Genomic DNA, 60,948 nt, shown 5'->3' with positions numbered 1-60,948 from the left:
ATATACAAAATAAATCTCTTTGTATTTATAAAATAAATCCTTTGTATTTATAAAAATTAATCCTTTATATTTACAAAATAAATCCTTTATATTCACAAAATAAATCCTTTATATTTACAAAATAAATCCTTTATATTTACAAAATATTGATATTTGGTAGGCGGCAAATTTTTTTAGGGGGGTAGACAAAGGTTTTTGAAAGGGGTTTGCATCCAGTGAAAATTCTGTTATGTAGACGCTGCATCTCGCACTGCTTTATATTAAGTTTCTCCATTTGAAACTGCGTCAATGACATTGTTGATATGACCGATTAATACTAACCTTTAAATTGTTTTTTTTATGTTGATATAAATTGTGTAGATTGATTTTTTTATATAAATTTTGATATATTAATATAAAAATTGTTATATAAACCTGATTTTTTAGTTTGATAAAAAAATGTAAAATTTTAAAATATATTATATGAAATTAAATTATTAATTTAATAATAAAATAAACAATTACTTACTTTAGAAAACTTTAGACATATTTCACTATTATTGAACAATTTATTATATTATTAACCATCTTAATATATTTTGTACAAATCAATCTAAATATACCAATTAATCATCATATATAATTAACAATGTATTTGAATATAATTTTTCATATTATTAATTGCCTTTGAGGTTAATTGATATTATTACAATTTCAGGCTAAGATTTGATTATACATTGATTACTTTTTTCAGAATATTCTATAGCAGCCAATTTTAATTTGTTGCAAAAATCAAAATTATGTTAGTTATTTTCATGCTCTTCATGTAATGTATCTTTAAAATTAAATATAATTTAGTTGAAATGTTAAATATTTCTATAATTTACAGATATCTTTAATACATACATAATAAATTTTATTATGCATGGTATCTCAACAATGGTAGATCTAACCTTTTTTAGATGAATGAAAAGAAGACCTTAGGGTTTTTATTTAAAATATGATAAAATAATAGATAGCTTATAATATCCTTCATCATTTTTGGAATATTATTATTAAATATTTTCAAAATTCAACTTTATATAAATTATAGAATATAATAATTGACATTCTAATTTGTCAACTATCTTATTTCTGTTAATGTTATGTAAAATATGGCGTGTCGGATAAATATTGACATAAAATTTTTCTTATTTTAGAAAACTGTAGTATATTCCTAAATATGATATCGAAATCGATTTTTTCATTTCGTACAAAAATGAGTCCGTGAGTATTTACAAATATTTATATTTTAATCTATGTTAAATATAATTTTTAATGTAATGAAATATTCTAATATTTCCTTAATTATTAAACTATATATGATTATAAACATTCTAACTGGGATTAATATAAAAAATGAAACTAATAATCTATAACTTTAAAATATCTTAGATGTGAGATCCATTAATTGTAGGATTAATTTTCATTTATTGAAATTATATTTGATATTATAATTAAACTACTTTTATTTTTAATTTCAGCAAAGGATGCATAGTTAAAACATTTGTAAAAGATGCTAATCAACTTCATTATGAATATTTGGCTGATAGTGTTATTCCAACCAATCATTTTCAAGCGAGTCTGCCTAGACTTCCTATCCCAAAATTGGAAGACACATGCTTCAGATATCTTAATTCACAAAAAGCATTGTTACCTAACATAAAGGAATATAATTTCACTGAAAAATGTGTTACAGATTTTTTAAATAATGATGGACCAAGTATGTTAAAAAGAAATTCTTTTAAAAACAAGCTTGATCCTTTTATTTACATTAAATTTAATAAACTGCCTTTTCAATATTAGCAATTAAAATTTTTTTAATTATAAATCAAATTTAAATATTTTTGTTGTTCAACCAAATTTAACTATCTTCAAATAAAAAAATATTAAAATGAATATTTAATGTTTTATTAAATATTGGTTTGGATTAGCACCAATATTATATGTTTTCAAAAATATTGGCTTGGGCTGATATTTTTTTAAAAACTAATTTGATCAAATATTTTTTATAATTTTTACATATTTATGATTGTATCATATAATTTTTTTTATTTTATAAATGATTTTATAATAATATGGCTAATCAAGTTTACACACCTAAGGAAGATTAAATAACATAATGATCCTCATATATTTGCTTAAAACTAAAAAAATTAAAAAAAAGTATGATTGATCTGATGTTAAGCATTTTTTGAATTAGAGTAATATTATCATTATTGTAGGTGTCAGACATGTTGTCTGTGCTAGAGGTATGTAAAGCTTGGCCAACTTTGGTTCATTAAAGTTTTTTGCACAAGTTTTTTAGCCCGACACATTATATTTTTTTTATGATTTGCCCAGCCTGGACTGACCTGTTTTAAATATGTTTAGCTCATAAAAATTTTATGAAAAATCAGGCCTGTCCAGAGTTGTTAAACGCTACATTTAAAAGTAGTGCACTACCGCTATCGCTATTTGTTAAAAAAAAGTAGCGTGCTACTGCTATCACTATTTGTCAAAAAAAGTAGCTTGCTATTAGATATATTTAGCTACTTTTTAAGCTATTTACAAACAAATTTCTTATTTTTTGCTTATAACGTTATTGTATAGTAAATATATAAAAATCAACATTTATAAATATTAAAATATAGTTAGTTTTGATTATAAAAAAATTTATGTAATAAAATAAATATTTATGGTAATTTGTTGCATTTTGATAATAAAATCATTTAAATATTATCATCCCCAAGTCTTGAGCGATGATCAGAAAGTATAAGTTTTGCCTTACTAAATAATCTCTCGACACTTGCACTTGAGAATAAGGGCGTATTTAATCTTATATATATATTTTTAATATAAGATAGATTATCAATAATTTTATTTGAAAGTACATCGTATGTCTGGCATCCTATTATCATTGGCTAATGCCACAGATCTTCTTTTTAAAGTTCTAGGGTCTAGCAATGGCCTGTGATTCCCAAATAAGCTCAAAAATATTTAATCAGATCAATTTATAAATAAAAATAAGTTTTTACCTTCTGTTATGTGCAACTATCTCCCGTGGTACATATATATGAAATCTCCGATAACTCTACTATTAGAGCATCTTTCATCATTTAAAGTTATCTGCTATTTTATTCATTAGTGTCTGGCGGCATCAGGTAAATGATGGATTCAACTAAGGACATTGCTGAACTGTATAAATTATAAAATCAACAATAACTTTATCAGTCAATTTTCTGAGAAATATTGTCATTTGCATTATCAATTTGGTTTGAATTGAATTAGTCTTTTTGGATGTAGAGTCGCCTATACCAAAATTATTTAGATGTTTCTCCATTTCCTTACAACTCATGAACAGTCTTATAAAATAAATATTATTAGAATGTAAAAATGACAATTTACCTTTAAGTGTTTCTCGAGGTTATAGCTACTGGATTGATTTGAGGAAATATTTTTTTTTACATTTTAAACAAATAAATTTGAACTCAGTTTTGGTTATATATTTATTTTAAAAAATTTTCAAATCTAGGGAATGGGAAATTTGTATTATAGCTATTAAGAACATTTTATTCCCTGGTATCTTCCATTTCATTAATATCATTGTCTGAATCACTTTCAACGATTTGGATATCCATAGGCGATGACATTTTAAATTATTAACTCATGATTTAGGTTTATAATACAAATGAAAATATAAATTATATTTCAATTTAAAAATTAAATAATAAATCATAAAAATTATAATTAATTTTGATATTATATTATATTTAAATTTTCATGTTTATACTTACCTTAATTATATTTTTTAAAAGTAGCGAAATAGCGGCTTCTTAGCTACTTTCAAAAAAAGTAGCGCGCTAAAAAATTAAATAATTATAAACAAAGTAGCCGCTATTAGCTATAGCTACCAAAAAAGTTAGCGCGCTGCTACTTTAACAACTGCTCTTATATCTCTTCTCTATGGCTATCTATTTCTACCAACCATTTTATAAATCAAATGTGTTTGTCAGGTTTGAAAGATCGAATCCTTTTCACGATCTATTCAAAAAAAGGATCGAAATCCAGGAGCAACTTTTTTTAAAAAAAAGGATCACGATCCTTATTTAAATTTCTGAAGAAATTTTTGATTAATGCAAAATTAACTAATATAAAAATAAATTAAATATGGTGTAAATTTATTGTAATTGAATAATATAATATAACAATTAGAATATATTTATTTATAATTAAAATTAGCCTTTAATAATAATAATTTTTCTAAGTTATTATCATTAGCACATGTTTAGCTTTACTAAACAAGCTCTCCACAGGAGCGCTTGATTACAAAGTTTTGTTATATTTAGACATGTGTGCCGCCGCCGTTGAATTTTGACCACGCCGACGTCGCAGCCATAAAGGTGTCGGCGCTTAACATGCCGCGGCCGATGTAAAAATTCGGTGGCGCGGTGGCGTGATACATATTTTTTATTATTAAAAATAATATTTATTTTATATATTTATTATAATTAGAGGAAAAATAATATAAAATATTGCTTGAATTATTAAAAAATGCGATTTTATTTTTTAAAATTAATAAATAAAATATTATTTGTTATAAAATCCAGAGTTGCTAAACGCTACTTTTAAAAGTAACGCGCTACCGCTATCGCTATTTGTTAAAAAATAGTGCGCTATCGCTATTTGTCAAAAAAAGTAGCCCGCTATTAGCTACTATTCTTTAAAAGTAATTTTAAGCTACTTTTCATAAAAAAAATTTGTAAACAAGTTTATTTTATTTTTTACTTATAATGATATTGTATAGTAAATATATAAAAATCAACTTTTATAAATATTAAAATATAGTTAGTTTTGATTATAAAAAATTTATGTAGTAAAAATAAATATTTATGGTAATTTGTTGCATTTTAATAATAAAATCATTTCAATATTATCATCTTCAAGTCTAGAGCGACGATCAGAAAGTATAAGTTTTGCCTTACTAAATAATCTCTCTACACTAACACTTGAGGGCAAGGGAGTATTTAATCTTATATACATATTTTTAAAATAAGATAGATTATCAAAAAACTCATTTGAGTATTTTTTTGATGTAAAGAAGGCGTCGAGTAGATTTTCTATTATTCTTTTATTTAAAAAAAATTATTAGTGGAAGTCTTCATGGTTGTAATTCAGCCATCTTTGTTTGGGGTGAGACTATTAATATCAATGGCATCATCACTTATTTCCTCCTCTTCAATACATGTTGACTATCATTCTGTATCTCATCTTCAGCATTATCCTCACCAAATATTATATATTCATATTAAATAGGACAAATTATTCATCCAGTTTTAAGAAATGTGTAGTAATATTTATCGAAAATGGAGTGGAAAAATCATTTGGCAAGTATTCTAAATTTTGAACCTCAGGAATTAAGATGTAACTAAGCAAAAATATTTTATCAAATGAATACATTGAATTCCCTGTACTGTATATAAATTGATGGCAATTAATCAATAAGAAATAATTATAGTAAAAATATACTATTAGAATGTAAAAATTACAATTTACCTTTAGGTGTTTCTTGAGGTTATAGCTACTGGATTGATTTGAGTAAATATTTTTTTTTACATTTTAAACAAATAGATTTGAAGCCAGTTTTGGTTTTTATATTTATTTAAAAAAATTTTTAAAATCTAGGGAATGGGAAATTTGTACTATATAAAGAACATTTTCTCTGTTCCATTTCATTAATATCATTGTCTGAATCACTTTCAACGATTTGGATAACTATAGGCGATGGCATTTTAAATTATTAACACGTGATTTAGGTTTATAATACAAATGAAAATATAAATTACAAATTGAAAATATATTTTAATTTTAAAATTAAATAATAAATCATAAAAATTATAATTAATTATGATTTTAAATTTTCATGTTTACTTACCTTCATTATATTTTTTAGTTGCTAAGTAGCGCGCTACTTAGCTACTCTCAAAAAAAAGTAGCGCGCTAAAAAATTAAATAATTACAAAAAAGTAGCCGCTATTAGCTATAACTCCCAAAAAATAGCGCGCTACTTTAACAACTCTGATAAAATCATTTGATTTGTAACAATCCATATAATACATGTTCGCCCACTTTGGGCAGATGTATGACCAGCGTGCTAGATAAAATAAGATTAGGCTAGTAATTTACAGCAAAGGTATTGAAACATTATATATTTTATTTTTTTAATTTTTGATACCTTAAATATTTGGATAAGACCTTACGTTATTATATAAGGGGTAAAACAATATTTTCTTAATGTAATCTACAACTCATCACATAATATTTAGTTTTTATCATAAAAGGAAATTTCAATTAATGATTTTTGTTTTATTGCCATTATAACTTATATAAACGTAGCAAGACTAAAACTATTATAATGGATGCAGCATCGCAATACCCTACAAAATGCAGTAATATATCATTGCATTGCAATCTAAACTTTCTTTTGCATGGAAACATTTTGGATCCTTAATATTAAAAACTGACACAAATAATAAGAGAACTAGTGTTGCTGCAAATAAAGTCTTTTGTAATATATGCTTGCAACACTTGATAAAAATGGTGAGGATGAAAATAATTCTTCATTTTCAGAGTAAATTTTTTGATTATTTTTAAAATAATTGCAAATTTTTTAATTAGTTATCCAATCATATCTTTTTCAAAAAATACCAACATATCAAACATAATAAAGCATTTACATGACTTATCATGTAAAGAAGAAATATCTAAATAATTTAAAATTAACAAAAATCTTATAAATATTCTATTAAATAGAATGGAGAAACCGGATCTCAAACTATTTAATTCCGATTGGGGCTTGGTGCAAGAACTTTTAAATTTTCTTAAAACTTTCTTCAAAAAACTAGAATTTTTATCCGTTTAAAAAGGAGTTACTATAAGTTTATCCTTATTATTTCGTAATGAAATTTAAAATCATTTAATTGTAAAAAAATATCATATTCCTCCCAAAGCATTCCTTAAACAAAATATGCTTACTAATTGATCATAGATTTCAATAACCGATCTTCAGGTAGTATTTTAAAATACATAAATTATTTTTTATTATTATTTCTCTTTGTTTTATTTATTACTTAAGTGTTAGGAGCATTTTTGGATCCTCGTTTTCAATCTATAATAGTAAATGAATATTTAAAGGAAAAAAATATTACTCCGGTGCAATTTTTATGTCAACAAGCTATCTCTCTGTTACACCGACGAATTTACCGAATGTTAAACGACGAAAGTTGTTTCAGAATTCGATTATCTTAAGTCATTGGCTACGAAACATTCATCTATTCATAACAATGAACTGGAATAACAAGACTATATAATTAGTCTCGAAAAAGAGTGTTATTCATTATTTTCGCCTTATAATTTAGAGATAAAAGATGACTTTTTGGAAAATAAGAGTATTGGATCTTCCTAAACTTTCAATATTATCTAGAAAGGTCCTGTGCGTTTCAGCTATGAGCACGCCCAACGAGTGTGTATTATCCATATCTGAACGCACTGTTATTTATAATATCATTATTATGTCCTATAAATCTAAATAAAATAATACTTATACATGATAATTATAACAAATAAAATCATTAAATTATAGTTATAAAACATAATAAAGCATAAATTTTATTTTAAAAGTGTTTCAAAATTTATAATTTTAATTTAAATAAAAATTTATTAGATAAATATTTGACGCCGCCGCGCCTCGGCCGATTTTTGTTGCGACGTCTAAATCGATTCGCCGCCGCCAGCCGATCGTTTTAAAAAAGAAACGCCGCCGCCGATAATGCTATCGGCGCAAAATTCAATAAATATTCTTTTAAAATTTTCATAAGTATTATAAATATTAATTAAATCATCATTTAAATAAAAAAAATTATTAATGGTAAGTGCATTTTGTGAAGAATTTTTCCCAAAAAGTTATCTATTCCATTCATACATTTATTTGAAGTATCTGCATGTGGTTATTCTTGCAGATTTTCTAAATGAGCAATTGACCTTTCTTTACCAACAGATTTTGTGGTAGATTAATATAAGGCCATTTTTTAGATTTATTAAAAATCCTTAAAATAATTCTATTAATATTTTAAAAAATATATATTATAAAATCAAAAACGATAGCTTAAATTTTGGGTAAATTATTGCATGTTATTGTCCTCATACAGTGAAGGAAATTTATATAAAGAATGGATTCAATTTATTATTAAATAAGTGTTATTCATATATATCAGATATATGTAGACCTCAGCAATTTCAAATTTTACAGTCAGGTCTGGCCCATTATCTATATGGTATTTATATTTAGGTCATATCATAAATATTGATTAAATTTATTATTATATTTAGACTTAATATACAAAGAAATATGCACATTGTTATATATTTTCAAAGAATAGTAATCAAAATATTAGCTTAAAAATCTAAAAAATCTATTAAACTTTTTATGCCTGTGCTGACCCATTAAAATTTTACCAGATATTAAAGTCTTAGTAGGCCTGTCCTCTTAAACATATTTTTTTTTATAAATTTTGCAGATCTCTAATATCTATAAAATAATTGCATAAAAATTTATTACCTTTTATCAACACCTCCAAGAACACATTCTACAAGGGGTTGATAATACTGCAAGCAAGTAGATAAATTTCCTTAATTTTTCTAATAGAATGGTTAGAACTGGGGTTATCATTGGTCCATATCATCCTCCCATTTCAAGATATTTAATGATGTTGACAAGGGTTCCATGACCTTAATATTTAAATTTTAGTTATTTAAATAAAAATATCATTGTATTACTGATGCATATTCTTTGATAAAGAAACATTCCTCTTGCCTAAACATTGTATATGATCACAAACTTCTTCTATTTATGAAAACTTTTCAGAGAGCATCTTGTTTATTAATTTCATTGACTGAAAGTAGAAGTTCAATCGGGTCTTATTGGGAATCTTCCCAATTTTACCAATAGATCAGCCATTTTAGGGACATATTTGTTTGTTAATTAAAACAAAACCACTTAAAAATTGATATTTCTGCCTTTTCCATATCTGTGGCTGCAATAAGGTTCAGATTATGGCAATAATAACGTTGATGTTTTGGTAGGCTAATAGTAGTGGGCCACCAACAGATTATATGTCATCCAAATTTATTAATTCTAAATCCTCACTATCTTCGTTTTTTCCAAAAACTTTAGAAAAAATATAAAAATTTTTTTAAATAATTTTTTTGTTAAAATAAATATTACTTAAAGGCATTGACAAAGTTGGTGCCATTGTCCACCATCTACCCCACCTTATTATGAAATTTATAAGTCTTGTGAAATTCATAATTTCCTTAACCAAAACATCATACATTTGCTTTCCAATTATAAGTGCCAAAGCTACCGATCTTCTCTTGAGGGTTAATGGGTCCAACCAATGGGCTGTAACTCCAATAAAAGCCCTAAAATAAAAAATTAAATATATGCCTTCGATGACCGCTCCAACAATCAGCAGTGACAAATCTCTTATAAGATTTGTGGTCATACCTGTAAAGGCTTGACGACACATAATGGAGTAAATGTTATTATCATTTTCTCAAATGAAGGATCATCAACCAGTGAGAGTGGTTGGAAGATGTCAATAATATATTCCATTATAAGCTTGGTATCTGTTTTTGATATTGCTGGCATGTTAGACTACAAACATTTAATTTTTTTTTGATTTTTAACCACTTTGGTTTTGCAAATTTATTTGGTTTTGCAGAAATTTATTTGTTTTTGTAGAGAATTCATTTTGTGTTTGGCATGTCATTTTCGAATTCACTATGCTTTCTCTAAAAGAAAAATATAGTATGTATTAATAAATATGATTACATTAAGATAAAAAATTTAAAAGAAGTAATTAATTACTTCTAAATGCCTTTTGAGATTTGAAATACTAACTTTTGAAGAAGATATGTTCTTCACGCATAAAGAGCATGCAGTTATCATGGCATAGCTACTTCCATCCCTTTAATATAAAGTAAATTAAAAAATTTTTTTATTTTTAACCACTTTGGTTTTGCATAGATATATTTGTTTTTGTAGAGAATTCATTTTGTGTTTGGCATGTCATTTTTGAATTCACTACTTTCTCTAAAAGAAAAATATAGTATGTATTAATAAATATGATTTCATTAAGATAAAAAATTTAAAAGAAGTAATTAATTACTTCTAAATGCCTTTTGAGGTTTGAAATACTAACTTTTGAAGAAGATATGTTCTTCATGCATAAATAGCAGGGTTGGGCAAATTTTCAGAAAATTGTATTCGGATACAGATACAAATACTTTATAAAATTTTGTATTTAAGATACAAGATACTAGATACTTTAGAAAAATTTCAATAAGATACAAGATACTTGTATTTTTTAAAAAAAAAGTATCTAAGATACAAGATACTTTTTTTAAAAACTTTAAATAGTCAAAATCAAAATGTATAAAGCTTTATTTTCTTATCTATAATATAAATTTATAAAAAAATATTTAAAATAAATTGTAGAAAATAACAAATTTATTATAAAAGATAATGCGATATTTCATTTAATAATTATATAATTAGTAAATAATAATAAATCAGCATCATAAATCACCATTATTTTTTAATATTATTAATTTAAATGATTTATCGTTCAATCTTTGACGATTTGGTCTATTAACCATATTATCAAAGCTAAATAACCTTTCAACGGGGGCTGAGGAGGGTAATATTGTGTTATATTTAATAAATATTTCTTTTATATATTTATAACTATTTAACATATTTATACTCCGCCTGTCATCTTTCATATAATTTAGGACCTCTATTTCAATATCATTTATTGAATTATTAGAATTGGATGTGGTACATAGAAATCAAAAGTAATCATCTTCATCAATTGAAGATTTTGTTGAAGTATTAATTTCAATATTATTTTTAAAAACAATTAAAACTTCATGTAATAACAAATCCTGAAGGTTTTTTTTTCTTTTTCACCATCAATCCAACGATTTTTAAAATAGGGATGAGAAATAGTTGCCAAAAATGCACTTTTAAAATTGTTATCAAAATCATATATATTTTTAAATCTTTTATTTAAATAATAATTTTCTATGGCGATAGCTAATGGTTTGCAAAATTGTAGATTGGTTTGAATAAAATTTGTAATTTTTTTAACGACATTTAAAATTGGAGCTGATTCTCCATAATAGCAGTTGATTTCACTCTGTATTTTGTCAATCGCTATAGCCAATGGGGCCATTATATTGCAATATTCTTATAAATATTGAATTTCAATATCTCTTAATTTAGGAAATTCTAATTTTTGACATAATTTAAGAATCGCCTTTAAATTTTAATAAACTATGAAGAATCATACAAACTATTTCATCTAGTGCAACAAGGTGTAACTAATTTTTTTCCTAAAACTGCTTTGATAAGTTCTGCAGTTTTAGGCCTATATTATTTGCATTCCATAGCTTAGTACATTTAGCTATTGCAGGATGATGAATTTTAGAAATGTTAGGAGAATCCTTAATAGCTCTCTCGACATCTGTTGTGGCAATTAGACTTATCGTATGGCACAAACACGAATGTGTTGAGGCAGGCAATGTTATTGAGGCTTCTTTAGACCCTTAAATAAACAAATAAATAATTTTATTTGAATAAAATTTTTTACTAAATTTACAATATCATAATAAATTTTAAAGAAGTATTAAATAATACTTTCAATGATTTCGAATTCTATACATTCATTATCATTGATGTCAAAGTCATTCTCTACAGCTTCCATAGAATATCCAAACTCCTTGAAAGCTTTCTTTAAGTTAGAGCCGTTATCGTAACAATTGCTATAACTTTTTCGTCAATACCAAAGTCACGATGAATTTCTTTATTATGATCATCTTGAAGTACTTCAAAAAATTTGCCATTAAGTATGATTAGTTTAAATTTATTGTTATAATTTTCGGTTGAAGAATCATCTGAAGACGAAGATAAACATATTATTCTATTTTCTTCTTCCATAATTTTAAAATAGACAGATATAAAACGATTCAAATATGGTAGTTCTAATTGTTAGCAAATTGCTATATGACGACCAACGTCATATATTAAAAATTATCTTAAAATATCTAAATTTTGATTAAATATTTAAATCTTAAAACAATATCATTTTGAATTTTAATACTATTTAAATTAGCCAATATAAATTTTTTTTAAAGTATCTGTATCTTTTTGAATACAAAGTTGGCTAAGATACAAATATTTTTAAATAATATGTATCTTAGATACAAGATACTTTCCAAAATTTTAAAAAAGATACAAGATACCGCGATACTGCCCAACCCTGATAAAAAGCATGCAGTTATCATGCCATAGCTACTTCCATCCCTTTAATATAAAGTAAAATACTTACGTAGCTTATGAAAAGATAAAAGTTTCTTACTTATATCTATCAATAGTAGGTGTATTATATTCTAAATCTATAATGAACATTATTAAAACCTAGAATTAATTTATATTATATTTATATATATTTAAATAAAACTTGTAAAATTTATGAAATACAAAAACATGGTGGAGTATGATAAAAGATGATGTAGATAGATATTTTTTAAAAAAATAATATTTTAATTTAATTTACAAATTTTAATTTTATTAAAATAAATTTTTAAAAGGATCTAGATCGAATATTAAAAATGATCTCGATCACGATCCTCAATTTAAGACAGAATCATAAATCCTGAAAAATTACCAAATTTAGGATTGAATCTAGGATCGTCGACATTTTGATCTCGATCCTTTAACAACTCTGGTGTTTGTATATACTGTATTGTGCATTTGTAGTTTGTATCATATTATAAATAAGATGTTTAATTTTTTGTGAAAAATTGTTTGGGCACAACTTGCCTGGCCCTGGAGAATTGAAACATGATAAAATATAACCCATCCCATATTAAAATAAAATCTATACTAGTCAGAGAGAAAGGATAGCATGCTGAAAAATATTTGAAGGAAACACAACTGAGTAAAAAAATAAAATCATTTATGTAAAAAATCAGATTAATTCTTTTTAAATAAAAATTTAAACTTTTTTAGCTGAACAAACCTAAAGAACAAACACCCTTTTCAAAAAAAAGAATACATTCGTTCACGTTCAAAATTCATCCTAAAATAAAAAAAACCATTCACGCTTTTTCAAAAAACGAATTTTATTCACTAATACCCTAATTTTGAACTCCTTTATAACATTACCTCTAGAATAGATATATACCAAAACAGAGTTGTTAAAGTTTTTAAATGCATAAATATTGTATCTTATTTAGAAACATTTTCAAAAATACAATTTATTTTATGTTTTTTATAATAAATATTTGAATTTAATCCTATTTTTTTTGTATTAAATTTATTAAATATCTGTTCAAGTTATTTCTTTCCAATTAAAGTTAAAACAAATGACCAATTTTATTTTAGACAATGGATGACTTTACGGTTAAACGGCTATAAAAATTTTGATAATGTATTATCAAAATCTAACGATAGGGTAATTCCATGACAAATCGACTAATGATTCGGCAAACAATCTCAAAAATGAATGAAACTTGGCATGTTAGTTATTTAATTTGTAAATCTTAAAAAAATCAAAATTTTAGAGCCCTAGCTCAACATCCAAAGGTATAATCTTCAAAGTCTAAAATAACACAATGCGTGATTTCATTAAATCTTGTTTTTTAAAAAAGCGGGATTTCATTAAATCTTGTTTTTTAAAAAATACTATAAAGTTACAAATTATATATCATTTTAAACACTTAAAATTTTACATTGGAAAATATCAAAAAAAAATTAAAAAATTCCAAGTGGTTTCATATTTCCGGTAAAAATAAAAATATTAACATTGTCAGGAAAGGATTTTTTTAGGTGTTGATATTCTCTAAAAATGATTATTACCTTTAGATTAAACTATTTAAAAAATCTCGATACCCATTTTTGTTTTTTAATTTTATTAAGATTTTTATTATTTTCATAAATAAAAAAGATGATATGAATGGGTTATATTTATATAATATATTTAATAAAAATATATAATTAAAATTATAATTTTAAAAAATTGATTGGAGTATAAGTATAACTAATATAGTCCTGGGGCGATATGTAAGCAGGCAATCCATACAGATATGATTATTATTAGGACGCTATATTGTAAAATAAATATATTTTGAAATTTTATATACAAACTATTATAAAAACATATCTCTTGTTTTTATCGTATTCTATTTTGCGCTTATTAATTGAAATTTCCGAGGCCATAATTTATAGATATATCCTGTCACTGTTGTGGATCTGCTATCGTTATTATCTGATTAATGGGCAACCATATCTTTTCCTCAATTTGGGTAAAATAAAGATGATGATGGTCGTCCATGGGGATGTAAAGGAATTATATATCTCCTCAGTAATTTCATTCTTTTTTAGTATTGTAGCTAACCACCAAAAATTTTCATAAAAATATGTTACGAATCCTTTGATATCTATAAAAGACAATTTATATTTGAGATATTGTTAAATTTGAAGTCCTCTGCATATGAATATATTTTTGATTTAAGTAAACTTAAATCAAAGGACAGCATATACCCGAGTTCCTTGGGGCGAGCTAAATTGAATCTTTCTCGAAGTTAAACCTCTTCTAAATTGTATTATTCGTTGGTTATAGATATAAAATTTACTGGTGGCATGTTTTGTTTTGCAAACTGATATAAATCAACTGGTGTTAAAATGTGACCAGAACTGGAAGGCTTGAACGTGCTGCTAATCTCTTTAATGTTCACCCAAGGCCGTCGCATAGACCTTTTCCTTGAGAAGACCACCATATCCTTCTTTTACACCACATGTGACATCAAATAATCATTATAGTAGATCCAAAACAGCGACAGGATATGTCTAAAAATTATGGCATTAGGAATTTCGATTAATAAGCGAAAAATAGAATAGATAAAAATAAGAGTATAATAGTTTATAATGTTCATTACAATATAGCTTCCAATTTTAATATCAATACAATACATATTTTTATTAAATATATTATATTATTTAGTAAATTTTAAATATAACGTCATCTGTATTATCTTTTTTATTTATAAAAAATTAAAAAAACAAAAATGGCTATCGAGATTTTATAAATAGTTTAATCTAAAGTTAACCATTTTTAGAGAATATCAAATCCAAAAAAAATCCCTTCATAACTGTTAATTTTTACCAGAAATAAGAAAACATTAGCAATTTTTTAATTTTTTTCGATATTTTCCAATGTAAAATTTTAAGGGCTATAAAATATTATATAATTTGTAACTCTATCTTAAGTATTTAAAAAAATAATTTAATGAAATCACACATTGCGTGACTTTCGACTTTGCAGGCGTATATCTTTGGATCTGGTAGAGCTAGCACTCTAAAATTTTAAATTAACAAATATACAACATAGGTAACTATCAAACAAAGTTTCGTTCATTTTAAAGATGGTCGTCCGAAATCTCGTTTTTTTGGTCGATTTGACGTGGAATGCCCCAATAATATTTTATAAACATTTAATTAATTTATACATTAATTAAATATCAAACTGAATTAAAAATGTTTGGTTTAATTCAAAATTTGAATCTTAAACAATAGCTTCCTAATTTTGACATTATAAGTAAGAAAAATATAGTTTACATATATTCTACATTTTAAATTTTTTTATCTATATCCCGATACTATGTTATGGCATATATCTATATCTAGATATATTTGAAAAGTATCTTTTTAACTATATATATATGTATAATTTTATTCATTAAGCATCCTCTTTTTATAATTAGAGTTACAACAACAATTAATTGAAAAAGATCAAAGAAATAAACAAAATAGTTATATATCAGGTAACATCAAATATTTGAATTTCATTATATATTGAAATTTAGATCTGTGGTTTTCTTATTATTTGCAAGATCGAAGACCCTTAGCACTAAATACCAACCCTTTTATCAGTATTAAAGATGATCCAAAACCTAGATACAATTCTCAAGTTTTATAATTTTGGCATATAAAATATTATGTTACTTTTCGAATAATCACTAGTTTTATATAAATGTTTTGATTTAATCCAGTTATTGAGGGCAACCAATCTAATAATTTCATCAATAAGGTTCATGAAATCTTACAAAAGCAATACACTGGAACCGGATATATATCATCTCAAACCCCAAATCAGCAATACCCAGCTCTGTCGTTTTTTGTGCAAGTAATTTACTCGAATTATAAATGTAATTGATCAATGAATCTAATAGATTGACACCAAAACAACTTAGCTTTTATACGTCCTACATGTTTAGTGCTTTCCCGTTAGATATGTCTCAATATAAAGATTTATTTTGCTCATCCAGGATACCTCACTTAGGTACGGACTCAAATTTTACCCAACCCAACGATAAGCCAAATTTAATTGTTTCTTGTTCTGGGAGGATGTATTCAATTACTCTTTTCGATAAAAATGGTAAGATAATGCTCGCCTCCAAATTATTATGTTAAAACATTTTTGTTTTTTTAACAATTCAAATTTTAAACACCACTAGATTAGGAATTTTTTCCAAATTTTGATTATAATACGACGAAATTATGTACAGTGATTATGAGTCAAGAAGATGGATTTTAGAGTTTTTGGACACCTCAAAGGGTTCGAGAAAACCTTTTCGCTAGAAGCGAATTTGATTTATGTTAATTAAATTAGAGATTGGCGGGAACTAAACTCGCCTATGGAAATTTTTGAAAAAGTTATCTGGTCTTCTGTATAATTATTTTTGCCTGCCCCAGTCCATAAAATAATTAGGTTAAAAAAAATAAACCAAAGTTAAAATTTAGAATAAATCGAAAATGGTATCCTGATGTTGTTTAATTAAAAGACTGGTGACTAATCATGCAACAGGTTTCCTCATCAAATTTGAAAGGAATGCGGAGTAATTAAGCTAAAATAAGTCGAGAACATGTTGAAACATCTAGTAAAGCTTTATTACTTTGGGGTTCCAAATTGTGATCATAAAAGAGCGGATAATAAAATGTGTTTGTTGGCGGTAATTATTAGTCAAGAAGATGATTTTATCATTTTGGGATATCTTAAGGATGAAAAATGAATTCATCATAAATTTTGTTAGTATCGCTTCTATGCCAAAGTTATTTTATAAAAAGATAACGCTGAGAGAAACAAGTGAGTCAATTAGTGTGTCTAAGTATAATACAGAAAAATTAAAATATAAATTGAACAAAAGTTTTTTAAATGATCAAAATTTAAATATTGAAGGGGAAAAAATATAAATTGACGTAATCAGGGAAAATAATGCGGGGGGGGGGGTGAACTAAAAGGTATAACATAATAAGTTTTAAATTAAAGAAAATCATTAAAAATTGTAAATAGGATCGGTAAAATTAAAAAATTCTTAAATAGTAAGAATGATGGAAGGCAAAATTAAGAAACTTTATTATTAAAATGAAGATATAATTGGAACAAAAAAATACGATCCTTTTAATAAAATAGAAAAAACTTTTTTAAGATGACTAGTTATTATTTTATCTGATTACATTTTAAAAAATTTAATAATAATTTCATTAATTATATATAATTAAAAATTTGCAGAGTTCTGAGCCCAACCTGGGTTTAAGACATTTTTTCCGAACCTATAGAAAGTCTGAACTTAGAAACTTTTAGAACTTGAAAATCATTTTTTGCGATTCGTGTATAAAAAAGAAATAAAATATTTGAGAATGATAGGTAAATCACCCTGCCGGCCGAAATCATTAAATTTTAAATATTATAGAAAATTAAAAAAGCCAGACCGGCCAATTTTTTTAAAAATATAGCCATGTCAATTTCAAAAAATTATTCATATCTGCTATATCTAATTTTTTTAAAACTTTGAATAATTTGGGCAGTAGATTAATCAAAATGGGCAGTATGTTTTTTGTCAACAAATTAATCTTGGATAGTACTTATATAATATTCAACAGTAGATATAATAAATAAAGTTGAATTGTAAACTAATAATTTTCTTATTTATATTTACATATATGAAAGGTGTTTTATATTTATGCAAATATCTCTTTTTATTATAAGTTATCATATGTATATTCTATGAGATTAATAATATCAAATATAATATAATTACTAAATTAGCAAATAAAATATCAAAAATGATATCCATTATAAAATTGCAAATTTTATTGAACATTAAGACATTGAGCAAATTTAAATGAAAATCACCTAAAAATGTACACATAAATAATTTACATAAGATAGGGTAGTTACAAATTCTTTTGCCCTAATCATCTATGTTTATGATTGTTGTACAAACCATATTAAATTTTTAACCAATTCATTTCTTATTGATTAATAGCTTTCAATTTATGAGCAGGTTATTTTTTTTATAAGTAATAAGGGGAGACCGGGATAATGTTATCATGGGGCTGGTAATTTTTTCTCAAATAATTTAAAAACTAATAAACTTTTTAAGCCAAATATGTATTTTAATAAGATTCTTAAGTAGGTGTAAAAATGTTTCACAAAAATTGCTTATGAGAAATTTTAAATGCAAATTTTAATTTTAACACATCAAAAGTAATTTTTTACATTTTTATTAATAAATTTTTTTTATAAATATTACTTAGACTAAATATCAATTCTAAATGATTCATATATAAAAATATTGACAATATATATGATGATTTAATATCCTTAATTTAAATTTAATTATGAAGACTTAGGGCAGGTTTTGGCGTGATACATTTTAAGCAGGAATTATTTTGAATAAAAAAATAACAAAATTTATAAGATCATTATAAGCCACTAGTTTGTCTAGGGCCACCAATGATAATATGAATATGATTGACTTATTTTTGGTAAAATTATATGACAGTTTTAAGTGACGAATTTTTTCGGGTAGATGAACCTGGTAATATTTTTCAATTTATTTTCATTTATTGACTTAGAATTTTCATTTTTTTAAAAATTTTATATTAATCAAAAACTCTTTTTTTTCTTAAACATTAATTTCTACCGTAGATATATGTAAGGAATAAAAGTACGTTTAAACATTTTGTGAAATTTGCTTCATCTATATTTTATAGCACTTCAATTTTTTATGGACAATATAACCTCGGTCTCGCTTATTGGATCTTCCATAAATTATTTGCATTGACCATTTATCTTTGAAATGAAACAAGTGTACATATTTTAAAGTATTTTCATCATTAATTACCAATGCTTTAAAGCTACTTTTAAAAAGTAACTTGTGACAGCTACACTTTCCTAAAAAAGTAGCTTCGCTACTAATTGGCTATTTTCTCAAAAAAATAGTACGTTATAGTTATAGAATTTTAAATTTAGCGTAACTATTTTAGTAGTTAGATTTATAGTTATGTATGTCTAAAAAAAATTTCCCCTAGTATAGGCGAATAAATAAACTATTGCCGCCCCAATTATATATTTTTTTATAATCGTAAAATAAAATCAATATATTAAAATATTTTTATAATAAATTAATTATATAATTTTAGTGCTGTAAACATTTTTAAAAAAATCGAACGCGATTAACGTTCATTGACAAAAATCGAACGCGTTTAACGTTCATTGACATAAATCGAAAGCGTTCACGTTCATAAAACCGTTCAAAATTTTATGATAAATTTTTTTAAAATTTAATTTAATATAAATAAACTTATATTTTTTAATACAATATATATTTTAGCCATGTTAAAAAATAATATAGTTTTATTTTGATAATATAATTATAAATAAAATATAATAATATAATATAGCGAATAAAAAGATATTTTTATTTATAAAAATTTTTCTTATTAAATTTTAATAACAATTGTTTTCAAAATATTTATCTGATAGACAGGAACACTTGGCAGTTAATACGGCATTAGCCTAAAAACACGCTCTACAGGGGCAGATGAGCGAATTGCGGTATTATACTTAATAAACAGCTCTTTTAACGTGGAGAATTAATTAAAAACATGTTGTGTTATTTGCAAAAAATTGAGATAAGTTATCCTCCTCCAATTAACAGTTCTCTAGGGTTTTCAAAGCATTTTTTTCAATAACGCTATAAGTTTATTTTTAATAGGTTCGTTCTGTAGAAGTTTTATCCATGGCCATTGAAGTTTGAATACTGGATGTATAATTGCAGAAAGAACATATTGATCCTTATATATATGTTTAAATCTTTAAAAAAATAAAATATATGTAATAATTGAGAGTGATAGGTTTAATACCTTTTATTAATCCCATTTAATACGGCGTCTATCAATGGTTGACCATATTTGAGGCCACTAATTTTTTTAATTTTAAAATAACTCGCTATTGTTGGGGTCAAATATCCCAAATGCATTATTTCTTCAAATTTAATGATTTAACTTAGTTATATCATATAAAATCAAATAATTAATATTAAAATCAAATGTCGTTTTAAATTGGAACCTTTGACAATATAATACCTTTTGGCCACATTTTACACTTGGTAAGCATTGGATTAGTTCCTTCAATATAGGATGTTAATGTAAAACATTTATCATATTTGGCCATAGTAATGATAAATCATCTGATTTTGGATTTTTAGAATCAGATGATGAGGATTAAATAATAATATCCATGCTTATGCTAATCTATTAAATTAAAATATAAACAATAATATTCAAATTAATAAACTATGTGTTAAAAAAATTGAAATGAAAGGAAATAAACAGCCGATTAAAAAATATAAATAATACATTTTTAAAAAATTCATATTAAATTTTTCAAATAAATAAAAATAAAAATATTTTTAAAATTAAACGAACGTTAAATTCGAACGCGTTCGTCATAAAAAAGGAACGCATTCATGTTCAAAGTTCGTCAAAAATAAAAGGAACGCCGTTCATCATTTTTTCAAAAAAACGAACTTCGTTCACGAACGCGTTCATTTTGAACGCGTTCGTTTACAACACTATATAATTTATTAGCATATTTTGTATTTATTTTTACATCGTTCATTTGGCAGCTATTTGCAAAAATACAGCATAGATTTTAATAAGTGTATGTTTGTAATGATTTTAGCGTTAAATATTTAATTTATGTATATTTATTTAAATCGCATATAAATATAAATTGCAAAATATAACATTTTTTCTCTAACGCCTACAACACTCTTTCGCGCAACACGTTCCTACATTCAACTTGCTTCCATTTCCCCGCTTACACCAAATTTCTTTTCTCCTACCAATCACCAACAATCTTACAATTCAACAAAGAAAAGATACTTTCTGTAGGGTATCCAACAGGGTGACCCTCTCGGATCCCTTCTCTTTAGTCTTGGAATCAATGACATGAGAAAATCAATAAACTCTTCATGTACTCTATCGCTCCACGCTTGATATTGATGATGGAATCTTGAGTGGTCCCTGTAGTGAAATTACCAAAGCAGTCAACATAATTAAAGAAATGGGCACAGCCATTGGACTTTCGCTTAACCAGAGCAAATCTGAATTCTCACATTTAAATTCTAATGCTCCCAACACTCACGATTTCAAACTCACATCAAGCGTGGAATTAACACATCTAGGATAGCCTGTAGGAGGACACGAGGCAACAATCACCTTTCTTCATTCCACACTTGACATACTCCTTAAACTGGAGGACATCTTTACACTTCTTCCATCACACAAGTCCTTTTTTTTGCTTAAAAATTTCTTTTTTATACCAAGGATTCTTTACGCACTTCGGTCAACACCAATTTTTAAATATCCTATTCCTCTCCAAACTTACGAAAAAGGAATAAATGACTTAACCGAAAAAATAGTAAATATCAGATTCAACGAAACCGCTTGGGCCCAAGCAACTCTTCCAACCAAATTTGGTGGTCTCGGCATCAGATCTCCACATGACTTAGCAATAACTACTTTCATATCGAGTAGTCTCTTGACAAAGCCAATAACCACCGCCCATAATTCTAAAGAAGATCTTTCCTTAATCGTGGCTATGGATATTTGGAAAACAAGGATCAATGCTGATTCTCATCCCCCCACAACCCATAGACAGAAAGACTGGGATGCACCAGTGGTTGCTCGCTGCGTTGAAACTCTCTTATCTAGCATGCAATCTACCGACCGCACCCTATTCTCTTCCCTGCTCAATGGTACGGGACATGAGTTTCTTGAGGCCATCCCATCTACCAATCTTCAGCTTCAACTATCCAACAATGAATTTACCCACGCCATCTGCATTCGTCTAAATTGTTCCATCACTCACCCTCACATCTGCTCAGGGTGCAACTCGCCAGTTGACTCGAAGGGTAGACATAGTTTACATTGTCGCTCCTGCAATGGACGATTCATCAGACACAAGCAATGTAATACAATCATCCAACATGCTCTGAAATCCGCCCAAATTCCTTCCACTCTAGAACCACAGGGTCTTTTTAGATCTGACGGTAAACGTCCTGACGGGATCTCTCAAATCCCATGGAGGAGAGGCCAACTTTTGGTATGGGACTATTCCTGTATTGACCCCTTGGCCCCATCCAACCACGCCATCAACATCCTTGACCAGAAGGAACAACTTAAAACTTCTAAATACACAGAAATAATGAACGATCATTGATCCCAATCATATCAACCACTCTTGGCACCTTCGGCAAACTCGCCTTAGCATTTTTCAAAAACTTAGGATCACAAATCAGCAAACTCTCAGAAGAACCTCGAGAGGGTTTTTTTCTTCGTCAACGACTATCCATAGCGATTCTTAAAGCTAATTATATCAGTTGGTAGTCTTCTAGCCAAAGAGCCATCCTAAACAACACTTACGTCCCTTTTACATTTTTGTTTCCCTGCGCCACACCATCTCCGTTCTTTTTTTTAAATAGTATTATTATATATTATAATAATATATTTTTGTTTTATAAAAAATTGATTTCTTTGTTTGTTTTGGATGATGAAAAATAAAAAAATTATTTTTTAAAAATGCATATGTAGAATACTAAATAAATATTAAACAATTTTTATAAAATTAATATAATATAATAAAAAAAATAAAGTAACCAAAAGTTTCCGCAAGATGGAGCATTTTAAAAAATTTGATTTGTATATTTTTTTATATAAGAAAATTAGCCGCTTAATTTACAACAGAATATGAATATTATAATCTAAAGTGACATGAATTCAAAATTCATGTAAAAGTTTTTTTTTGTTCAGTTCAGCAAAAATAATTATGTTTCTTTTCCATATGTATAAACATTCATATATTTACTAATAATTACATTCATAAATTTTCTTAACCTTTAACAATCTTTATATAATGATAATTAAGTTAAATCTGAATTATAATATATAATATCATGAAAACATAATTCTATAATTTTAATTAATAATATTTTTTCATTACAGACATATTAATATCTTGACTTTTTTTTTCTATTTAGTCCTGATCACTTTATTATTATATAATAGGATGTGGCTTTGAATCAAAAATTATTTTTTAAAATTATTTAGGGTTCCAATTAACAATAAAGCTCTTTTTTAAAAAGAGAAATTTTTTTAAACCAAACAAATACTCATGCCTTTGCATAGCACATTTTTCAAATGAATCTTTTTATACAACATCTACAAAATATTTTATTTTAATTTATCAATTATATAAATGTGTTTTTCAAGATTTTATTCTTCCATTAACAAAATATTTACAACTAAATCTAAATGGCCTATATATGTGGCAATCAATAGAAGAAATAAGTTTCTTTTAATTCAAAATGCAATATAGCGGCAATTTGTTTTTTCCGGCAATGTGTAATATTTACAACGTAAAATCATTATTTGCGTGCGTTTTTTAAATTTAAAAATCTGGTTTTACTAAAAATGTATCCCAGCATGCTAGAATACGCATCTCAAGAATTCCAGATGAGTGATTTATTATATAAAAAAATCAATGGAAAAACTATTATAAATTATAGTAAGTTCATTATGGCAAAATTATCTGGAATTCATAAAGTAGGTATTTCAAACATTATTCAATACATTTCCGGTAAAATTAGATATTAAAAATAAAATTCAAAAATAAACGCGTTCAAAAAATGATATAGGGTTGAAATAATACATTGCTGGAAAAAATACATTGCCGCTAACATATATATAAATTTTCTTTAATTATTAATTTGAATGAATTAAAGCATTAATAAAAGATCTAGGATATCATCATGAGTAAAAATAATTTTGTTTAAATTTTAATTAATATTATTTTTTTTAACATTATTTTTTTACTATTTTAATTTACAGATAAAATGCTAATATCTCCTACTTTCTTTTTTTATGGAAAATATACATCCTTATTTTTGCTGAACAAAAAAAAACTTTTACATGAATATTAAATTTCAGAGTTGTTAAAAGATACTTTTTAAATGGATCTAGATACAGATACAACGTCTAAAATAATATCTAGATACAGATTATTTAATCAAAAATCTATCTAGATACAGATACCACATTTTTATATCTAGATACAGGATCTAGATAGTATCTAGATTCTTTAACAACTCTGTTAAATTTATGTCAATGATATTATAAAATATATATTCATATTCTGTTGTAAATTAAGCCGCTATATAAAAAAATTACAAATCAAAATTTTTAAAATACTCCATATTACGGAAATTTTTTGTTACTTTATTTTCTTATTATATATTATATTAAAAAATTGTTTAATATATATTATTTAATTTTCTACAATTAATATATGAATTTTTAAAAAATAATTCATTATTTTTAATCTTTTTGAAAAATATTATATCTTGCAATTTATATGCGATTTAGATAAAAAATTAAAAAAATTCATAAATACTATAAACATAGATTTATTAAAATGAACGTTGTATCTTTTAAATGGCGATTATTTTAAAGACTTTTTTTAATCTTTGAGCAGTCTATATTAATATAAGTCATGGCCAAACTAAATAATCTATAAGGAAAACGCTACTTGATAGGTAGAGATTTCAAAATGGTTTTAAAAGAGGAAACTCTTATAATATTGTGAGATTTGATATGGATGATCTCAAAATATTTGTTAGATAATCAATATTATATTATTTTTATCATTCCTCATCGGAAATATCATCAAAAAATTCAAGAACACGAGATTTTCTCGTTTTGTAGATAATTTTTTTAATGTTGAGTTTGAAGATGATGATATATAATTCATGACCTAATCTACGGATAAGTTTATCCTATATAATTCATCTCTAGTTTCAATCATGCCCAATTTTTTTTTTGAAAAATGGCAAGAGCATAGCGGCAATTATATATCATTATATATATCTGGAAATTTAAATTTAAAAAAAATAGAAATAATAAATTTAAAAGACTTGAGAGCATTATTAATTAATAATCACTTACAAGAGGTTGGCAGTATTTTTACCATGTATTATCAAGTTTTAGGTGTAGTTGAGATATTGTTTAAAAACCTTGGAATATCCTTAAAGATTATCGAGATTGGCTAAGGTTTCATAACCTATAAAAATGTTAGCAGATAGAATTTGCATGCAATTTACAGAGTTTCTTTATCTATATTTCCTTTACTTTAATCTTAATCTAGATATGGAAGAGATCAAGAATATATTGTCCATACAAAATTGAAGTGATATAAAAAATAGATTAAGAAAATTTTCCAAAATGTTTAAACGTAATATTTTTATTATTTATATATATTCTACGGTAGAAATTAAATATAGAAAAAACCTATTAATTTTTTATTAATATAAAATTTTGAAAGATGAAAATTTAAGAATTATGAAAATAAACCCGGGTTACCTATTATTCTTTCGCGTTGCATATATATCGCTTCTTTATTTTTAGATTTTTAAAAATTGCCTTATATAAAAATTAAATTCTAAATAAATAAATGAAAATAAATTGTCAAATATGTTAAATTCACTAGGTTCATCTGTATTGTATATCACCAGATAGAACTTGCACTTAAAACTCCCATATAATTTACAAAAAAATAGTCAATCATCCTCATATTGTCATTAGGGGCCCTAGACAAATTTGGCTTCTAATGTGCTTATAAATTTGGTCAGATTTTTTTTTATTTAAAATAATCTCTGCTGCTAATACGTACCCCGAAAACCTAACTTAGATTTTCACAATTAATTAAAATTTAATTTAAGGATTAAATTACCATAAATACTGTTTATTTTTATATATGAATTGAGTTTATTATCATTTAGAATTTTTATAAAGAAATTTATTATTAAAAATGTAAAAAATTAAAAAGTTACTTTAGACGTGTTAAAATTTAAATTTGCATTTAATAATCATGAGCAATTATGTGTGTAACATTTCTAGACCTACTTAAGCACCTTATTGAAATACATATCTGACTTAAATTTCAAATCTCAAAGTAGTAAATTATTTGAGAAGAAATTACTTGCCCCGGGGATAATACTATTTCGTTCCCCCTATGCCTAATTTTTAGCTTTTCCAAGGTTTAAATAAATCTATACAACACCTTCAATGTTAATAAAAATTAAAACTTTCTATGTAAATAAGAAGACTTTAAAATTAATTATTAACTCTAAAATTGAAAATACCTACCAAATTATTTTAAAACTTCCTATTTAATTAAAATACTGCCTAAATCAATAAAAAACTTGAAAATTAATTATTAGCTGACCAAAAATTTTAAGCATCCCAAACGTTTTTTATCCTGCCCATTTAATTTAAATACAGCTTATTTTGATTAATTTTACTGTCCATTTCTTATTAAAAAAATTCCTGAATAAATTGTCGTCTTTTTCAAAAATATAATAAAATTTAAACTATCAGAACCTGAACAAAGACTTGAAGAGTATATATAATTTCCAAAAATGTTTTTCTTTATCTAAAAGATAGTATTTTTTGTTTCATGTTTAATTATATTTTATCTTTGATAATAGAGATTGTTTACTCAGTTATTTATTGTTAAGTTTCTTTTTCCATCAGTTTTTTTTCCTTGAGATTTCCGAAGTTTTATATTTCCGTCAGTTTTTTCTAAAGGTTTTTATTCCAGTCAGTTTTTTACTTTTATATATTTGTTGTAACATGTATTCGATGTTAAACAAGGTGCCATTCTTCCAGCCAATGTTATATATTCAATATTGAGTCGAATTAAAACGCTTAACCAAGGCACTCCGAATCCACCACGCAATAATGTTGGTCTCATGACTGCAATTTGCGATAGAAACGAATGGGCCGTTTTTCGGTATTATAATAATTTATCATTTTATATTAGAGTGGATTGAGCGCACCCCTTAGAATCAAACTATAATGTAAAAGATAAGAAATGAACATAAAAAAAAGTTCCTTAATTAATTTGATATTATTTTATTGATCCCTTTTTCAATGTTTGGCAAAAAATAGGACACTTTGTATATTTTGAATTCCCCCATTATATTTACATTGGTAAATTTTCACAAATTGATATTTTTTGAACATAATTTATAAAATATATATCTATATTCATATTAGAGGTCTACAAAACCCACGACCCGACCTGTTTAAGTCGGGTCGGGAAATTGTGTTATTGTTTTTTTCGTGTTTTGGTTGGGGGAAATGTTTTTCCTTCTACATATTAGGTCGAAAAAATTATCTTACAGTTCTCCTAGGCTAAGGCCATATCAAGGCGTTTGAAACGAGGAGCATTTGGTAGTCATTAAATAAATATAAAGTTATAAATTAAAATTTTTAATGTGTAAAAACTTGAAATATCCAAATTTTTGAAAATGATATTTTGCAAAGCTCAATTTTTGACTTGCTATCTTTTAACATTATGGCATCATTAAAATACAAATTTAAAAGTTTGTAAATTTTTGTCAACCATCTAAGAGAGATAAATTACATAACAATATGTTATATTTAAAATATGATTAGGTAGAGTGCAGGACGTGGATGGAACGAGGGTAGTTAAATTTGGGACGTTGACTAGATCTGGGTTAGGATTAGTAACTTTGACCATTGAGGACTTATGAGGTAAAGGAGTTTATAAAAATGCACACAACATTCGACACATGTCAATAGGGATCTATCCTTTATTTTAGAGAGGTCCGAGGATAGATGAGCCTTAAAGACTCATGAATAGAGAACCTAAAATAAAAATGCACACAACGTGACACATTAATTTGGTTCTATCTTTTATTATAGAATGTAAGCCAAAATATAGTTACTATGCATTAGTATGGTCAAATTTAGGTAAAATTATGGTTTGTGATCCAAAATTTATCATTTAATTAATTTATTTTAAATGATATTTTTATTATCGAAAACCATTTGTTGCTAATTTTTACACATATTTTTTTTAAATGAATTTTTTATAATTTTTTAAATTGATAGTTTTTTTTAATAGTGAGAACGAATTTCTAAAATATTAATTTGAAAATAATATTTTTTTGTGCCGATTTATAGAAGCATAAATGCCCAGTCCAAGGGTCTTTGGCGTGACCTCAAAACAGAATATGTTAAATCTGGGAGGCCTTAGTATATGGAAGATTATATAGCAACATATATTTATTTAAAGAAGAGAGAAAATGTAAATCTATTGTTAAAAATGTTTAAGATATTATTCATGGATTTCTTATTATAAATATATAGAATATATATTTTTTTACATTTTTATATCTTAAATTTAATGTTGTTAAAAAATCGAATTCATCCGACTCAGAGTCTCGAGTCGTTGTCGACTAACTTAAGTCCTGAACTCAAATTGACTCGAGTTAAGAACTCAAGTCGCTAGAGGATGAATATTTTATGAACTTAAGTAGACTAGAGGACGATTATTTCCTATTTATTATTATTAATTAAGATATTTGTTCTGTTTTTTACATTTTTTACTTAAGACTTCTAATTTGAGTCTTGAATAAGAGTTATATAATTGAATCAACTAGAGGATTTCTATGAACTTGATTCGACTAGAGGACATATTTCAAATTAGTTATTATTAATTAAGATATTTGTTCTATTTTTTACATTAAGATTTTGATATCGTATATATATTTAACAAAGGTGTCTAAATAAAAATCAATAAAAAAATTTCGAAAACAAACTCCCTTTTTTGCTTAAAAACACAGGTAAAGCAAAATAGGTAAACCGGAAGTTAACGGCTAATTGGCGCCAATTTTTATTGTTTTTTATAGCTCTTTAGAGATTTTTTTACCTACAATTTGATATATTTTTTTTGAGATATTAGCATTTTAAAAATTTTACAGATTCCAAAGTGGCTCTTTTTTGCACCTTTGAGTCCCTATATCTCGGGAACCAGGTGTGCTAGCGAGCTAAAATAAACGGCTTTCTCATTTTATTAACTATCTAAATAATTCCAGAAATTTTTAACAATTTTAAAAGGGGTCGGCCGAATCGTGATCGATTTGACGTAGAATAATGGCCCTTATATATTTTAATTGAAAAACAAAATTTTAAATAATTTTTAAAATCTATAATTTAATCTTTTGATTTCCTCTGAAAACTCTGCTAAAATGGATATTTAATTAATTTAAAAAAAGATATGTAAAATAATAGATAATTTAAATTTATTTAATATCTCAATTCTAGAATGAATTTTAATAAAATGCTTTAATTTTCATTGATAACCTGACAAACATAGGCTAATAGAGGTTTAATAAATCGACTGTGATAACGGAACGGCTATTTCCTTTAGTTGTATTTATATTAGAGATCTGCAAAAGTAGGCCATGCCCGAACCCGGGTCGGGCCTTAGAAATTTTTTTGAATATATCTAAATTTATCAATTTTATGTTTAATTTTTTATTTAAATTTAAAATATTCGATTTTATTTATAGAAACTAAACGCCATATAACATATATCTTTTATTTTGAGTAATTATAAAAATTAATTTCCGGTGAATTTTTTTAAAAAAAATTTTAGGCTCGGGCCGGGCCAGCAAAACTTTTTTAAAAATATTTCGGGTTGAGGCCGGGCTGGCAAAACTTTTTTTAAAAAATTTCTGGCCGGGCTAGAAAAATTGGGCCCTATGCAGATCACTAATTTATATCATAATTTTACACTTATTATATCTACTTCCTTAATTTAAAAGTAAAGAGAAACATTTGCTCAAAAAGAAACGTCATTACCTTAATCGTTACTTTCCAATTTTTTTTATCGGCAATTGAGTTTCCTTGAAAAAAGTGGCGAAATCCCGACATATTATGTGTTAGACGGAGGTGTTGGCTTTTGAAGCGGTAGAATGATATGTTGATTTGAGAGAAAGAGTTTACTGCTTAATATATTTATATGTTGGCTATACTCGAGTGAAACCTAGTTGATATAATCTGTAAATACACAAATAAAAAAGGAAAAGACTGAGATAAAAATGAGCAGGTAGATGTGTTATATATTAGGCGAGAGGCACCAAACGAGATTGAGATAAAGCATTGGGATGGATATGATACGTAATTTAATTCGGAGAAATGTTAAAATGTGTTGAACAAAATAAAAGACAGGCGATAAATAAAATAAGCCCCATTATCGAATAAGGGAGTGATGGTCAATATCACGAGTTAACAGGAACTTGTTTTGGATCGTATTTATCTAAACATTTTATTTTGCAATTGAAATAAATATTTTCAAAATATATTCTACACTATAAATTTTATATTAAACAATGTTCATTCTGATTTATAAACAATTAAAATTTAGCTATCTATTCTTTTTATACCAATATCTAAATTAGAAATGGGCAATAAAATTTTGCCAATATATAATATTTTTAACTATGTTTTGATTTTTAAAAAACGACATTTAAATCATTAGTATATAAATCGGAGACCTGCAGGCACGGTCCTGCTCGGATTCTTAAAAAAATTTCGGGCCGATCCGGATTATTTAAAAATTTTTAGTCCCTACTCGGATTTTATATTTTTTTTAGCCCCAGATTATTTTAAAATATAAAAATTACGGCCCTGCCTGGATTATTTTTTTTTAAAAAATCGACCTGGGTATATACAAAAATTTTCTTATTCGGTATTTTACCGTTCGGTTTTCAGTGAATATGATCATTGCATATCCAATAACCTTTTAAATTCTCTTCTTTTTCTTAACTGATAAATTAATACTATGAAAAATTTATTATTGGTAAAATCATTCAATTTCGGTTTTGTTAAAAAAATTTAAAAAAATTGACATTATAATTAAATTATATATTTGAAAAAAATGCGATTAAATAATATTTTAAGAATATTATATATTGAATCTATAAAAATAAAATTATATTTAAGGAAATCCATGTGAATAGTATTTTGAGAATATAATCTGTTTCACAATATATAATAATCGCGATTTAAAATATTCAGCCCCACTCGGGTATTTTTCCTAAAAAGGCCGGGCCTGCTGGTCTCTAAAATTCACTTTATTTTATATGTACGAGAAATAATTCGATCGAATATCTATTATATCTACATGCATTTTAATAATATAATCAAAAGGGACGACATGATAAGAGCCTTCAGTCAAAATTTCGACTTATTGCGAACTGTAGATTCGGGCTTTTATGTTTTGTGCCTGGATGGCGACTGTTCCGCCAAAACAACCATTGATATTATTGATGAGCGCTCGCAATTGGCGAGGAATTTTTTGCTAGCTCCTTTGGATGCCACCTACATTAATCGGTTTTTATTAAGTTAATCTTAATTTTTGCTAACTGATATTTGATATTCCTTTTTTCACGATCCTTCTCCTAATATATTATTTTTTATTTTAGTGGCTGGAAAGAACTATTAGATGACAAAAAAGCTTATAATATAAAAAAAAGCGGTTTTATTGCTGCTTTCACCGGTTTTAAAAAATTTAGCTTGCCTTGCATTTTAGCATATTAATATTTTTAAAAAAATATTTTGTAGTATATTAATGTAATTGTACAATTTTAATTCAAAAACTAACTTCCCTATTTTAATTGATTCTTAAAATTTTCTTTTTATAATTTATAAATAAATGTTGATTTAATATTTATAAAGAGAACAATATTAAAAAGGCACAAAAAATTAATACATTATCAACGAAAATCAATTAGATGCAAAATAGGTTAATTGGTGATTCTGATAATTCTATTTAAAAAAACTATTTATATAGTTTTATATTTTTATCTATCTTATCTGATATGGAATATTTAGAAAAGGATAACTGGTCAGCAGACCCTTCGTTAAGGGAAAATTAAACGACTTTGTTTCCCACTGGAACTCGATATGGATCTCGCAATAAATGGAATGAAGGAATATTTTCATGATATTAATGAAAATAATAAATGTTCCCGTGATTTGAAAGAGTTTGAAAATTATATTAATTCCTTATAATACTACTGAATGTGAGCCGCGGTTTCACCTTATGAATATTATTATGAAGAAATTGCGTGCAAGTCATATGATAAAGCATATTTCCAGTTAATGTGATAAAGTTAACGGGCTTCCTCTCAATGGATTCTTATCCATATATTATAAAAGTGGTTGATAAGTCACAGTTATTAAAAATATTTAAAAAGATTTTGGCTAATTTTTAAGTTTTTTACACTTTTTTTAAAATCTATTCCGATTTATGCATATAAATTCATTATAAAAATACGTCATTTTTTTGCAATATATATTTTTTGCCATTTTTTTCAATTTTTATATATCTTTCTAAATCTAATAATAGCAATTAAGTATTATCAAAAATAACCCTCTATTGGACGACATAATTTTTTAAAAAATATTTTTGTCTTTAACTAAAAATAATTTTTTAAAAAAAAATTGTAAAAAATATTTCAGTGTGTGTATTTAAATATACAATGCGTGTAAAAAGTATCATATTTTTCATTTAAAACTATTACAAAATAAAGATATATAATTATTTTATTTGATAAATAATGTAATAAAGCAAATTTATATTAATTTTCATGAAATAATTTAAAACAATAGTTTTTTATAGTAAATAATGATACACTATATTTGGTACTCGTAACCAATCTACACCCAGGGTTTTTGCACCGCGCCTTTTTACTATATTTTGGTCAAAGTGCTATTAAATCATGCTTTATTTTTTTCTGCGTAATAAGCTAGATTTTTCTTTATATTTTGGTCAATTGATATTCGTTTTTTTACGCTAGTTATTTGTTACTTTTACAGATTATCTGCTATTGATATTTTAAATGATAATGGCATCTATTCTTTTACTGGTACCTTTAAAGCTACAAATTATTGCCTACACATTAATCAAGATTTATGAGCATCATGATATCATAATTATAAATTCTATTAGCTCTCGCTGTGGCTATACTCCCTTTTGAGCGAGTAATACTTGAAGTTCTTTACCACAGAACCAATTATCAAAACACAGTTTAAATTAGAATGTAGTGGTACCAATAATTGAAATACCGCATTTCCGCTTGAATCAACATCTGCTTGAATCATGAATTTCCTCATCTGATGAGCCACTAAGATTAGAATCAGAACTATCTTCTTTAATACAGTACATTTTGACTATAGATAGCATATAGAGATCTTTTACCTTTATTTAATAGGATTTTTAACTTCCTGTTCCTTAAAAATTTGTACAAGATAAATGACATAATTTATAAAATGGAAAAAATGCAACTATTCGAAAGTTGTTAACTACGTATTTTAAATTAACTATAGAAATAAATAAAATATATGTGTATCTATTATACATCATGTGTATTAAACTATAAAAAAAAATTTTATATTAAAATTTATACCTTTTTTTATGATATGTGTATTCAAATATCGTGTTCGCAATAGAGGGTTAATTCGAATCAGGACACAGCCTTTAAAAACATTTTTCTTATATTCATATATTTTATATATTAAAGTTATTTTTTCCTCTTTAAATATTTATAATATCATAAGGGATTATTATTTTAGATATTGCTATTTTATGATTTTCTATTTCCGATTCGAAAATATAGTTTTGATATTTAATAAAATAAAATTCAATTAGCTTTAAAATGATAATTGAAAATCTACAGATTCTCAATAATATGCATGTAATAAAATAAATATTTGAGATAATAAAGTTTTTAGGTAAACAAAACTTCAACAATGAACACTTAGCATTTCATATTTTCGATTCGAACTAATAATTTATATAGAAAATGGATGCTGTCTTTTGTATCTTTTATAATCTTCACATTCATTCAAAATAAACCTATATAAATGGTTTAAATTCAAATGAAAAGTTATTGATTTAAAGCTGCTTGACAACATCTGGGTACAAAATGAAATACTAAAAAATAGAATAATTCAAACCAGAAGAATGTACCATGATGAATGCTAAATGTGCGCATATCCGATTGACCTCCATACTGTTAAGGTATTTCCTCGTGATCAAATTATAAATAGTTTAACTGAACGTTTTGGGTAACAAAGAACTATAATGAATGTGCAATATTTGTATAAGAAGCATTTTGATGAAATAAATATCAAAGGTATTTTTGAAAAACTTTAAAAAGTTTGGCAATTAAAAAATGTATACAGTGACAAATTACGACATGAATTTCCCCGTAATTACAAAAATTTGATAGTCAGGTTAAATGAAATAGTGATGGCGGTGATGAAACAACAGAAGATAATAATAACTCCGTCCAAGTGCAATTAATGTTTAATATATGTCTCTTCTGACCTGTAATATGAGCATTACAGGGTTACACCTTATTTGAAAAATTAACAATTACTGGTATTCAAAGAAGAACCACCTTTATCTCAAATGGTTACGTTCGATTTTAAATGTGAAATTCTTAAAATAAAATATGTGATTATCAGGTCATAATAGCCTTTTTCTTATTAATGTAATAGCTGCAATAGTTAACCTATCGTTTTATATGTTTTTATCCAAAATATAAGAAATAACCTATATAATTGGAATAAGCGATTAAAGGAGGCCCGACCATAGCCCGGGTAAAAGCGAAAAATTAGGATCATAGAGTGAGGCCGCTAGAAAAAATTGCCAATGAGGTCTCAGCATAGCTAGTCCGTCCCTGGGCATATCCAGGATTTTCTATAAATTTTATTGGAGGTCATTAGGTTCACTTATTGTAGACCTTTGGCTATGTTATATTTTTATGAAAAAAATAATTTGGTTCACTTCCTTTTTTATGAAATGCTTTTTTTGGTGGGGGAGGGGGGGGGTGTTTAATTAGCTTAAGAACAAGCAAATTTTTAAATTTCCATATTTCCCGCTCTTAATTACGCACCTGAATGGAATCAATAAGAATTCAAAAGACCTAATAATTTTAATAATGAAGATGAGAATATTTGGAACCTGGATTGGTTCTCATTCCAAAATAAATTTCTTTATAGACTGATGGGGTTAAAAATATAATGTACCCGAATGTTATAGAATATATTTAAAATGTTTAATAAGTTTATCACCCTTTAATGGTACTATTATATAAGATAAAATTTTATGTTTAAAGAGTAATATTTAATATTAAAAAATTATATAATGTATACCATTTAAAATATACATGATATACTGTTAGACATCTAAAAATTATAGCAATATTTTTAAAAAGAACTATTAAAGTTTATACCTATCATAATAATTTAAAACTTATAGAAGAAGTTTTCAAAAAAATACATTGAAGATGGTTTGATAAATCATTTCAGTTAATCGTAGGCCCTGGTGGTCAAGCAGCTGTAAATATGGAACATTCTTGGGGAGATGGCGTCAGTGTAGTTCGATTTTTGACGGACATATATATTGATTCAGTCACCAGGCCTGCTCTAGATCCCAAAGATGCAAACACCACGGGGCTTAAATATGAGGATTTTATTACATCTATAGGTTTTTATAATATATTATACATTCATTACTATAGTATTATTATATAACAGTTAATTGCTTTACTGTTTTCATGATTCGTGCTACACATAGTTTAGTAAGGTGATATATAAATTCAAATCACATTTTTCTATAGTTGTATTGCATTAGATTGAAGTTATCGCTTATTTTCATGTAATCTAAGATTTAGGTTCAAACCTTGTTCGGCTCATATTTTATCACATCTCTTTATTTTTCTGAAACGATTTTGATATTAGAGATGGAGCCCCCCCTCTCTTACGATGAAATCAAAATAGTTGATTCGCCACATCTAAAATATCAAATTTGTTCAAAATACATAAAAATTGACCTGATTTGTCTGATCCTTACAGAACACAATATGGACTAGGATTAGTTTATTATATTAAGAATCTGCATTAGCAATATTGATTTTTCTTATTGGTTAATGAATGGACATCATAAATCAAAATAATTGCAAATTTCATAGGAGGCTTTTAAATTGCTTTCCATTAAAATGAAATTTTTCTCTCTTTTATGTCAAGATAGTTTTCATCATTAGATCAATATAAATAAAATTACGAAATGTAAGATTTAACAATTGAAAGAGTTAAATTTTCTGATATATTGTTATTATTTTTGTTTATGAATGTTATATATTGTTTTCACATCATCCCTATTGATATCATGTTTTTATATATAATTATAAATAACGCTAATATAGCATAAGTTTACACTTTTTGAAAATAAAATTGGGAAGACACTATGTATTATACATTATTTGAGATATATAAATAATAGATTATTAAGATTTTTTCCAGGTTTTAATCATAAATTGAGGGAGATGACAGATTGATCCAAAATATCTAATATGTGATATCTAGATTTACCAGAACCATTTTCAAAATATTACTTCTTATAAAATTCCATAGGTCACAATGAGATATTTTAACCCTTGGCTTACCAAACAATAATATAAATTGCTTACCTCCAATGAACCCTTTATATAAATCAGAGACCTGCAGGCTCGGGTACTACATTATTACCATGAAACTTATTTAAGATAATGGAAAAAATTATAAATTAATACTTGAATGTTCATTACAAACTTGTTTTTTGCTTATGCTTTCTGTTACTTATAATAGGGCATTTGTACGTGAGCTTTTTTATTAAATATCCGATATGACTATCGGCGACCGGCATAATGTTTGAAATTCTAATCGGCAGAATGAAGTGGCACAGGACATATTTTTTTTATAATATAGCATTTAATTATTACCTTTTATAAATGCCAATTGATTTTTGTAAGCTAAAAAAATTATAGATATAAACTATTACTACATTTGATTATTTATTGAAAAAACTAATTATAAATTTAAATTCACAATGTAATTATTAGTTAAATATGGACAATTCACCTAATTATTATTTCTATGAATAAATTTTGTTTTGCTTTTATTTAATAAATTCTCATAAATAAAATTAAAGTGGAGCATTTTGAATAAAAAAAATAATTTAATAAGTGATTTTGCTCCTGCATTTTGATTTTATTAAATAAAATTCTCACAAAATAAAATTTTTTAGGCTATCATTTGAAAATATTATGAATTATCTCTCAATTTTTTATTTATATTAAATGATATTTATATTAAGGAATAAGGATTAATAACATCTATCTCAAAAGTTAAAATCGTTTTTCCTAATTTTAACAATTTTGCAAATGGAGCACTCCAATTCTAGACCGATGTTAATTTTTATTCTCTAATATCATTTATTTTATAAATAATATATGTGAATAAGTACTTATTTTTAGTGTTGTTAAAAACTCATTATTTTATCAGGAAAATTATTATGCAAGCCTTAAGATTTTGCTTATAGGTGACACAAAGGTCTGAACATAATATTAACGAAATCTCGAGGCTCAGATAATATTTTTCTGGCTAAAATGTTGAGTTAACTTTTTTGAAAAATATGCTCAAATCGAGCCGTTTAGCAACACTACTTATTTCATGAAGATGATTTAACTGGCCCCAGTAGGAAACATTTATACACAAATATAGAAAATTAAGGGCACTAAGTCTACACTTTACATGTGTAAACTGTGTTTTAATTCAAATATTTTAGTATCAAATCTAAGAAACAAGGTAATAATATAAATTCTGATCAAGATAAATAAAACTTGATGATGATCTAAAAAGTTTTTTTGAAAATATTTAATATTTTTATTAAATTTCCCCAATTGATAATTAAATATAATAAAGTCCTCCCATCCTCTGCACTAGTTAAATGTGTTTATCACCGCGAAAACTATGTTGAGCTTATGCGCTCTTGTTTATCTGATCAAAATTTTGAAAATCAATTGTTAAAAATAAAAAAAAAATATTACAAAAGTACTTATTTTTTAAAATATTTTATTTTTTTTAAAAAGCAACGTGTTCCTTTTTTTGAATAGCGAGTAACTAATATTTTATCAATACCATTTCAGGTAACTTTATTTTCAATTATATCCTTTAACAGATTTATCGTTAAATATAGTTTACAAAAAAAATCAATAAAAGATTTCAAATTGAATTCTGACTTGGAGAAAAAATTGACTAAGGCGAGTAATAAGTTGGTAGCTTTGAATCAAAATTTTGACATCCAAGGATTACAATACGATAAATTTGGCAAAAATTTTATTAAATCCTGTGGTCTTAGCCCAGACTCTATTTTACAACTATCATTTCAGGTTAGGTTTTGCATTTGATTTAATATATAAATTATGAAATTGTAATTAAGATGGTATTTAAAATGATACAATATTCTAAAATAGATGGCAAATTATAAGATACTAACACGCACATCCGCTTCCTATGAATCTTGTAGTACCGCCGCATTCAAGAAAGGACGAACTGAGACAATTAGACCTGCTACCCTTGATACCAAATCTTTTTGCAAAACATTTCTGGATAAGACTTTCAAGTATTAAAAAGGAATGACTGTCTGATATATTTCAATCCCCAAATATTGTTTCAAAAATAATACTTTCTTAACCTGTTATATTTATAATTTATTTTATAAAGCCTCTTACCCGATGCGGCCAAAGATATGGTTAGAAGCTGCTCTAAAACGCATTCCAAATTGACGCGAGAAGCAGCCATGGGTACAATGTGTATATATATTGAAATTGGAATAGTCGACATGAAAATTTATATTATAGGGCAACCTGATGCTTAAAAATCTGGCGGGGAACAAAAATACGATTTCATTTCCATTCGTAAAAAACAATTATATTTTCTTGTGTTTTAAATTCAAAATATTAGGCTAGGTATTCAAAAATAATATAACCCTCTTTTAACATTTTCAATTAGTGTTACATCATTAAAGTATTCTTAAAATTTTCAGCATTCCCTTCCAGCTTAGAGTGATTCAGGTATAAAGTTGATATTTAGGATTTAAGCTTCGAATAATATTATCTAACATGTTCAGCCCATTAAATAGTAAGGCCTTGTCCTAGCTCGTCATATTTTTGAAACATATATATTTAGCCAAGACTAACAGATTTTGAACTAGAACATGGTTTATTTTAAGTGTGTACATTAAATAAATATTATATGTTATTTATATATTTTTGCGGTACAAATAAAACAAATTCGTTGTCAACTATGTAAATCTAAATAGTTTCTTTCCTTTAGGATGTTTAGAGGAAGCTATTTAGATGGCTTAACAGACGACTGTTTAAAACCAGAACACTGTCTAAACAATTATATAGTATTACCTCGATTAGAGATTCTTTACAAAATATTCATGTAACCATAGTATTTAATATTTTCTAATTTACAATCAGATATTGATGACCTGTACTTAAAATATGTTTACTTTTTGTTTTCACCATAATTAGGCTTTAATTTTAAGTAAAGAATATTCAATTATAAAAGTTTACTAGCCGAATTATATATACAACAGTGGGGTTGAATTTGCCAAATATTGATTATTGAAATTTCAACCAAATAAATGTTGAATAAAATTTTAAAACTTAGATATCGACTCTAGGATCAATTCTAACTAATCGATATATATCATTAAAATTTGATGGGACTGTTATTTCGGTGAAATGGGCATTTAATTCTTCACAGATATATATAAGTGCTGTAAAGTAACGTCGTTACTAACAGCACTATTTTTTTTGAAGAAAAGGAACACCATTCTTTACCTTCTTCTAGAGGTAACCGAGTAACAGTAACGCATTTCCTTTTTTTTGAGTAACGGTAACGTAAAACCTTACTCGTTACTTCAATTTCTTCTTAAAAAATATTGAAAAAACATATTTTATTGTATTATAAAATTACTTTTATTTTTTTAAATTCACATCAACCACCAAATTCCTTCATTTTAATAATTTTCGTTCTTAAATTTTCAGTCAAGATTGTTAATCTAATTAATATTATGTCAACTGTAAATTTTCTTCAGATGAAGATGAGTAAAGCCCACCTTGGCTTTAATATTTTGAATAACCAATAACGCGCGTTCCTTTTATCAGACGTAGAGTAACGCGTTTCATTTTTGAAGTAACATTTACAGCACTTTTATATAATTAGATGCAAAAATTCGGTTGTATGAATTTATTTTGTTTTTGTTCATATTTATTTACTCGAGAATCCTTTTCTCATTAAGAGAATTTTGTCACGGATTGCATAAAGGCCTACATTTTCCCATGCTAACATCTTATTTTTCAATAGAGATAGACAAACCCAAAAATCTGACTGAAATTATCGTTTTTATAATACAGAAAATTTTGTATTAATCTTCCCTAAGAATAGGTTCATTGCTTAAATATTACAAATATAAAGTGAAACAATTAAAAATATGCATTTTGTTACCAACATTATTACTTTAATTAATGTTCAAAAATTATTTTTCCACCTAAATTTAAAATAAAATTAGATAATATAATCAGTGCTTTGAATTCTTCTTTTTAAAAAAAATTCTGGTTCAATGAAATATCTCTGAACCCGGTGTTCGCAGTCTAGAAAAGTAAAGAATTTACCATAAAAACAACATATTTATTTAAAATTTACCATAAACACACTTTATAATTAGAATAAAACAATAAAATTTAAAAAAAAATAATAAATTTTTTTTAAATTTTATAAGTGAATTTATCATGATATCTTCCAAAATCTTAATGCTAAAATTAAAATATCGATTTTTTATGTCTAATTTTGACAGTGAAATGCAACTCGCATTTTTTTTACCTTATAATTTATTTTCTTTGGTTTTACTTTTAAATATTCCTAAATTATTTATTTTAAAAATAATTTACAAAATGTTCTAGTTAAATTAAAAAATTTTACATAAAATGGCGTACTCTAAATTATAAAAATGATTCATTATTATGGTTTTAAATAGTTTATGTTTTTTATATTTAATCTAATATATATAATCTCCATAATCAAAACATGATCATTTTTGTAACTTCTTAATGTATTTAAAATTTAAGGAGACTATATAGTGTAATGTTATTTTTTTTGCTCTCTACGAGAGTTGAACCACAAACCTCCCGTTTCAAAGTCGCATGTTTTAAGTTATTTTTAAAATTCTGCCGTTTATTACCATACTAGCTGACGGGGTTGAAGGGTAATTATTTAGTTTGTGTTTATTATACTTTATTAATAAATTTTATTAAATATTAAAATTTAGGAGAAAAAGAGGTAAAATTGTTGCAATGTATACCTTGAGCATCATGTATTAGAAATATCAAAATTTAGATTTGTGATAGAAATCATATAGTATAAAATATAAATGCTTGAAAATTTTTTAATTTTAAATATGGGCTAGACATTGGCCTGGAAATTTCTTTTTGCAGAAATCACCAGGCCTGATTAAAAACCAAAATTATGACTTTTATATATTTTATTTCAGTTCTCAACTAACAAAATTATTATGGTCTTTGGCGGACTTGAGAAAATTTTTCCAACAATATGGGTTTCAGAGATTTATCTATCTCCAGACTTGGGAAAAAATTACAAAATTATTATGGGTTGGCCAGGTTTGAGAAAAAATTTCAGGCCAATGTCTGGTCCATATTTAAAATTAAAAAATTTTCAAGCATATCTATTTAAAATTTTACCCAATATGATTTCTATTCACAAATTTAAATTTTATTCTAAATATAAAATTAAATTTAAGATATTGTTATTAAATTACAATAGAAATAATGGAATATAAAATTAAATTTAAGACATTGTTATAAAATTACAATAGAAATAAATGACAAAATTTTATGAAAGTTGCATGGGACTTGGTTTTTTGATCAGACCTGGCTATGTCTGCAAAACAAAATTTCCCAATGTCTACCCCATATTTAAAATTAAAAAATTTCCAAGCATCTCTATTTTAAATTTTATTCAATATGATTTCTATCACAAATTTAAATTTAATTTTAAATATAGAATTAAATTTAAGACATTATTATTAAATTACAATAGAAATAAATGTCAAAATTTTGGAAAAGTTGCATGGGACGTGGTTTTTTGATCAGGCCTAATTGTGTCTGCAAAACATTTTGAGGCCAATGTCTAGCCCATATTTAAAATTCAAAAATTTTAAAGCATCTTTATTTTTAATTTTACCCAATATGATTACTATCACAAATTTAAATTTTGATATCTAAATACCCTTAATGCTCACGGGTTACATTGCAACACTTTTACCTCTTTTTCTCCTAAATTTTAATATAAGGCATATTTAGTACCATATACACAAACTAACTGATTACCCCTCAACCCCGTCATTCTTGACAGGTTATTAACTAGTTTTAATATAGTTTTTAATATAAAAAAAGTTTAATTGAAAAAAAAATTATAGAATCCTGAACTTTAAATTTGAAAAAAGAGTCCGAGTTTGGGTTTAGTAAAATATCGAGGGTGCTCTTATGATTATATAAATACAAACAGATATTTACGTGACAAAATATAGAAAGCGATATAATATTTATATAGAAGGCGCTATAAATTGAATTATTTATGTAAATTTGAATATAATTTATAGGTCAAGGATTCGATAGGCATCTCTTTATCTTAAAGCATTTATCGGAAGGTACGGGTAAAAATTTACCATCTATTTTCACGGATCCCGCTTACGCCCTCATGAATAAAAATATTTTATCCACTTCAACCGTCGAAAGTCCCATTATAGAAATGGGCGGGTTCGGTCCCGTCGTTCCAGAAGGATTAGGTATACATTCAACTTATTTTATTGAATCTTTCATTATTTTGAAAAACACCCCCGAAAATCAACCAAATAATAAAATTTTGAATTAAAAGACTTTATAAAAGGCAATTATCATTTATAATTTATGAACAAATCAGAGAACTGCGAGGTAATCCTCTGATTCCTTGACCACAGAAGGAATAAAATAAATACTTTTTCAAAAGTGTATAAAAGATACAATGAGCTATTAAATCCATCGCCGGGAATTCACAACTTTTTTATATATTAAAAAAAATATATCGATCAGTTTTATTACTGCATACAGTTATACATTACAAATCTCGTATATTAAATGACTAGAAAATGTTTTTAAGTTCTAATTTAATTGCGTTCTTACAAATTTAGGATTTGTGTTTTTATCTATTCGAAGAGATTATAAATATTTTTATTGAACCGTTAATAACATATTTTAATAGGTATTAGCTATGGTATCGAAAAGGACAAACTTGGAGTCTTTGCTACAAGTTATCGCGATTCTGGTTCCAAAATGAATTCCAAAATATTTATTCAAAAAGTTCAAGAAAGTTTTGACGATCTTCATTCACTGTTTAAATCATAGTCTTGATATATATTATACTGCGAAGTGGTCCTATTTTATTTGCTAACCTATCTGGTTACTTGTTAACCTCATTAGTATTATAAAGTTGTATAATAAATTTACTTTTGTTTTTTAATTTTTAAAAGGAAATATTTTAAAAAATGATTTAAACGATTTATAAGCCAATTTTTTCTCACAGCTCAAATTTCAATTATATTTATTCATATGAAAATAAAAATCATTTCCCAATTTGATCATTTTAATTTTATTTATCAACCCGGCATATTCTAGGTTTCATGAAATTGAATTTAAAGCCCTAGTCTGGTTTACTCGACCTAAAGGCCTAAATAATATATCATTGCTTCAAATCATATTTCTTTTAGACGATAAAAAGAAAGCACGTTAGAATCTTTGTACATTTATAATGAACATAGCTTAAATACGGCTATTGCGCCAAACTTAACTCACTGTTCATTTACTCAATCCAATCAGCACCTATTATTTAAAACTCTCTTTGTACTGATATTGATGATAAAAGAATAGCCAGGGAATCCTTCGCCTTTCTCCATATTCCACAAACTATATAAATTAATTATGTCCATTTATTAACAAAACTATCTGAATAAAAATTTACCTAATTTTTTTTTGATTCCAAAATAGCCAGGAAATCCTTCGTCTTTCTCCATATTCCACAAACTATATAAATTAATTATGTCCATTTATTAACAAAACTATCTGAATAAAAATTTACCTAATTTTTTTTTGATTCCACTATGTTGATGAGCTTATATATTTGGCTGATGGAATGAGGAGACACAAGTGAAATCATATTTATTTACCTGATGCCCAAAGGATTTTAGTCAATCCATTTAGAGGTGACTAATTTTTTTCAATTTATACGGTTGAACTATGCCATAGCCTAGATGTAGACTTATAGCAACTCTGCCCACCTGATAATAAATTGCTGAAATTTTGACTAGGGATTGCTTCTAACCATTAAGTTTGTAACCAAGTGAAGAAGCTAGATAGAATGCCCTGAAATTTAGAATTAAAATTATAATTAATTTTTAGAAGTGATGATAGATGAGAAAATACATATAGAAATTGACACTGTAATTCTGCCTACCGAGAAGGGTTTATTCGTTGCAGCGTTAATTTAACAATCGAAAGGAATGAAACTTGCTATGAGATCATATGTAAATAGCCTAAACCGCCTTATTTGGTCAGGAATGTCGAGCAACAAATTTGGCATCAATTATTGGTTTAGTATTTTTAAAATATACTTTTTAATTATGAAATTATTTGAAAAAGGAATAGGGTTCAAAATATACATAAAAATTTCAAGATATAACTTAGAGATTATTTTGTTGGTACTAGAAACAAAATTTATTGGTAAAAGAGAATTTGATTTTAATTCTATAATCATATAAATAAAATATGTTAAAAATTATTTAGAAATTTTTAGAATTGATAAATCTGAATTCACGTTTGATTTCGTGATTTGATATTGATAATAATAATCCTATTATTTTTAAAAAAATTGAAAGGATTTGTCATTTTATTCGAGCTATCACATATTTTAGAAAAAATAGGTATCTCCTTTACAAATTTTATAGCGGTATAACCAGGGACCCGAGTGAACTGAATCGTTTTATTAGAATGAAGCTTTATAATAGTCTGAACCATAACAAACAAATCTATATACCAAGTTGTTTATTTTTATAACGGTAATTGTTAACATTCATTTTTTAAAATAATATTCTAAAATATTTTGTTTTTTTGTTGCGCTAAAAGTAATATTTCCATGATAAAATAATATCAACGATATGGTATAGTGCGTTCCGGTAACAGAACTTGGATAAAATTGTAGAACATCATGGGAGCGGGAACGTTTCCAGAACAGTTCAGGAACGATCGAAAAATAATATCAAAATTTAAATATTTATTACATATTTTAATATTCAAAAATTAAATAAACATTCGTTTACTTTTTTCAAAAACACATGGTGAGCCACAATATTTTAAAAATCGGGAGCGCTAGCTCCTTTTTTAAAATTTTATTGCATATATTGGTTAAAAAATAATCTTAACATTAAAGGTATTTATTTTGTTCAATGATTAGAATAAAAACATATATTTACTTAAATTTATGAAACTATTTTATTCGCTTTTAAATAATAAAACACGGAAGACGATATAATATTGTTATCAGGTGAAGAAAATTTGAATTGACTGAAATAAAATTTCTATTTTATCCTACAATATATTTTTCTCTTCTAAAAGAGGTGGATCTTTATGATCAAACAACTTTTTTGGATATAACAGCCCATTGGATTGGCTCGAAATCATTGCCATGAAAGTGTGGTTTTGACCTTAAACTGTTGATAAGCACACTTGATGTCTTGGCCAAGATTATAATTAATATCATAGAAGCATTAGAATCCACAATAAAGTAATAAAAACCATTATTACATGGTAGAAACTTTATGCAGGCTTTCAGGTTATTCTAAATTATCCAAACTTTCCTTTTATTTTTTTTAGAATGTTTGAGAATATAAGTCCTTAAATAGATGAAGATTTTCAAGGTCTAGGTAGCATGATATCCTGACTATTGAGATTTTCTACCACGGCATTTAAGATTAGTGTTGTTAAAAAGCCGAGTTTATACGGCTCCGACCTCGAAATTGGCTTAGGCTTAAGCTGGCTTAGAAAGTTGGCTCAAGCCGGCTCGTGGCTCAAGCCGGCTCAAAAATTGGCTCAAGACGGCTCAGGAGTTTGCTCGAGTCTAATTTTGAGCCAAAATTTATTAATTTAAATATTTTAAAAGAATATAATAAATTTTTTTTTTTAATTATTATATTATGAAAATAGATTTATTTAGATGTTTTTTTTAATAAAAAAAAATGCAATGCTACTATTGTAATATTATTTTTATTACAATTTATTAGTAATTTTTTGTCATGCCCAAAATTTTAAGCATAAAAACCTTTTGAAAAAGATTTTTGAACATTTGATAAGAATTCTAAATTTTCTTTGTAATTGAGGAAATTTTTTGAGAATTTTATTATAAATAAACAATCTTTTAGATGAAATCTTTTATAGTTTTTTTTATATCTTCGTAAAATTATCTATTTTTTTGTATATTAAAAGAATTGGTTTTTTCTAAATTACTTTTTTAAAAATATTTATTTGCTAACATGTTTAAATAAAACTTCAGTGAAGATGTACCCTATATAAGTGACAATTGTCATAATCGTTATTCTTGAAGTTTATTGAATTTTTTGTCGCAAATGGGTATAAATATAGGTTGTAAACATGTTAGATTAAAATTTCAGTGAAGATGTACTATAGATAAGTGACAAATGTCATAATCGTTATTTTTGAAGTTTATTTTATTTTTTTGACACAAATGGGTATAAATATAGGTTGTAAACATGTTAAATTAAAATTTCAGTGAAGATGAGATAAGTGACAATTGTCATAATCGTTATTTTTTAAAATTTTTGAATTTTTTAACGCAAATGGGAAAATTAACGCAAATGGGTAAAAATATATATTGTAAATATGTTAAATTAAAATTTCATGAAGATGTACCATGGAAAAGTGACAATTGTCATTTTTAAAGAGATGTACCATGGAAAAGTAGCAATTGTCATAATCTTTATTTTAAGTTTTTTGAATTTTTTTGACGCAAATTGGCAAAAATATAGATTGCGTACATGTTAAAATAAAAGTTCAGTAAATATATATAGATAAGAAGCAATTGTCATAATCGTTATTTTTAAAGTCTTTTGAATTTTTTTGACCCAAATGGGTTAAAATATATCGTAAAAATGTCAAATTTAAATTTCATGAAGATGTAGGAAAGTGACAATTTACAACCTATATTTATACCCATTTGTGTCAAAAAAATTCAATAAACTTCAAAAATAACGATTATGACAATTGTCACTAATCTAGGGAACATCTTCACTAATATTTTATTTAAACATGTTAGCAATATTTATTTTAGCCCATTTACATCAAAAAACTTTTAAAAATAACGATTATGACAATTGTTACTTATATATGTTACATCTTAATTTAAAAAAAAATCTAATATTTTTAAAAATACCGATTATGATAATTGTCATTTTTCCAATGAACATCTACTTTGAATTTATGATTCAACATCTTTACAATATAAATATTTTTACCCTTTTGTGTCAAAAAATGTTAAAAAATAACGATTATGACAAATGCCACTTTCTTACATCTTCATGAAATTTAAATTTGACATTTTTACATTTTAACCCATTTGGGTCAAAAACTTTAAAAATAACAATTATGACAATTGTCACTTTTATATGCTACATTTTCATGAAATTTTAATTTAACATGTTTACAATATATATTTTTACCCATTTGCGTTAAAAAACTTTAAAAATAACGATTATGACAATTGTCACTTATCTATAGTATATCTTCACTGAAATTTTAATTTAACATGTTACAACTTATAGTTATATCCATTTGCATCAAAAAAATTCTATAGACTTTAAAAATAACGATTATGATAATTGTCACTTATCTAGGGTACATCTTCATTGAAGTTTTATTTAAACCTTTTAACAATACTTATTTTAGCCCATTTACATCAAAAATTTTAAAAACAACCATTAGCGTCAAAAAAACAATTATATGTTTAAAAATATTGATTATTATAATTGCCAATTTTTCATGGAACATCTTCATTGAATTTATAATTTAACATCTTTAAAATATAAATATTATTTTACTTTTTATGTCAAAAAGGTTCATATAAAATAACATAAAAAAGATATAAATATTTTTAAAAAAATTATTTAGAAGAAACCACATCTTTTAATATATTAAAAAAAAATAGATAATTTTACAAAGATTCTAAAAAAAAACTATAAAAGATTTAGCTAAAAAATTGTTTATTTATAATAAAATTTCAAAAGAATTCCTCCAAAATGATTCAAATAAAAATATGTTTAACAAGTATATATTATAAGGTAGAATCTTTGTTGATATTGAAGATAGAAATATCAATAACAACTTAAACGATTGAAAGATGCTGGTTAGACCAAAAATAACATTAAAAAATAAATCAGGACTATGTCTAAATATTTTAAAATCTTGCCAAGCCTAATTTTTTTTTTTGAAAATAGAATCCTGGACAAATTTTTCTATTTTAAAAATTCGGGCCATGCAAATTAACTCTGCAGCTATCTGATATTAATATTTAAAAAAACCACATTTAAAAATTCATAAACAATTTAATATTAATATAAACCACCTTTAAAAATGTTTAATAAAAAAAATTAATTAATATTTACATCAAATTCTATGAAAAAATAAAGAAATAAAATGTTGAGTTAATGAAAGATTATTTATAAATATCTTTAGCTAAAAGAAAAAAATGATTTATATTTTAATTTATATACCTATAAAATAAAATAACATGTACAAATAATATTTAAAAACAAAAAAATAAAATATTATTAAAAAATATATATGAGGTTGAGGGGTATCATTTATTTACAAATTCTAAATTTGTGTTTTTTTCCATTTATAGCATTGATGGGTATATAAGAATAAATAATATTAAATAATAATTTATAAAACAAATTCAATATAATAATATATAAAAAATATGAAAAATGAATCAATCCTTTTTTTTAATGTTTTTTTAAAAATTATTATATCATTTTTTTAAAGATTAGCTGGTTCCGATTATTGGTTACTGCCACTCATGGGGGAAAGGGGGGAGGGGGGTATATTATTTTTATTTTATAATATTGTTTTTATGTTATTTTTTTTTATAATTGTTATTTTTATTTAAGATATTTTTAGGAGAATTTTGTCTACAATTTAATGTGGTAATTCTTAATTCCGCATATTTAAGATATTTTTAGGAGAATTTTGCCTATAATTTAATTTTTTTTGTGGCAATTCTTAATTCCGCATATTTAAGATATTTTTAGGAGAATTTTGCCTACAAATTTAATTTTTTTTTTGTAAAATATAGGAATTATTAATTCCGCATTAAGATATTTTTAGGAGAATTTTGTCTACAAATTTAATTTTTTATTTAAGATATTTTAAAAAAGTTTTTCTACAAAATTTTGGTATATGGTTAAAATATAGGAATTCTTAGAGTATGGGGGAGGGAGGGGAATAGGAGAATTTTAACTTACAAATTTAACTTTTTATTTAGTGAAATTAAATCTATTTATCTTAGATATAATAGGTTAGAACAAGCCAATTATTTCTATTATCGGGTCAATAATTCACGAAATTTTATTGATCCAAATGACAGATCAATCAACACCCAAAAAGTCGAAAGGCTTTGGCGGGATCTAAAAACCAACTATAAAAGACATGGGGATAAGGATAATAATCATGAATATCTACTAGAATATAGATATTTTTTAAAAAATATAGATTGTTAAATCGTTTTGATATTTTTATTCATTTTATATATCACTGTATTAATTACAATAATAAATTTCAATTGTCAGTTATTTTCTTACAGGGGAATTAGTCTTTCCTGGTGGATGGGAAGAAAACAAAAAGATCACATGGGTTATTGTTAAAGAAAAGTCTTTTGTTGGAGATTTGGAGTGAAGATATTGGATTAATTGGAGAAGATGTCAGCTGAGAGGAACAAAGAATGGACCTGTGGGAATGAAGAATATATGAAGCTGGATAATTATTATTTATAATCTTTATATTTTTTTTAATGGATAGATAAATATAATTATGAAATAATATGGATTGTTTTAAATACTATATTTAATTGAGTCATTTAATACTATATCCTTCACTATAAAGGTTAAAAAAATCACTTAAACTTCAAAGGTGGGGTCTATTTTATCCCTAAAACAAATTTGTAGACATAAATAAAAAATTAAATTTGTAGGCAAAATTCTCCTGCCCCCTCCCACCTTCATATATAAACGATGCGGAATTAAGAATTCCTATTTTTTTTACCCCTAATACACAATTTTGTAGTAATAACTTTTTCAAAATATCTTAAATAAAAATTTGTAGAAAAAACTATTTTTAAATATCTTAAATAAAAAATAAATTTGAAGGCAAAATTCTCCTAAAATTATCTTAAATATGCGGAATTAAGAATTCCTATATTTTACAACAAAAATAATTAAATTTATAAGCAAAATTCTCCTAAAAATATCTTAAATATGCGGAATTAAAAATTCCTATATTTTACCACAAAAGAATTAAATTTGTAGGCAAAATTCTCCTAAAAATATCTTAAATATGCGGAATTAAAAATTCCTATATTTTACCACAAAAAAAATTAAATTTGTTAGCGAAATTCTCCTAAAAATATCTTAAATAAAAATAATATAAAAAACAATATTAAAAAAATAACATTAAAAAAAATTATAATATAACCCCCCCCTCCCCCGAGAGTGGCAGTAACCGATTATTTAATATCCATAGTCTTTAAAAAAACAAGAGTCTGCCATACCGATGCAATATGTGTCGTAGATCTTTTTAATTATGGGTTCTTTCTTTTGGCTTGAGCCTAGTCATATTTTGACTCAAAAACAAGCTGAATTTAAGGCTAAGCCGCCTTGGCTCAGACGTTTATAAATAAATTTCGGCTCAAAAGTCGGCTTGAGCCAAGTGATGAGCCGACTCGAGCCAGCCGACTAATTTGGCTTAAAGAGCTGGCTTGAGTCAATTTTCGACTCAAAAACTTGATGAGTTTAGGGTTTTGCCGGCTTGGCTCAGTCTTTTAACACTAATCTCAAATAAATAAATTTCGCCTCAATAATCGGCTTGAGTGAGCCAATGGCTGAGCCAGCCGTCTCAATGAGCCGGCTTGAGAGCAGAATTTTTGGCTCAAAACCTGGCTGAGTTTTCGGCTAAGCCGGCTTGGCTCAGCCGTTTAACAACACCATTTAAGATATACCTGTTACAATATTAATTTAGTGGCCACATGCAAGGAAATGTTTAGAAAATGGAGTTTAAATATATCTCAACGCTTATTTCAAAAATGTCAGTCTGCGGAACAAAATATGGCCGATAATAAAATTAAAAAATTGGGAAGATATTTGATATGTCCAAATACCACAAGATGAAATTAATTTTATGAATACAGTTTATTGGATAATATATTTAGTGATAAATTGCAAGATCTTGATCATTTATGTGATAACATTGGGCTTGTGCACTTTAGCTATCAGGAACGTTAATTTAATAAATATGGCCAAGTAAATATAATGTAGATCGTTAATTTTTCGAAATAAATTTCAGGATATGGAGCCTTTGGCAAAAACCTTGGATATGGGTTTTTTTAAATACATTATTTTAAAATTAAATGATATTGCAGATTTAAAATTTTGCCAACTTGTAGATTTTCTTATACCTGGCATTAATAGAAGGTTTATAATTTGATAAAAATAAGTTATATATTTATAACCTTATTGCAAATTTTTAAGTGTTTATAATGATGATAATAGTATTGCTGCAATTATTCATCCTGCATTTAAATTAAATTGGGAATGGGTAAAAAGTGATCAAAATAGAAAACTAAAAAATAAATTGATTAATTTTATAAGAAACCAAATTTTTCTATTATTAGTGCTTGCAGTGGTCCGGTTGGACCGACCGGCCCAGTTAGGTCTCATCTGACTACAGGGTCTGACGGAACGGTCCTGTCCAACAACATGGTTCGGTCTGATTGAAGATAGATTAAAAAAGATAATAGTTTACTATGAATTGCTTTTTCGTTAATGTACATGTTCATTAATACATAAACATGATTTTTTAATGCCTAACACTTTATGATATCTCATTCATCGTTTACTTTTTCTTTTCTGTAACCACGGAATTCATGAGATTCCATCTTGACGTCTACTATTGGGAAAGAGGGGAGAGATTTCTAATGAGGTTAAAAGTACTGATAATAAAAAGAGTTGGCCATTATTATTAGAAAATTATTTAAGCCATTTCGATTCCATTTGACAAAACAAGTGATGAATGACGCTCTAGATATTATTTAAATTTTCTAACAACTTTACTTATTCCTAAATTATGATAAATTTATAAAATTTCACTATCTTCTTCCCCTGTTATGATTTTGCTGCCAGCATGATTAGAGATAGAATTTCAGTTCTCCGGTCATTATTTGTATAAGTATTTTTATAACAAAATCTTATTAATCTAATTTAAAAAAAAATAGTATTAAATATTTGCCTTCTCATATGGTTTTTTATATCATTTTTTAAAATATTCTGAAAGATAATTCAGTTCTACTTTAAATCATCCCGTGCTATTTCCCATACTTAAAAATATAAAGAAAAAATTTAAATTGTCTGGAAATGAATGCATCAACCTAAATAAGCCATCTGCAATAGCAAACTCTCCACCGAACAAAATCTGGAGGACTTGGCTTATAGTAACTATTACTCCTATCAATTCCAGCAATGTACCTATGTTGATTCATTAGTTATGGATAAATTGATCACGATAATATTTTTTGACAAATAAGAAATTCAAATATGCTATATCTCTGGTTATATTCAAATATCAACTTTACGATTCGCAAAGATGTGGCCGAGAAATGGTTGATTTTTAAACTAACCGGGGCTTAACGCCAGGTGTAAAATCGAAAATTTGTAAAGCAAAAACTTCCCCAGGGCAACGACACTACTAGATATTTTAGCTATGTTTTCTGCTTGTGAAATCTATTCTCTAAACATTTGTCTATTTTATTTGTAAATATCATTATAGAGATAAAACCATTCAAGATCTTCATTGTAATAAAAAAGAGTAGGTGGTAGAACGTTGGATTATTCTAAGCTAATTTTGATTTTTTGCTATAAATAGTTAGGAGATAGGTATAAAAAAATTTTTTTTTTGGGGGGGGGGGGAGGGATGGAGTGTAAAATTTTCATAGATGTAATATTGGCATTAAAAAATGTGAAGATATAATTGCATTAATCGTCCTGAATGGGCATATCCTATATGTGCCAAGAATTATCTATTTTCTATGTGTCTTTAGTGGGAACACTAATTTTTGGTACATACTAATATTTTATTTTAATTATATACTAGTTAAAAAAAATAGAAATGAAAAACTTTATTTATTGGTTAAATTATATTTGTCATCATACCCAGAAGGTCTTGCCATATAACCCAGGGCCGTTTAGAATAAAAAACATTACTTATAAAAGGTAGAAAGGCCTGGTCTTTTTATTTTGCAGATGAGTCTATCCAAATATAGAATAGTTTAATTTTATCAAAATATCCGCCATATAACCACGGTCTCCTCAACTCTAACTTCCCGGGATATGGGCAAACTCATGTACTGGAATTCTACATGCATAGACATTTTTGTCTCCTCTTATAGTAATAATGATCTACCAGGAATTGCCGAGAAACCAAAAATATCGCAATTCACCAAAAACAATATATTCATTCCCATCATGGTTTCAACAATCTGCTCATTCGGGAAATAGACAAAATCCTTTACTTATGAGCCAAAGATCTCTAAAACAACACTTTCGAAAGCCTTGATCAAACAAAGTGTACTTTTTGAAATCATATGCTACAACTTTAAATTATTTAGAGATTCCTGGTCATCTTCATCTGAAGAGTGGCTAAATATTTTTAAGACGATTTATTTTATATATATCTTTTTTTGGCAGAAAGAAAGAATTATAAAGGAAAAACAACTTTTCCATTTTAATATCAATTAATTAGAAAAATCAATAAAATACAGGGCGATATTAACAAATTCTTTTCTCCACATATAATATCTTTTTAAATAAATAGTATAAATTTATCAATGTAATTTGTGTAAATTATCCAAATCAACAATCAAATTATTCTATTTGATTGACTTATATTATAAATGATAGTAGATATATGCAAATATGATATAAATCTATGACATGGCCACCCTAAAAAAATTAATATTACATAATATTTTTCAAAAAAATCCTTTTCAATTGTTCATTTTAAATCAGAGTTCATCGACCACGATAATCCCATTCTTTTTTTCTGATGCATTTGTATTTTAATGTCTTTTTATATTTAAAATTAATTAATAAAATTATTAATAATTTCAAAAATGTAATTGTTTATTAAAATAAATATATAATTTATTTTATAAATTCATAGCAAAATAATAGAATTTCTAATTATATCCTAGCATTAAATTGGCCATTCATTGTTGATATAAGCTACTTATCGAAAATGCCAAAAATCTTTCATTTGGAATTGATAAACTTGTATTTAAATCCCAATTAATAATATATAGATCTTAACATCAAAATGATAATAATTCTTTCATATTCACTTTAAAATAAACAATTAACATTTAATTTTAATATGAACCGTAAAAATCTACCAACGACGGTCCCAAGTCCGTGTGCAAAAAGTGGAGGGTTGGCGTCAGGTCGGAAACCGGCTGTAAAAACCCACTCCAAAATGATGATAGTTTCAAATAAAACTCTACAACAGAAAGCTAGGGCGTCCTCCACAAACGACGCGCACTGCATCTCCCGCCCGTGCAATGCGAATAATACGCTAGGGTTATCGCCTGACTCACAACGAAGGCGGTTAAGGAAGTTAGTTGTGGATAGAATGCGAATAACATGCTGGAATGTGGGTACGTTGACGGGATAGAGCTACGAGGTCGCACAAATACTAAAAAGAAGAAAGGTACACATCGCCTGCCTACAAGAGACGAGATGGAATGGAACGCTCGGGAGTTAGGAGAGGGATACAAGTTATTCTACAGTGGGTCCAAATCGTAGAAACGGGGTCGGTATCGTTCTAAGCGAATCGTTCAAGAATAAAGTGGTGGAAAACTGTTCAGACAGGTTAATGTGGGTGAAGATTGCAGATCAAGGAGGCCTCCTAACCGTTATGTGCGCGTATGCTCCTCAAATTGGGTGTATGGAATCAGAGAAGATATATTCATCGATTCATTGAGGGATACATAGAATACGACAGGAAGAAAAGCTAATTATTGGGGTGGACTTCAACGCCCACATAGGAAAAGATCGTCTCGGGTATGAACGAAATCATGGAGGTTATGGGAATGGTCTGAAGAACAAGGAAGGGGAAAAACTTCTCCAAGTATCTCAAGCATATGACATGGCGATCGTTAACACTTATTTTCAAAAGCGTGAAGATCATATTGTGACTTATAGAAGTGGAAAGCATTTTAGTCAAATTGACTATCTGCTTATACGGCGAAAGGATTTATGGAGGATCAAAGATTGCAAAGTAATACCGGGAGAAGAAATCGCCATGCAACATCGTTCACTTGTCATGGATCTTGAAAGAAAAGGGTTTCCGGAAAGAAGAAAGGTTTATGAACTTCGAAATAGGTATGAAATGCTAAAGGACATGCCGACGAACGATAAATACCATCAGAAAGCCTCCACACTCTTGGGTGCCAGGAAGTTAGAAAGAAACGTAGACGACGATTGGGAGACGCTAACTGCAGGCATAAAGGAAACGGCGATTCAGATTCAAGGACAGACCAAAGGAGGCAAAGCTTTGAATAGGGAACTATGGTGGTGGGATCAATCGGTTAGGGATTTCATCGAAAGAAAGAAAATTCTATATAGACGGTGGCATAAATCTAAAAAGTCGGAGGATTATCAAGAATATAGGGAGGCAAAGAGAGCCGTGAAGAAGGCCGTTGCAGAAGAATGCTTACACCGAGATGGCAAACAAACTATGTACAAATTGGCCAAGATAAGGGAGAAGAAAAGTCGCGATGTCGAGTCCTTAAAATAGTCAAAAATGAGGTGGGTAAAACCTTATTTAAGCCGAAGGAGGTGATGGAAAGGTGGAAAGGATATTTCAAGGAACTTATGAATATTGCTAATGACAAAGATTTCCTTCCCGATATTTAGCCAAACATAAGTATGGTCGAACTCTTTCAGGAGGATAAAGTTTGGACGCAAATGAACAAGATGCAAAAAGGAAAAGCTAATGGCCCAGATGGAATTCCTATGGAAGCATGGATCGGATGCCGAGAAGAAGAAGCATGACCATGACGAACCTCTTTAACAAGATATTGGGAGAAGAACGAATTCCTAATCAATGGAGAGCAAGCACGATTATACCCTTATTCAAAGGCAAAGGAGACCCTCAGGAGTGTGGTAATTACAGAGGTATCAGGCTAACTTGCCACTCCTTGAAACTTATGGAAAGGATCTTAGAGGCTGAAGAACGTGGTGGAAATATCGGCTAACCAATTTGGATTTGTGGCCGGCAAATCCACAATCGATCCGATCTTCGCACTAAGACAAATGATGGATAAATATGGAGAAAAGAAAAGAAACCTACATATGGTCTTTATTGACTTGGAGAAAGCTTAGGACACGGTCCCTCGCGATTTAATATGGTGGTGCTTAAGAAAACAAAATATCCCTGACGCATATGTACGGCTTATGAAAAATATCTATGAAGCCTCAACTTCTTGCGTTAGAATGACACTTGGAGACGAAACCTTTTTGGCTTGAAATTGGATTACATCAAGGATCTGCTCTTAGTCCTTTTTTATTCAATATAATTATGGACACGATAACGAGAGACATCCAAAAGCCATCTCCTTGGTGTATGCTATATGCCGATGATATAGTAATGCGAAGAGACAAAGGAGAAAGTATTCGAAGAAGCCGAAAAGTGGTCAAAACGCTTAGCTGGATATGGTTTAAAGGTCAACAATCGAAAAACGGTATACATGGAGATGAACGTTACAGGCACCCCATCGCTGGATGACCAATTAATGTACCCAAAAGTAGACAGGTTTACATACCTAGGCTCGATGCTACAACAAGAGGGAGGTTGCGCAAAAGAATTCAATGCACGGATTCAAAAAGGATGGCTTAAATGGCGAAGTATATCCGGTGTAATGTGCGACAAGAAGATGCCAATATAGTTGAAAAATAAAGCTTACAAATCCATCGTAAGACCGGTGTTACTCTATGGAAGTGAAACATGGGCATTAAACGCTATGGAAGAAAAGTTATTACAAGCCACGGAGATGAGAATGATACGGTGGAGCTTGGGGTATACTAAACTCGACCATATGACGAATGACTGTCTCAGAGCAAAAATGGTTATTCTCAACCTATGGCGGACTTGATAAACGAAAATCGGTTAAGATGGTATGGTCATATACTAAGAAGGGAGACGAATGATATAAATGGAAAAGTATTGGACATGGAGGTGCCGGGGAAGAGAGAAAGAGGACGACCTCGTGTTACTTGGAAAGATCAAGTAGACAAAGTTATGATGACTCTGAAGATAAATCCGGACATGGCCCTTACTCGATCAAGATGGAAGAAACTTATTAAAACAAACCCAAAGACTCTGGGACATTATACATGATAAAGAAGAAGATGAACCGTTAAAATAAAATAATATAAAAAATTAATTTTATAATATGGAAAAGCGAAACTAAATTATCAAAAAACAATTAATTTTATAATATGGAAAGGCGAAACTAAATTTATAATATATCGATTTTATATGATAGCAATATTATTTCAAATGGTAAAAATATTTTACCTATTATAAAAATTCAAATTAATTAAAGTGACGTTAATTGAGAAAAATGGATCGAAAGATATCTCTATTTAAAAAAGAAGAATTAATATATAGAACGTTTTCATTGAGAATAAAATATGGTCCTTCGTTATATAGTAAAAAAGAATCCCGGAAAAAAACCCCCAAAATTTTTTTTCTAATTTACTTAAGACCTAATAATATCGATATATTTTTATTTAGATTTAATAAGGTATAGACAAATTAGTATTTTAGAAAAAAATATTATAAAAATATAATTTAATAATAAATTTTTTTAGGCCCCAATTCATTACTTAAAGGTTACTCATATACCCTCCATAAAAAATGCTTAAGCAAGAAAAAATGCTGATATTCAAATTGATACTTGGAAAAAAAATACCCCAGTAAAATAACCCATGTATTACTTATTTTCGTAAAAATTATTTGCTATGGTAATAAATACAATCCATCCTTAATTACTAATTTTTATCGAAATATTCAAGAATATCCTTACCATTGCTTGGAGTAACCGATCTAAGGAATGCCATTGCATTGCCCATATCATATAAAGTAACAAACGCTAAGCCTTCCATCATGCTACAAAAGAAGCTTAGAGCTTTATCGGTTCTGTATTGCCTTTCCAGACCTCGCTTTTGAATTTTTTTATAGGTACTTTGACACAAATGGTAAAAGCATCCTCTGATTATGATGTGATCCCTTGAAAAAATAAATATAAATAATTTAACATTAATAATCATACCAATGACAGTTTTAACCGCGTTCATAGCAGACTTTTCGAAATCCATGTATATATATAATGGATCAGGAAATAAATCCCGTTCTTGACATTTTGACATTATTACTTCGAATATTTTTTCGTAAGTATTTTGTGTTTTTTTGGAGTACACAATAAACAGTGGTGATAAAAATATTGTTTATTGTAAACCCTTAATGATAAACAGCTGTTAATGATTGTGGCATTCGCTTATAAAATTATTTATCAATATTAATTATTGCTAGGTTATACTAAAAAAATTAAGTGAAAATTAAGAAGAAAAAATTGAGAAATGATCAAAAAAATAAAGATTAACAATGACTTAAAGGAAAATTGGGAAGAAAAATATAATTTGAGAAAAAAAATTAAGAAAAATTGACAAGAATTTTTTTTTAAAAAATAACGATTTTCCTTTGTTTCGAATTATTTTTCCATGGGGGTTTTTTACGGGGGTTTTTTTTCTTTCTATTATCAGTAAAAAATTATTAATTAATTATATCTGATAATTCGAGTTTTTATAGTTAGTTTTATAAATATTTCATTATTAATAATTTAAAAGATAATTTTCATAAAAATTTTAATAACTTTAATCTATATTGTCTTATCGCTCTGCTGACTTTTAAAATTAAGATGTTCTGCAATCGGTATAAAAGATTATAACTTGTTGAATATCCTAATTTTATACAAACTATTCTGTATTCATTTATCCGTAAATTACATTAAAAAAAATCTCATAATTATTTTATAACATTAAAATATTTAATTGTTTAAAAGTATTGGCAAACTATCATATACTATATATGATTTTTTATATTGGAATTTAATAATTATACTTCAAAATAGGTAATTTATACTTTAGTCTTTATTTAGCATATTTATATACAATATATTTTTTATAAAATTATATACAATACTATGTTGTATATTTTTATGTATATCCTACCATTGATAATAGTAAGTGACCGCCAAAGTTTGAAAAGGCCTTTTTTCTTACAAAATAGCATTCAAAATGACGATATATTTAAAGGTGAGCGACCTTTATCCTTAGATGTGTATGCAGGTTCAAATTTAGTGGTGGTGCCTAATAAACTTAAAAAAAATAGATTTCCTAATCCGCTGGAAATAAGGAGTTCTAAAATAATGAAAACCGAAAATATATCTTTAAATTTTTCAGATAGCAGTTTTATCTTTCTAACAAATGATAAAAAAAAACATGCTAGTCGTTTACATAAAAGAACAACCTCAATTGATCGTTTTTCTGATCCAGATTTCAATTTTTTTGATGAGAGAAATTTTCCAGAATCATGGTTTAAACCAATTACGAGGCTACCCTCCTATAGAAAACGTAAATATAAAAAACGACCCACACACAAATATTTTAATGCAAATAGAGGTGCGAAAAAAAATATTCATAACATGCCAGCTAAAATTAGTAAAAATATAAATTATAGTCCGTTAACGCCAAATTTATACCAACCTTATGATGTTATTAGAAAAAATGATTTATCATTTGATAGTGGTAATTTTAAATATAATCCTGATTTTGACTTAAATAAAAATGATATAAAAATCCTCAAGACACATCCTTATAAATTAAGAATCAGTGGAGAATCAGCAATCAATATTCTAGATAGATTTATAGAAAATGAACATAAACAAAATTTAATGGAAAACCATGGAAATTTAATGACTACTAATATAAATGCTAGAACCCAACCGGAGTCAAAGCAAAACCAAATATATAATTTAGAAGCGCATGATTCCTATATTAATACCCCAGAACCAATTTATTATTCTGCTAATCAGTTTAATGCATATCAAAGCCAGGAAATGAATGCTAATAGTTATTTCTCAAAACCTTTCAATTATTATTCCAATCCATACATAAATCAACATCAACAAGAATATCATCC

At 26.5% G+C, this 60,948-nt stretch overlaps 3 protein-coding genes across 5 annotated transcripts; all 3 read left to right on the top strand.

Annotated features, from left to right (window-relative positions):
- Positions 1-1,115: 1,115 nt before the first annotated feature.
- Positions 1,116-43,874, top strand: LOC135923487 (carnitine O-palmitoyltransferase 2, mitochondrial-like). 3 transcript variants are annotated; one of them, XM_065458263.1, is made up of 14 exons: positions 1,116-1,245; positions 1,503-1,741; positions 15,886-15,945; positions 15,988-16,091; positions 16,174-16,307; positions 16,354-16,463; positions 27,182-27,320; positions 31,553-31,735; positions 35,701-35,900; positions 38,453-38,622; positions 38,707-38,855; positions 38,957-39,036; positions 42,924-43,109; positions 43,562-43,874. In XM_065458263.1, the coding sequence occupies exons 1-14, from the start codon at positions 1,202-1,204 to the stop codon at positions 43,702-43,704; spliced, it is 1,941 nt and encodes a 646-aa protein (XP_065314335.1). In that variant the 5' UTR covers positions 1,116-1,201; the 3' UTR covers positions 43,705-43,874. The 3 variants fall into 3 exon arrangements, with proteins under 3 accessions (XP_065314335.1, XP_065314334.1, XP_065314336.1); XM_065458262.1 differs by having other exon boundaries at positions 16,354-16,559; XM_065458264.1 differs by lacking the exon at positions 43,562-43,874 and adding an exon at positions 39,094-39,150 and having other exon boundaries at positions 16,354-16,559; positions 42,924-43,063.
- Positions 43,875-55,325: 11,451 nt separating this feature from the next.
- On the top strand, positions 55,326-56,481 carry LOC135924253 (uncharacterized). The gene is made up of 2 exons (XM_065459305.1): positions 55,326-55,459; positions 55,677-56,481. The coding sequence occupies exons 1-2, from the start codon at positions 55,326-55,328 to the stop codon at positions 56,479-56,481; spliced, it is 939 nt and encodes a 312-aa protein (XP_065315377.1).
- A 259-nt stretch (positions 56,482-56,740) lies between these two features.
- On the top strand, positions 56,741-57,631 carry LOC135924252 (uncharacterized). Its single transcript, XM_065459304.1, has 2 exons — positions 56,741-56,861; positions 57,342-57,631. Exons 1-2 carry the CDS (start codon positions 56,741-56,743, stop codon positions 57,629-57,631), a joined length of 411 nt encoding a protein of 136 aa, XP_065315376.1.
- The last annotated feature ends 3,317 nt before the right edge of the window (positions 57,632-60,948 follow it).

Source organism: Gordionus sp. m RMFG-2023, chromosome 2 (genome assembly GCF_954871325.1).
Source record: "Gordionus sp. m RMFG-2023 chromosome 2, tfGorSpeb1-WG-v2, whole genome shotgun sequence".
In the NCBI taxonomy this organism is placed as follows: domain Eukaryota; kingdom Metazoa; phylum Nematomorpha; class Gordioida; order Chordodea; family Parachordodidae; genus Gordionus; species Gordionus sp. m RMFG-2023.
Note: the sequence above shows the minus strand (reverse complement) of the source record. Positions and strands in the feature narration are given on the sequence as shown.

Excerpts from the sequence above, each read along its gene's own strand:
- LOC135924253 (XM_065459305.1), top strand. The coding sequence starts at position 55,326 with ATGCTGGAATGTGGGTACGTTGACGGGATAGAGCTACGAGGTCGCACA. Across the intron at positions 55,460-55,676 it reads GAGTTAGGAGAGGGATACAA|AATACGACAGGAAGAAAAGC; the intron begins GTTATTCTACAG and ends AGGGATACATAG.
- LOC135923487 (XM_065458262.1), top strand. The coding sequence starts at position 1,202 with ATGATATCGAAATCGATTTTTTCATTTCGTACAAAAATGAGTCC. Across the intron at positions 1,246-1,502 it reads TTTCGTACAAAAATGAGTCC|CAAAGGATGCATAGTTAAAA; the intron begins GTGAGTATTTAC and ends TTTTAATTTCAG. Across the intron at positions 38,856-38,956 it reads TTTCTGGATAAGACTTTCAA|CCTCTTACCCGATGCGGCCA; the intron begins GTATTAAAAAGG and ends TATTTTATAAAG.
- LOC135924252 (XM_065459304.1), top strand. The coding sequence starts at position 56,741 with ATGACGAACCTCTTTAACAAGATATTGGGAGAAGAACGAATTCCTAAT. Across the intron at positions 56,862-57,341 it reads GGAGTGTGGTAATTACAGAG|AGACAAAGGAGAAAGTATTC; the intron begins GTATCAGGCTAA and ends AGTAATGCGAAG.